The sequence below is a fragment of the Vigna angularis genome, chromosome 5 (assembly GCF_016808095.1).
Source record: "Vigna angularis cultivar LongXiaoDou No.4 chromosome 5, ASM1680809v1, whole genome shotgun sequence".
Lineage (NCBI taxonomy): Eukaryota > Viridiplantae > Streptophyta > Magnoliopsida > Fabales > Fabaceae > Vigna > Vigna angularis.
The window spans coordinates 7,154,468-7,205,377 of NC_068974.1; the positions used below are offsets into that span (position 1 = coordinate 7,154,468).

General features: G+C 34.6%; 1 protein-coding gene across 1 annotated transcript; it reads left to right on the plus strand.

Moving 5' to 3' along the window:
* Positions 1-15,947: 15,947 nt before the first annotated feature.
* LOC108339709 (VQ motif-containing protein 19) lies at positions 15,948-17,626 on the plus strand. Its single transcript, XM_017576904.2, has one exon. The coding sequence runs from the start codon at positions 16,178-16,180 to the stop codon at positions 16,856-16,858; it is 681 nt and encodes a 226-aa protein (XP_017432393.1). The 5' UTR covers positions 15,948-16,177; the 3' UTR covers positions 16,859-17,626.
* The last annotated feature ends 33,284 nt before the right edge of the window (positions 17,627-50,910 follow it).

A 50,910-nucleotide genomic window follows, 5' to 3' on the forward strand; every position in this document is an offset into this window, starting at 1 on the left:
GACCCAACTAGCAACCGAGGTACACAACCACATTATAGAAGAATAGAACCGCAATTATACATTCTATAACAAAAACCATAATCACATACATTCATTCCATGGGTATCACACATTAAGCACATCAAATAAAACAAGCAAGGTCAGCTCCCCTTACCTGGATTCCAAGGGTTTGTTCACGTTACAGTTGCCACTCTTCACGGTTTGGCAAAGAAAGTTGAGAGTAGGGTTGGTTTTCAAACTCTCTCACAACACTCTAGGTAGAAACAAAGAGTTCTAGGATTGATATTTTGGTCATCCCTATACTACAAAGCGGAGTCCTAGGATTGAAAGCGCAATTAATGCATTTGACTACTGTTAATCTGTTATAACTGTGAAATGCATTCGACTAGATTAATAGCGTAATCGATTAAAACGTGTTTGATTTATCTTATACTATATAGAGACGCATGATTTGATTTTTGTAAGAAGAATTAATCTTCACACTTTCATATCTTTTTCAATGTGTTTTTTTAAATCTTACAAAAGAGAGAAAAGCTCCAAGAATCAAGAATTACCGTGGTGATAAAGTCTTGAGAGGATTTCTTGTGAAGCAAGATTGTGTTATTGGAAACGTCTGATTATTCTGCACAAGAAGTTGCTTTCTACATGATAAGGAAAAGCTTTGGCAAACGCTGAGAGTTGCTAGTATTCCCTGTGGTGTATACAGGAAGAAGAACGTGGTTCTTGACTTTGAGGGGATCTCAAAGGGGTTGATAGTAGAAGAGGATAGTTCTTGTTGCTTATCTGTTTTGTGTATTGCCTATACTTAGATTAGTGAGTTAGAGAGGTGATTTATATTTTGACGTGAGGTCGCTGTAAAGCCCTTGGTGTAAAAACTCATATCTATATAGTGCATTGGCTTTTATCCCAGGTTGAGTGGAAGGACATTGGATGTAGGCTTGGCCGAACCAGTATAAAAACTTAGAGTTTGAATTATCTTATCCCTTCTCTTTGCATAAATTCGATTATACTGTCATTGCATTTGAATACGCTTAAGGTTTCATTGCATACAAATTTATTTCCTATTTTGCGAAAAAGATTTTAAAAGCAATCATTTTTACATATCACCAATTCACCTATGAGAAAGGAAGCACTTTGTTTTTAACAATAAGTTCTCATTAGGAAAGACATCCTAGATAGGCTACATGTTAGCTTTATCCTCAGCTCTTTAAATCCTGCTGAGATGGTCTACCAACACATTTTGTTTTCCACTCTTGTCTTGGATTTGCAAATCAAATTCTTAGAGCAAGAGCATCAACTGAATCAGCCTCGGGTTTGACTCAGCCTTCTTCAAGAGAAACTTTAGAGTTGCATGGTTAATAAACACAATAACAGGTGAACCAAGCAAATAAGATCTAAATTTGTCAAAAGCAAAAATAATTGCTAAAAGCTCTTTCTTAGTGGTTGTGTAATTTGCTAGGGCAACATCTAGAGTCTTGGAAGCATAGTATATCACTCTCGGCAACTTATCATTCTTTTGAGTCAAGACAACTCCCAATGGATAGTTGGATGCATCACAGATCAATTGAAATGGGGTTGTCCAATCTGGTGCCTAAATGATTAGAGTGGTGGTCAATACTTCCTTGAGGTAGTCAAATGCCTGCTTACATCTTTCATCAAATTGAAACTCCATGTCTTTTTACTGCAAGTTGGATCGTGGAAGGGCTTTCTTGCTGAAATCTCTGATAAATCGGCTGTAGAAACCTGCATGCCCAAGAAAAGATCGCACCTCTCGCATGCAAGAGGGGTATGGAAATTGTGCAATAACAGATATTTTTGCAAGATCTACTTGTATACCCTTACTAGAAATGATATGCCCTAAAACTAAACCTTGTTCAACCATAAAGTGACATTTTTCAAAATTAAGAACAAGGTTGGTTTCAATGAATCTTTGAAGAACTTTATCCAAACTGTCCCGACATGTTTCAAAAGAGGAGCCATACAAAATGAAATCGTCCATAAACACCTCTTTGCAACTCTCAAGAAAGTCATTGAAAATACTTAGCATGCACTGCTGGAATGTACTAGGTGCGTTGCATAGGCCAAAAGGCATCCTCTTATAGGAAAAAGTGCCAAAGGGGTAGGTGAAGTTGGTTTTTTCTTTATCCTTAGGTGCAATATGTATTTGAAAATATCCAGAAAAACCATCAAGAAAACAGTAATGAGACTTACCTACCATCCGCTCAAGAATCTGATCAGTGAAAGGCAGAGGGAAATGATATTTCCTTGTTGCTTGGCTAAGCCTCCTATAGTCAATGCAGACTCTCCAACTATTCTACACTCTTGTAGGAATGAGTTCATCCCTTTCATTTCTAACAACTGTGAGGCCAATCTTCCTTGGAACAACATGGACCGGGCTCACCCACTAACTATCTGAGATAGAATAGATGATCCTAGCTTGGAGAAGCTTGGTCACCTCCTTCTTTATAACATCCAAGATCACTGGTTTTGCCTTTTCTAGGTTGTCTAACTGGTTTAGCTTCACCCTCCAATAGAATTCTATACATGCTCGTGGATGGGCTGATACCAAGAATGTCAGCCAAGGTCCAACCAATAGCCTTCTTGCGCTTTTGTAGCACATCAAACAACTTCTCCTCTTGAACAACATTAAGGGAGGTGGAAATGATCACCAACAGTTTCTCCTCATCCTCCAAGTAAGCGTATTTGAGGGTTTCTGGAAGCGGTTTAACCTTTGGAGTGGGTGCCTACAAGTCAGATTTATCTACACTTCCTACAAAAGGGTTAATGTATTCTGACTCTAAAGACTTTACATGTGGAGGTACAACATCCATCACAGAACATACATCATGTTCAGATTCCCAATCATCAATATCGAAATCAACAGAAATCACGGATTTACATTCAATCTAAAATACAATGCATGTATACAAAGAGGATAAAAAAGAATGTTCCTTATCCTGTGTTGAGATAGTGGATAGGGGGAGCACTGGTTTAGCTGAACCCACACTAGTACAAAAACAACGTACAACGTCGAATATTTTGGGCCTTTCACATCGAATTCGAGAACGACGTCATATCGGGAGACCTTAAATTAACGTCGAATTTAAAAAATTCGACGTTAAATTTAACGTCGAATTTTATCAATAAACGACATTAATCAATTTTTTTTATTTTTTTAAATTAATTTTGATCCTTTTTTACAACTCTACGAGATCTGAAAAGCAGAAAAACAACAAATTTCAGTTTTTGGTATTTTTTAAACCATGAACTATGAACGTGTAATATAGTATCAACAACAATGACAAACAACAAACAAGTCCAATCAAACAACAAACAAGTTCAATCAAACAACAACAACAAACAAGTTCACCCAAACAATAACTAGAAACAAGTTCAAAAAATAACAAGAAACAAGTTCAATAAATAAGTTCTTCAAAACGAAAACGAAAACTAACCTTGGTTCATCGGAATAAAGTGTTGTCACACGTGAGAGAGAAAGCAGAATGCGCCTATGAAGGACAACAACACGAAAGTAATCGGTCAAAACAAACAAAAATCATACCTAAAGTTGTAAATTAACATGCATTTGTATCAAATGAAAGAAATATTTAATGTGATGGTCGTCAAACTTCGTTTGAGAAAAGTTTGAGCAGAGAACAGGGTCTCACGCGCTAAGATAGAGCGAATGAATTTTCAATCTCCCGCTTAAATTTTTATTGAATTCACTAATTTTGACGTCTAACGCTGGGGCATTCGACGTTTTATATCATTTTACGTCGAATTACAATTCTAAACGACGTTTAATAATTGCATTTATTTAAAAAAATGCCACCGGTCATTTTTAACGTTGGCTATTGAGTGGTTCGACGTTGAACGCGTCACGTTATACGCTGTTTTTGCACTAGTGCCACAATCTCAGTAATATCTGAGTTTTTGATGATGACAACACATAATTAATAACACATGTGTATTTTGTGTTACATGTTCTATTCTTACACGTTATATGCGTATATGAGAACATGATTGTGTTGTTGTTGTGTTGTTCATTGCATTTCACTGTGTTATATATGTGATTTTATACATGAATTCATGACACGTGTTTTTGGATGAGAAAAACCACAAGCACTAATGTTGAATTTTAATTGTGTAGCAAAACAACAGTTTTAAGTCGATTACATTATGGGGTGAATCGATTAAAACTCATGTCTTTGCACAAATCTTTTTCAAGTGTGCTATGAGAGTTTTTCAAAGAGAAAAGTTTTCAAAACTTTGCTTAACATTGTTGCATAATCGATTGCATGTGATATGTATTCGATTAATTTTGTTACTGTTTTGAAATCTGTTAATGCTTGATATAACTGTCACAACGACTATATTTTTAAATGTGCTGACCAAGCATTAAATGTTATTCGACTGCATTAATTGTGAATTCAATTAATTGCTTTGACTACTACTAACTATTATAACTGAATTGGTGTATTCGACTGCATTAGTAGCGGAGTCGATTATATTGCGTCTGATACGAATTTATCTATAAATTGACGCGAATTTGATTTTTGTAAGAACTTTTGTGATTCTAACATTTTCATATTCTTTTGCAGAAAAGTGTAAACCTTATAGAAAGACAAAAAGCTCCAAGAAACTAGTTTGACTGTGGTAATCAACTACTTGTGATTTCTTGAAGAACAAGACTGTTGAGTTTCAAAGTTTGATCTATTTGCATATTTGGGTGTCTACTACAAGATTAGGTTCTACAATCTGCTGAAAATTGGGTTGAGTTCCCTATTGTGATTACAGGAAGAAGGACGTGTTGCGTTCTTGACTTTGAGGGTGCCTCAAAGGGGTTAGACTGCAGGAGAGGGGATTCTTGCTGCTAGTCTGTTTATGTACTGCCTATATTTTAATTAGAGGGTTAAAGAGGTGTATTTAATATTTTTGACGTGAAGTCTCTATAAAAACCTTGTTGTAAAAATCTTGATCATTATAGTGCATTGGCTTCCTGTGGTTGGAAGGACACTGGATGTAGGCTTGGTCGAACTAGTATAAGAACTCAGCGTTTCATCTTTCTTATCCCTACTCTTTTACATTCAATCGATTACACTTTATACTCATTCGATTAAATTTCCACTGCATTGAAAATCTTTTAACTTGCGTTTCCAAAACATAAAAATTTGTAGGGAAAAACAGTTCACCAACCCGAACTAAAACATCATTTACGTAACATGTTGGGTGAGCAACACTTTTATTAGCCAACTGAATGACAACACCTGTAGGTTTAAGAGGACCAAGAGAAAGAGATTTATAAATTGACAGAGGCATAACATTAAGAAAACACCTAAATCAAGCATGGCATAAGGGATGCAAAATGTACCTAGGTCCTTGCATTTTTCAAGAATGTGTGGAACAGATTTACCTATGAGTGAAAATACATTTCTGCCCATGCTAATTCTTTCATTTCCCTTCATCTTCCTCTTGAGAGTGCACAACTCCTTCAGGAGTTTTGCATACTTGGGAATTTATTTAATGGCATCTAATAAAGGTATGTTCACCTCCACTTTCCTGAAGGTCTCCAAAATCTCTTTATCCACCTCTTTCATCATTTTACTTTTAATCACTTTTGGAGGGAATGGAAGAGGGATAATACGTTGCTGCAAGTCAGAAGACGTACTGGTGGAAGAAGAAGAAGGTTCACCTGCCTCAAATTTTCTACTTGTACCTGTTTGCTCCTCTTTTCTCTAAGATGTAGCAAGATCATCCTCCTTTGCTTTATCGAGCTCAAGTGTAGGTGTAGGTGTTGTGGGTATATGAATCTGCTTCTTAGTTCTCAGGGTGATGGCACAACATTTTTCGGATTCTGCAAAGTCTGAGATGGTAGTTTGTCAAAGTATTGAGATTGTGCGTCATTTAGCTGTGTACCCATCTGATTGGTCATGCTTTGAATGAAAGCTCTTATCTCTTGTTGGAATTGCATATTCTGTATTGTCATCTTCCCTACTAACTCCTACAATGTAGGCTTAAAAGAAGTGGAAGGTTGAAGAGCTGTTTGGGTAGGTATATATTGTTGATGTTGTTGTCTATAGTATTGCTGGATTGGTGGAGGCACATAGGGTCTACTCAGCCCTGTCGCATTCTGATTTTGAAATGGTGGTGGTTGTTGCTGATATTGTGGAACATTAGACCATCGCAAATTTGGGTGATTCCTCCACTTTAAGTGATTACTGTGGAGTATTGTAGATGTTTGCAGCATAGGCTTGAGGAGCATTGGGCAATTGGTTGCTGCAAAAATGGACAAGCATCAATATAATGATCACTAAAAGAGAAAATGCCACATAGACACACAACAGATGCAGATTTCTGGTTGCTAGCAAGCTGGGTCACCAAATTCACAAGAGCATCAAGCTTGCTCTTCAGATTCTTATCTGTAGATGGGGAAGAATGAGTAGCCACATCATGAACTCCCCTAACAAAAATACCATCATTCCTTGTGCTGAACTATTGGGAGTTAGAAGCCATCTTCTCAATCAAATGTATGGCTTCAGCAGGCATCATATCTCCAAAGGCTCCACCACTAGCAGCATCAATCATACTCCTCTCATGCTATCCAGACCTTCATAAAAGTATTGAAGAAGTAGTTACTCTAAAATCTGGTGGTGTGGGTAGCTTGCATATAAGTTCTTAAATCTTTCCCAATATTCATGCAAGCTTTCACCATCGAGTTCCCAAAATGCACAAACTCAAAATGCACAAACTCAAAACACACAAATAGGACACACACTAAACAGAACACAACACACACTAACACATAGACCTAGGACATAATCGTTGGTCCCCGACAATGGTGCCAAATTTGATCGAGGTTGTACCCGAATCAAATCAATGTGCAATTAGAAATGCAGTATACTAGGTAGTGACTCCTAGGTCGTGTCTCAAGGACCAATTTTTGGTTCTGTCATAAGATCAAACACGTAGTGGGGGGTTGAACAAATTGGGCTAACTAAATTAACTAACTCCAACACAAAATAAAACATAGGTTGGCCACTAGTTCAATTGCAATGTTTCCAATCTCTGATTAGCAATAATTATCCACTCCTCTCATCCTAATCCAACACGAATTAACCAACTAAACGAAGACTAATTCGGCTTTCATAAAATGCGAATTAAGCAAACACAATTGCACATAATCAAACTTCTACACTGCAAATTAAGAAACTACAGCTTCAAGCACACAATCTTAACCACTAAGCGTGACCAATTCGTAACAAACCAATCAGATTATACGATGGTAGAGTCAGATGCACAGAATCACAATAACGGACCAATAATCTCATGGAAAACAAAGCAATCTCCTAGTGTCCAACTACACATATTCAAGCTTCCAAAACGAATTAAAAACGAAATTACAACTAAATAAAAATAAAATGCTGAGTTGGAAAATGGTTGTTGATGTGGCAGTCCTCTTGGAGTCCCAAAATATAATCCTAAAATTTCCCTAAAACAAATAACAGGAATAATTAAGCTCAAATAATTCAAATTAATTAAAATAAGAATTACTTGTTAAATTAAGCCCAAATATCAAAATTGAGGAAATATTGGACAATTAAGCACAATTCACTAATTAAATTTGGTGCAAAAGCTAAGTGAATATGACAAAAATAATGATTCATCAATAGCTTAATTTTCTTGGGTTGGTAATTAGGGAGATTGCATTGCTTCCTTGAGATTATTGTTGCACCATTGTTTATGATGTTCTGATCTTGCACAATATTTAATCTGTTTCGTGAGTTTCAAATTGGTGCATGCTTAGTGTCTAATTTGTATTAACTTAATCTCCGCTTAGTTGATTAAGGCCGCAATTGCTTAATCTGTGGAGGCATAGAATGATTAATTCAATTTTATGAAAACTGTTTTAATATTCACTTAGTTGGTTAATTCGTGTTGGATTAGGGGTAAGAGGAGCGAATAATTATTATTGTTAATCTGGGATTGGAAGCATTGCATTTGAACTAGTGGCCAACCTGTTTTTAATAACTGTTTAGTCTAAGGTATTTGTTGTGTAAATTCAATTAACAAATATGTTTAACCCCCCCCCCCCCTGCCCTCCCCCTTCCCCCCGCCCACTACTTGTTTGATCCTTTGAATGAACCAAAAATTGGTCTTTGAGAGACGACTTTCGAGTCACTTCCTAGTATACTACATTTTAACTGAAACATTAATTTGAGTCAAGCACGACATCGACATCAGTTATAAACTAAAATATAACACTCAAATATTTTATACTGGTTCACTAAATTGAGCTATGTCTAGTTCTCATCTTAAGGAAGTTAGAGGGTTCTAATAGATTTTCAATAAAGTACAAGTGAGTATCCTTACCACTCTTAGTTACCCCTAGTCATTCCAAGTAACCACTGTTACTCTGACTAATACCGAGTTTTACCTACTCCTAGTTGTGCAGTATTATTCACCACTCTTTAGTATTCCTAGACACTACCCACATCCTCTAGATATGTGGTTGAGTTTGACACACTCCTGGTTGTGTAATATTTTTCACCACTCTTGGTATCCCTAGACGCTCCTTGTATCCCCTAGATACACTATCTAGTTGAGTTTAACCCACTCATGGTTGTCGTTGACAACTTAGTAACTACCCACGTCCTCTAAATACGTAGTCTAGTTGAGTTTGACCTACTCTTGGTTGTCCTTGTCACCTAAGTAACAATCGTTACTATGACCCTAACCGAGTTTCACCCACTCTTTCTTGTGCAATATTCTTCACCATTCCTGATAGCCATAGACGCTCCATGTATTTTCCACATACATTATCTAGTTGAGTTTAACCCACTCCTAGTTGTCATTGTCAACCTAGTAAGCCTCGTTACTGTGACCTTGATTCAATATCACTCACTCCTGGTTCTGCAGTATTCTTCACCACTATTGGTATCCCTAGACACTCCTAGTATTTTCTAGATACATTCTTTAGTTGAGTTTAGCCCACTTCTAGTTGTTGTTAACCTAGTAACCTCGTTACTGTGACCTTTACTGAGTTTCATCCACTCCAGGTTGTGTAGTATTCTCCACCACTCCTGGTATCCCTATACACTCCTAGTATCCTCTAGATACACTTGTCTAGTTGAGTTTCACTCACTCCTGGTTTTCACTAGACACACCAATCTAGCTACCGTTTAACTCTACCAAGTTAAACGTCAGAGTTTCACCGACTCTTGGTTTCCAGTCGACACACTTGTCTAGCTACCATTTAACTCCTCAAAGTTAAACGTAAAGTGTTTTGATTTTCTTTAGAATTTACAATCAACAATTGTTTACAACTCCTTAGACAATAACTCTCACAAATAGGATATATGTTCAATACAAATCAATCTAACAGACTCAGTAACTATTTTTCTCTCTTCTCTCTTCTTACAATAGTAAGCTTATAAATTAATGAAGCTTTAAGAGTAATTCTTCTTTCTTTCTAGTGTTTCTCTCTATCTCACTTTCTTCTTTTTGTCTTCTTACAATAGGAAGCTTATATAGCTTGAAGCTTGAGAGTGATCCTTTTCTTGAGCTTTTCTCATTTTCTCTCTTCTTGTATAAGAGTATTTAACTTTAATAGCTCTGAGAGAGTTTTTGATCCTTCCATGAGGATGATTTTTCTTTACATTCCTTAAGTCATCATTCTCTCCCTCTTTTCTTCTCTTCTTATCTTCTATTTATACATCTTTGATAATATAGCTGGTAGATGATGCTTGTCCTTGAGATTTGGTGATAATATAGTCATTCGACGAAGCTTATCCTCGTGATTTGGCTCTTTGTATCTTTTATCATATGTGGCAGTCATAGGTTGATGTCATTTTGTCAGAGCAGACTTACTTTTTCAGTACTTTTATCAAAACTAGATTAGACTATTCCTTTAGCACAACTTTTGATAAACGAATCATTTCGCAAATGTCTTCTTATCTCTATCGTCAATTTCTGACTTATGTTTGATAGAAAAGATGAATGCTTGTTGTAGATAACCTGCATAAAGTAGAGTAGATGTCCATGCAGTAGATATCTCCTTTATCTTGTTATCTTTGTTGTTTTTAAACATTGAGCATTTAATGACATTCAATGCTTGTTCAAAACAACAAAGTTTTTTATTTTACATTTGCTATCGTTTAGGTAGGATTTTGATCATTCAAACTTTCTAGTAAAGACACCAAGTGTTTCATGCAAGTTTCATCATTGGATGAAAGTAAGTTTGGCACATGGTAATGTTTAGCCTATAAGAGGCCTTTCCTAACTAGTGCTTGTTTGGTAGATGCTCGTTGAATTCAGAAGCATGTTTTAGAAGAATGCCTTTCATCATGTGTTTTTGGAGCAGGGTTTGTCCTTTTGATGTCTTTACTAAACTCATCATTTTATGGTGAGTTCGTCTAGCTTGTGTAAATGGTATAGGTGTTTTTGACAGACACGTTTAGGATGATGTTTTCCAACATATCATTTGAGACTTTTCAGCGTGCTTTCTAAAGGCACCATCTCTCACTTTTATCAACTAAAGCATATCGAGATTTTATTATCATCTAGCACTGCAAGATTTTTGTTAACGTGTTTTATGGTGTGTCTCATTTACCATATGCATTTAGCAAGATTCTCATTTCATTATGAATTTTTGGGTTTCCAAACACATCTTTTTGACCCTTCGATTTTTTCGCTATGCCTAGAGTTTGTTTGATCATTGTTCCGTGATGTTTACTTATTGATGTATTTCATAGAGAAGTCGTTTAAAGATGCTTCTAACAAAATCCTTTGTTCCTAGTAGTTTTCTTATGTTGTTTTCCCAATTGTTTAGTATTTTGACTATTGTGTGTTTTGACTATTGTATGTTGTTTTTCCAATCGTTTAGTGTTTTGAATATTATATGTTGTTTTTCAGATCATTTAGTGTTTTGACTATTTTAGTTTGTTCTTCATTTATATTCCTTTGTATATTTGAGGACTCAAGACTACACTCAAGGCTACTTTTTTTAATGTTGTTTGTTAAATATCAAAACCAAAGATGTCATAGACAATCCTAGTCTTTCTTCTCAGACGAGCTTGTCTTAACAATTTTCCTAAAAAAGAAGAAACCCCGAAGAATCCCACTTTCACTCTCAAGGAATCACGACTATCTCTCTTCTCTCGTTCTTAAGGAATAGGATCGTTGTCTCTCTTCTTTCACCCCCTTAATCCTAATCTCGCGCAACATTTCGGAAAGAAAGAGGAAGGAAGACGACTCTTACACAAAAAAAAGAACAAAATAACAATAATAGGGTTTTCTCTATCAACCTAGTAGAAGGAAAAAACACTCTTCTTTGGTTCCCCGCAGATTCGAACCTAAGCCACACAAAGTCATACACACAACCCTAGCCACTAGGCTATCTAATTTATTTTGATTATAATGTCATTTAATATGTACTCACTAAATACTTTAACGCATATGTAAAAAATAAAGCATTCATAACCCAAATCAAAAGCTCTTACTAATTAAACCACATAATACTTATGAAAAATAAACCTTTTTTATTAAAAACCCATAAACCACCTACAATTCTTATATTTACAACGCACCTTTTCCCCAAGTCTTACACTTTTAACTCTCTTGTATTTGGTACTATTATAATTTGTGAATTTTTGCTTTTGATCATAAATTTATTTATGTTTGTTGGTAGATGAACTAATTATTCATCTTATTTCATTGGCTTAGGAGTGAGTGAAAACTAGTCTCAAGTTATGGTTCAATCATTTTTCCTATATGTGTTTAGATGTTAGGAATAGATCTAAGGTTATCATTGGATATAGAGTCTTGATTTTAATGCAGGTGATTGATCCATTCAAGCAGTCATTCATGAATCAAACTAAAGTTAAGAGATTCTAGGCTTGAAGTGTCAATGATGGACCTATAGTTACATTTAAGAGAGCTCCCAAGTCTTGATCATTTGCAACATCATATTTAATATAGATATGATACAAGAGATGAAAAAGTGGTGACCTCAAACTTCAACACAGTTTAATCATCTAAAAGTCACTCACTTTGTAATCCAAACTACTTTCTAACATATTTTACAATATTTTCATGAAACAAAATTTTCTTTCTACATTTCATAATCATCGTTACTTTCCCTCAACGACCAAGATAATTAGAGCATTGGGTTTTATGCCGAATCCTTGTGGACACAAACAGTTGTTATACTACAAACTACACAATATGCTTGCTGGTATCTTGGATTGTTGCATGGAAACCCAACAAAGGTCAAGCTTCTTTTGTGCTAGGTCTAGTGCTTTGAGTTGTATGTTGTAGCTCGGTATCTTTATTATTTTGTTGATGTTTTTTCTTGGAGGTCCTCTAGAGAATTGTTGTTTATAGGATTTTATTCTTATTACAATCTAGTAATTTGGATCTTTACGTGCCACATTCTTGTTCTTACGTTACAATCTAGTAACTTGGTTGTCTTGTCTAAGGTTTTTTTAGTGTCACGTTCGTAGTTTTATGTTGAAAGAAATAAATGATTCGAAAAGGAGGATTGAGGCATGGACATCCTTAAACTATAAAATATATAGGTACATGTAACCATTCGAATGTGATAATCATTGATCCTTGTAGTCTTCATTTTGGACCTGGTAGCGTTGGCCAAGTTATAATGTCCACTTGTCGAGCTTAGTGGTCGAGCTTTATCGTTTGTTGGTCGTTCTTCGTGGTCGAGCTCACATTTGTCAGGTTGTTCTCTTGGAGTTTATCATTAAGGAGGCCAGTCTCGGCCTCTACCAGATTCTCATAGGCTTTCGAGCTTTGAAGCTCGGCTGGTTGAGCTCCGCAATTGGGGTTGCGTGTATTGTATTGTCTCTCTAAGTCCGATGTTGAGGAGGTTAGTCTCAGATGTGAAGCTCGATTAAGCGATTCTTTTATCAATTTAGCTTGATTTTCTTTATCGCGGACCACTGGTCTTGTGAAATTTGTTTTAATTGAAGACAAAATCATAGAGTTTTGTGGGCGAATGGAAGAAAAGATGGCACAATGACAGGAGAAGCACACTATAGTTGCTCGATTTGGTCTAAGTAGATACTCTGATGGTATCCAACAATGAGTTCAACATGGATTCAGCTAGACGGAGGTATCTAGGTTTAGCAAGGATGATGCAACTGAGATTAAGGTTAAGGATCAGACTACCCGCCACTAGAGAAGATAGAGAAATTAGGAGGCCATAATGCTAAGGAAGGCCTAAGAAATACTGGCATTGTTAGTGGTGGTGTGAGCGAGGTTGAGTAGAAGGAGTGAAGTGGAACCTTAATTGTGGCGGCAGTGAGTGTTGACGACGGTGAGGACTCGTGGTGGCCTATGTTTAGGTTTTGAACCTCACGGTTGATCTTCGGTAGCATTGCTGGACACGGCAACGGCCTTGGCCAGCGAGTATGGATGAACGACAAACATCCTTTGTGTTGTGGTTTTGTGGTGACATTTTCATGTTGCTATGGCCATTAGAGATTGAATGATGTGGTAGAGAGGTTGAATGATGTGGTACAAAGGTTGAATGATGCAATACATGAAACGATCACCGTTAGAGGTAAAGAGTCTTGTTTGACAGGAGTTGCCATGGCTGATGGTGGTGAGAGCACACCCTCCATGGAAGAACCTAACATTGTTTTGTAGAGATGGATGAAGAGGAATCATGGGTTTAATTTAAGTTTTGGTCCTCTACACCTACATCGTCAATGAGCATACAAACACATTTTACCTGTGAAGGATAGTGAGATGATAACATCCACATATTTGGTGTCGTTGCCATCATAAAGAGGAAGGAAAGTGCTTTTATAACCATCAAAAAGCTTCTCATGCTGGTGGCCAAGATCCGAGAGATGGTTCTCCAGTCTTCAGGCCAATCAAGGTTCCTACGGTCGGTTTAAGCGCGTAAGACCTCTATCAATATCATATTTCCTATGTTGCTCTTATGTTGTTGTATTAGCATTTGTATTTGATTTTCTTTAGTCTTTGTTGGCTAGTTGTTTGTGGTGACCATGGGAATGTGAGGTTGTGGAAGCATTTTACCGAGTCCTACAATAGGTGTCAATGTTCTTTGCTGATCTTGAGTGTTTATTTGTGAACAAGTGGCTAAATCCTAACAATGGTTTAAATACTCATTTTGTCAAGAAAGGCCTCCTTGTTATTGAAAGGGGAGATCCATGTGAAAAAGACTCTTCAGTACTCAATTCAGAAAGAAAATTATGTTCTTTCATGATAGAATGAGAATAATTATTTATGAAATAAATATTCCTTAAAAAATACTATTTGTATTTATAAAATCAACCTAAATCATAAGTTTATGTTTTATTAAAATAATAATTTAAAAAATATAATAACAATATAATAAATATCAATATATAAATAATAAAAACATATCAAACTATCAAAATTTAGTAGTTATAATATATAAATATGGTTTAAATTGGATTGCTCTGTGATCAACAACCTTAAAAAAAACCAATACCTATGGGACCTATTAGAAATAATTCTTTAATTACAATTATACTTAATTTAAATATATTATTTTAAATTATTGGTAAAATTACACTACTCTGTATATGTATTGTGATTAAACGTGTAGCTATCATTGGTTCCCAATCCCATCATCACCGATGCAACAATTGAGTCTCTGAAGTCAAACCCACTCTCATATTTAATTTAACTCCCATAGTATAATAATCATTCACCACTTTGCCAGTGGTGTCGCACTGATCGATGCTTGTGCCCAAAAATTCCTAATTTTTTACCGTCACAGATTCTTGTGTTGCATAAGCATGCATCACAGATGTAACATACAGACCAATCAACCATTCAGATCATGCTATTTCGCACTACAAAATTGTGTTGAATAAGTATTTTATGCCAACAACATTATTTTCTTTTCTTATACAGTTAGATGTTTGTCATGTTAAATTTGTTAATAGTTTGTAAGGTTCTTTCAGAATTACTTTTGATTTTAATTGTTATTGATCATCTTTCAATATTTAATATTTTTAGCTACACAATTTATTTATAAATTAATTGAAAATATTTAAAGGAAAAAAAAAAGTAATCAATGCAACCACCGATTAGAAAATAATTTTCTTAAATGGGGTAATATGTACGAAATTTTTCTAAAAATTAAATACTTTTCTAAAAATAAGTTCAAAAAATAATTTAACACTTGCACTCCTCTTTTCGACTAACCCAGAAATTTTTATGTTTATATTTATTAGGATAAACATATGCTTATAACATTTTATTGTAATATCTTGTTTAAATAATTTACAATTTAATATTATTTTTTATTTTAATAATCAATTATTTTTGAAAAAAGAAATTCTTATTTATCTCGTTCATTTATGGAGTGTGGGGATAATTATCTTTTAACTAGTTTTTGGTTTGGTTAAAGAGTAATTTTTGTCATTTATTAAAATAAAAGTTAAACATAAAGGAATTTTAAAAAGTGGACAGTTAAACAAGCAATATACTATTTTCTGTAAAAGTAAAATAAATCTGTCTGTAAAAACTACTTTTTTAAACTAAAAAGGGTTCATCAATTTTTTAGCTAACAATAAAAAATAATTTAGTAAAACTGTTCTACTCATCGAGTTATTTATTTATTATTTATTATCTTTATAAAAAAATCAAAGATATATAGTATGTTTTTAAAATGGTGGGAGAATAAAGTTATATAAAATTTAGTTTATTTAACTAAAATTCATAATTTGTATGGACCAGCTGTAAACAAGACTTTTTCATCTACCATTGCCCTTTTGCTGTCTTTATTTATTGATCCCAAAGCCCTTCTCTTACTCTCTCACTTTCTTCAACCACACTTCCAAGCCCCACCAAAAGACCAGACTTATATTTACTTACAATTCTACAGACAAGGAATATCACATCAGCATAATAAGAAAATAAAAAAAATATTAAAAGTAGTGTGAAGAAATAAGAAAGTTTCAACTAAACAAAACAGGCAAATAAATCAAAGCCAAATACTCCCTTTCTTCCTTTCAACAAACCTTGTTTTTCACTCTTCCATATACCATTTCTCTTCAATTTTCATCTAAAGTCCATACCAACCCTTAGGCTTTTTCTCTCTTCCTTGTTTTTGGTACACAGAACAAAACAAAGTACCATTCATCAGTTCATCCTCCAATCAATGGAAATCAGTTTGAGGCTCCAAGAAACAGAAACCCCACCTTCCATGAACTCATCACCAAGGAGCAGCAATCTAAGCAACAACAACAGCATCATCCAAAACACCAACACCACACCAAAATCCTTCCCCAGATCTGACTGCACCCCTTACCCCACCACCTTTGTCCAAGCTGACACCTCCACCTTCAAACAGGTGGTTCAAATGCTCACTGGCTCATCAGACTCCACAAAGCCACAAGATCCAGCTCCACCACAACCATCCAAGAACTTCAACATCCCTCCCATGAAAACAACACCAAACAAGCAGCAAGGGTTCAAGCTCTATGAAAGGAGGAACAACAACAACAACAACCTTAAGAACAACCTCATGATCAACACCTTGGTCCCCAATTTTGCACACATCTCAGGATTCTCCTCACCCCACAAACCAGAGATCCTCTCCCCTAGCTTGCTTAACTTCCCCTCCCTCACTCTCAGCCCTGTCACCCCATTGAATGATGATGACCCTTTTGACAAGTCCTCACCTTCACTGGGTAGCTCTACCTCCTCAGAGGAAGACAAAGCCATAGCTGAAAAAGGGTTCTACTTGCATCCCTCTCCCATGTCAACTCCAAGAGAGTTTGAGCCTCAACTCCTGCCATTGTTCCCTGTCTCTTCACCTAGAGTTTCTGAGTTACCTTGAGAAAAAAACCAAACCAGACTAAAAACAAGATTTCTATGTATCATCATCGTCATCTTCAAGCTATGATTTATCATTTGATTTTCATTTGAAAGGTACATAGCTTACTCAAATTGTACACTTAGATGATGATGCCCTCTTTGTCTTCCTTCCATGCTGCTATTGCTATCCCTTTCTCCTCTCAATTATAGGACTTTTTCTTTTCTTCTCCCTTTTTTTTTGTAGTTTTAAATTTCTATCCTCGTCTTCTAAGTGTTTGTTAAACCACATCTAAAGGAAATAACCATTACCTAGAGAGAGAGAATCTCAATTTATGATCAAGTTTGTTGATTCAATTTCACACCAACCACTGAAGAGAAGTTATGAAGAGACTCAGGAAAAGGCAAAGAGAGGGTAAGGAAATGAGCATAATTTTTTGGGGAGATATTTTTGGTGCGCCATAGTGTCTAATGCATCTCTCATCAAAGAAAAATGTACCCAAAAGGAAGGTGGGTGGGTCAACTCAATGAAGGTTGAAAGGGTCCCTCTTGTTAGTGATTATGTAATATTTTAGTCTGAATTAATAGTTTTAGGTTATGTTTTCCTTGTCTCACTCTTATTTGATGGAAGATCATGTTAATGTGTAAGTTCTCATAATCCCTTTCTGATGAAGTAGTAAAGGAGAGACCTTTTTTCTTTTCTTTTTCTTTCTTTGTTTTTAACTGAAAAAAAAATGATAGATAGTGACAGTACCTTGTCTGTAATAATTGTTACATCTTAGTGAGTATGTGTGTTTGTACTGATAACTAAAACTTTCTTGTTTAATGGTTCTTATTGCTGATGAAACTATGCAGCAATCTAGTTGGTAAGAATAATGGGTGTGTTCTGGTTCTGCTTCTTGTTGTCTGATGACTAATACTAGGCACTAAACTAAGATAAATGTCAAAACTCTTATCCTTTGTGTAGAGAACTCTAAAAGAAAATTCGCATGGAAAATGTACGGAGCAGTTAAACAAGACTCGTGTCTCAAATAACGAAAGTTGTAAACGGTTTTAATTGAAAATATTAAAAAATAATTTTAAATCTAATTCAATTTTATAAAAATTATCTTTAAAATTAGATTTATATTTATTAATATATTATAAATATATCTTATCTTTAATAAAAAAAAAGTTAACATAAATAATGATGAGATAAAATTGCGCCAGCAAAAGAGAAAAAAATATGATTGAGTTAAATTTGGTGAGCACTTTTTAATGATTAGTGGCTGTCCAAAGAAAATGTTATTTGGTACAAAATTGTAAGCACAAAATGCATGTCATAAAAACAGTAAAAAACTATTCAAAGATGATCTTAAAATAATTTGTTTAAACAAACTTATTTACTTAGTATACAAAGCAATTTACTACTTCACCTTCTTTTTTTTCATTTTGTTGGTTTAAAATTTCAAGATTGTAGTGGGAAGCATATAAATCAAGGAGGAATGACAAACTTACAATGAAAAGTCTAAAGATGGAGAAAGAGAAAGTGGGACTTTTGACACAATCGTCATTGTTAGAGAAAGAAACCTGGGTAGTATACAATCCATACATAAATAACAAGATTAGAGAATATGTGACAACCTTATTTTTCTTTTCTTACACCTTTTAGACTTTGTTTTGTCATTTAGGTACATCTAGGTTGGACCCAACCGTGCCAGTGCAATGAACAAAGAATGGACAAGAATAAATTTTCTTTCTACCACTTTTTATTCTTCTATTAGGCACATCTAGTTCCATGGTTTGTGATCACTTTTTTGACAAATATGGAAGCTAATTAGGTGGTCTAGAAAAGCACCAAGCTAGTAAGACCATATCATAAAGCACAATGCAATTTTTAAGAGGGGTTTAAGGATTTTATTAAACTGTTTAAGAAAAGAAAAATTCCCATTATTTTATTGTGTCATACAACACATTTTTGGAGAGTTTTACACTGTAATGCTACCAAAAATGGTTGGATTCTCCGTCCAAATGTTGCTAATGGTTTTTATGTTTCAATCCTTAACATGTCAGTTTATTGCACTTTAGTCCTCCATTGTTGTAAAGATCTGTCAACGTCTTCACAAATCTCCAAAACTAAGAAATGGGACCACATATTCTATCACTTTGCTTTTATGTGAGACTTTAATTTGATAATTATTAATGCAATTTTGTCCTAACTTTCATTTATGCAGTTTCATAAAATTTACCTTCATATTTTAAGTAAAATACAAAATGTTAACTCTTGACATCATATTTAACTTACATATCATCATATTGCAAAAGTTTGATTGTGTTAAGATGAACATTATATAATTATCATATATTTAAGATTAACGGTTCTTGTCAATAACCCGCAAATACCACTAACCATCTTTTATTTTTTAAAAATTTGAATTTAAGGTCCATTAATTAAAAAATGTAAAATGACACGAAATCGATTTATAAAATGACATTATCTTGTGAAAAAATAACTTTATATGATAACTTATTATGTGGTGATAATTCAATTGACATGATAAGTGGCAGACTGATAGTATTGTAAATATGAAAAAACTTTTTATACACATTATCACTAAAATCAACATGAAAGTGGAAACGGTAACAAAATTATAATTAAGTCAAAGATTTTCTATATTAATTGTACCTAGAACCGATATAGAAAGTGAGCATGGTGAAAAATTAGTAATATTGTAAAATATTTTCTATGTGGTTGTACCTAGAACCGATAGAGAAAATAGATGCGTATCTTATTTTAAATTTTAAAAATATATATTATGTCAGTTCTTCGTTATAACTAGCATAAAATCTTCAGTTTTCTTTCTTTCGCTTCTCTCAATTGTTGCACTTCATCATTCTACAACCTTGAAGGACCCTCTATGCACCCTAGAGAATACCCTTTTATGGTCACATCTCCTTGTCGCTCTACCCTTACTGGTGGCTCTTGTTCTTGTCTCTAAGAGGTCTCGTTCTCCTCTCCTCAAGCTCTTGCCTCGTTGTGATGATCACGATCACATTTGATTTGGAGGCGTTGTTGTTCTCACTCATGGTCTCTCTCGCTGTGGTTGCTCTCCCAACTCTCTTGTTCTCGCATATGTTGTATTTAGGATTTTCTAGTACCTATATTTCGTTTCTCGTTCTTCATCCATTTAGGAAATTCTTATCTCGAGGGCACTCCAAATACTAGTCCATATCTTTTCTACGTAAGAATGGTGCAGCAGAATGGATAACATGAACAACAAACCAAGAAGGGGGTGAATTGGTTTCTTATCTTAAATTGTGCCTTTAATAATTTTCTCTTGTAATTTAATTTCCTTAACAATAAATTAAAACAATTATAAATAGTGTAAGGAAGAGAGAAAATTGCACTAAGAATTTTATACTGGTTCAAATCACAAGGATCCTACGTCTAGTTGTTAATCTAAAAGAAGATTAACATTCTATTATCCCAAAACCATCAAACTATTACAATCACAAAGAAAACATCAAGTTTAAGGTTTAGAACACCTCTCTTGTTACCATAAGAGATCAAACTCACTTCCCTTGAAAGCCACAAGGGATGAACACCTTCTCCGAATGTTTCACGAAAGATGACCACCTATTTTGAATCTTGACAAAGGATGAACACCTCCTCTAAATCTTCACAAAGGATGACAAGCTTCACTTTGCAACAACCTTAGTGAAAGATCTCGCTCTATGTCAATACCAAGTTCTCAAAGCCACAACACAAGGGTTACACAAACCCTAGAACACACTTATTATAGAACATAAGCAAATAGATAAGAATTTTGTATTTTTGTATATTAGAATGAGAATCTTAAATCAATATATAAAGATCTCACTCAAGGATACCACCAAAAATTTGTTGTCAGTTATTTAATGTGTCATAATCGATTATCCACTTATGGTAATCGATTATGCATTTCATGAATGCACAACGGTGATCAAGACTGTACCTGAATCAAATTAATATGCAAGTAAAGTGCAATATACTAGGGAATGACTCCTAGGTCGTCTCTCAAGGACCAATATTTGGTTCGGTCATTAGATCAAACACGTAGTGGAGGAGGTTTTTTTGTGAACAAAATTACGAATACAAGGCACGGATTAAAGACAAGAATTAAAACAAGTTGGTCACTAGTTCAATTGCAATGCTTTCAATCCCAGATTAACAATAATTAATCGCTCCTCTCACCCCTAATCCAATAGAATTAACCAACTAAGCGAAGAATAATCCTATTTTGATAAAAATGAATTAAGAAAACACAATGCCTCTATTTAATCGATTATGTACCATACAAATTACTTAACTTAGTTAAAATTAAACCCAATTAGACCACTAAATGTATCCTAATTGCAAGTGCAAAACAGATTGAACATGATGCAAGGCAATGCAACAGAATTACATTAATAGTGCGGGAATCTCATGGAAACGTTGCATTAACACTAATGACCAACCCAAACAGATTTAATCTATCATCAAAACGGGTTCAACATAGCAAAACGAATTCCAATACATCACAGGAAAACCGATTAGTAATACGAAACTGAAAATAGATGCAGAGAGGTAATACGAAACTGAAAATCGATGCATAGAGGTAATACGAACTGAAAATTGATGTAGAGAGGTGAAAAACGAATGCAAAACAGAACTGGGAATGAAATGGAAAATGAAATAGCAACACTACAAGAAGAGTAAAACACAAAACAAAACAGCAAGAGTAGTAAAACGAAATTAAATTTAATCTCCAAATGAATTCATAAACAAAGAAATAAACAAGGATGTATCGATGACTTTACTACAAATTGACGAAAAAAATGAGCACAATCGAGTTATAGTCTACCTAACTTTTTTGGGAAAAATTCCACGAATTGCCACCGGTAACAATTGTTGCATTAAGACGTGGCAATCGTGAGACTTGAGTCCAACAAGCTTTAGGTCCTGCATTGACACTAAGTTCTTGATATTTGAAGAGTATCCTTGTGGTACCTTGATACTCTTTAAACAAAGACAAAAACTTATCTTCTTTTTTCTAGACATTGTGTAACATGCAAGAGACAAATAAGTATGTTTACCAATCTCTCTTGGTGCCAACTCTTCTCGGATCTTCATGTCAACCAAATCCAAATGCGCATTCACTCCATCTTTTATTTTTCCCTGGATGTTTAGTAGTGTACCAATCAAGCTATCACAAACATTTTTCTCTACATGCATGACATTTATGCAATGTCTAACATCTAACTTTGACCAATATGGAAGATCAAAGAATATTGATTTCTTCTTCCAAGAGGTCATTACAGAATATTTCATGGACGTTTTCCCAAATACATGATGTACTATATTAACTTTTTCAAGAACTTCAAGTCCAGTAAGTGGAATGAGTGCATTGTCTTTCTCTTATTGTCCATTGAATGCTTTCTTTAGCCTTCGATATGGATGATTAGATTGTAAAAATTACCGATGACGCATATACAATGTCTTCCTTTCGTGTTTTAATTGATGAGCTACAATGTTTTCTTCACATATAGGACATGCTTTATGACCCTTCACACTGTACCCCGACAAATTACCGTAAGTTGGGAAGTCATTAATGGTGCAAAATAACATGGCATGTATCATGAAAGTTTCTGAAGCAAAGGCATCAAATATTTCAATCCCATCAACCCACAACAACTTCAAGTCTTCAACTAGTGGCCTGAGATAAACATCTATGTCATTTCCAGGGTGCTTTGGACCAGATATTAACCTTGACAACAACATGTACTTTCTTTTCATGCACAATCCAGGAGATAAGTTGTAAATTATTAGTATAACGGGCCAACAACTGTGATTGGTACTTAAATTACCAAATGGGTTCATTCCATAAGTAGCTAAGCTAAACCTAAGATTTCTACATTCTTGACCAAATTGGGGGAATTCTTGATCAATATTTTCCATTGCTTTGAATAAGCTGGATGACGAAGCAGCCCATCAATTCTTCTCTCATTTGCATGTCATCTTAGGTTTTTAGCGTCTTTGGGATTCGCGAATAAACGCTTAAGTTTGGCCACGAGTGGAAGGTACCAAACTACTTTCAAAGTAGAACCATTCTTTTCTGTGTGACCACTTTTTCCTTGTATCGTGATAACGCACATGATGGATGAGCGCCCGAGAAGATGACGATAGAAGCTGTTCGAGCTCGATTCGGACTCCTCGAAGCTTCTCCGACGAGTGAAGACGCAGCGGAATGGAAACGAACTCTAGAAAAGAGGGAAAACTCAAATTGGACACGAAGAAACCCTAAAATGGTGAGGAGACTCAATATGAACCGATTAATCGGTTCAAATGACTGATTGAACGGTGGGAAACGGAAGAAGTAAGGTTTGATCGGTGGAAATTGTGGAAAATATTGTTTCAATCGGTGAAATCGAAGGAAACCTAAGGAAGAGGTGTTTTAGGCTTAGAAACTCGAAAAATAGAAAGGAAGCAGAGATCTGGAGATGAGATGAGTGAAGCTAGGGTTTGTAGCGAGATTACCTTAAGGTGCAAGTTGGGGTTGACACGAGAAATGGAATCTCGCGAGGATGTGATAGGCAGGGGACGTGAAGGAGTGTGGTTCTGTGAATAGAAATGTGATGTGCAAATGAAGGATCCTCTCTCTGATGCGCGAGGGATTAAATGAAAATGAAGGAGGTGGCAATGAAAGGAAAGTGTGGCGACGCTATGCGCGAGAGAAAGGAGGACGCGTGGCTAAGGAGCGCTGACGCCACTGAAGCGGATTGGAGCAACGGTGATGTTCTGTGATGAGAGAGAAGCACCATGGAATGGATAATGGAAGTGAGAGAGTGTGCTTGGAAGGTGGCTAGAGGAGGTCTCTTGGACTCTAGCTTGACTTTCAAGAGAGAATAATTTCTGATTTCAGAAAATTCAATTCTCATTAATCTCCAAAAGTACCAATACAAGAGAGGAGCTGGGTATTTATAGTAACCCATGCTCCTTACAAGCTAAAATACGTGCACAATAAAAATATAAAAACTACAAAAATAAGGACACTGATAAAACACATCAGGCAGGATTCCATCATACCCTCCCTCTTAAAAAAAGATTTGTCCTCAAATCTGGCAATCGCCTTATGAAGAAACTCCACACAATCTTTGGGAGCATGGCCATCTTAGAGTGGCCTTATTCTTTTATATCCACTTTTTCTTCCTCCTGGATCAAACACAAATCTGCAATAAACATCAAATATATTTTCAATTAATATCAATCCAAGAAAGAAATTTTCTATAAAAACAAAGAAATAAGGGCTTCTAATACTTTGTTTTATCACATTTGGAAAGTCTAGAAGTCCAAATTCACTTTTGTCTTGAGTTAATTGTTTTCTTAAAGATAACAATAACTCAAGATTTGAATTGTCATATTTTGAAAAAGTTTGCATAGAATATGAGATGACAATTTGTTTAAAAGAGAAGTTAAAAATTGAAAAATAATCAATTATTGGAAAAGAAGTAAAGATTTGGAAACCTTCCCTTTTAGGTTCCATAGTCTTGGAAAGAATAGAATTTGTCATCAGCAACAATTTCTCCTTTTCTTTCTTCTCTCTTTCTTTCCTTTCTCTCTTTTCTTCTTTTCTCTCTTTTTCTTTTCTTTCTTCTTCTTTTCTTTTCTCTTCTTCTCTTCTTAATTCCTCTCTTCTTCTCTCTTCTCTTTTCTCTTTTTTTTCTCTCTCTCTCTCTTCTCTTCTTCTTTCCTTTCTTCCTCTTCTTTTCTCTCAATCTTTCTTTCTCTTTTCTTATCCTTGATCTCTTTAAGTCTTGCCCCAAATTCTAATTCTCTACGAAGAAACCCATGATCATTTAAACTCTCAAGAAATAATTTTCCATCATCAATGCAATCCCTAATTAGTTCTAGGTTTCTTTTAATACTTGAAGGCACAAACTTTCTTCTCATGCAAGATTTTAAATCATGCCAATCACGTATGGAGGACTTTCTACCTTTCCTAACATGATATTGTCTTTCATCCCACCACTCACTTGCATGCTCTTCTAACTTAGAGAGATATATGCTAAGGACATAATATTCACTCTCTCCATAAAACTAAGGATTTATTTTATCAATTTCTTTTTCCCAAGCTAGGTATGTTAATGCACCTATGTCTTTACCAAAGGATGGAAGATTCCTAGCTTGTTTAAACATTTCATCAACATTATCTAACCTAGAAGACCTATATGAACTATAACAAGACATCTTTGTTTTTAAAAGTTTTCTTTGTGTGAAAGGTATACAAGATTCACACTTAGACAAGTCCCAGGTAAGAGAGGTGACTCATGAAGACTGCTTAAGTACCTAGTCTTACCTTGCCAGAAATGTCATAGGTTACTACTAGTTACCCTTTAAACAAAAATCACCTTTAAAATCAAAGAACACAACTCACAAACAATCACAAACAATTAAGCACAATTAAAAGACTAAACTCTCGGACTCTAATGTGATAAGGCTTAGAGTTTAATCCCTTTTAGCCTAAATCACCCCTAAACGTGAAACACAAAGCAAATCAATATTAAAGTCTACTCCTATGGTGAGGCTTGTAGCTTTGGCTAACAAGACACACTCACCTATGTAGCTATGCTAAAATTAAAGCAAGTAAAGTTGCCAAGAGTTTGAAAGAGCACCAAGGACTCTTCCAAAGAACTTGGACTTTATAAAAGGCCTTTTACAATGCAGAATAAACCCAATCAAAAAGCTAACACTAGCCTATTACAAACCAGATTACACAAAAACAAATTCAAAGAAAACAAGCTATGCTACTAGTCTTGTTCTTGAACGTTCTGGGTACGGTCCACTACTACAGGGCTTCACTTGATCAAAAATATGGCCTTCAACTACCTCTCTCAGCCTAATCAGGAAGTTGCTTCGTTTACTCCTATAAACACTTTTGATAACTTGGATCAGTGTTCAGTCAAACAGATTGCATGAGACAACAATATGCATTATAAAAGAAGCTTCCCTTTCTTTTGGCTACAGAAGCTTTCCAAGCTTTCCCCTGAGATTCTACTGTTGCTCAATTAAACTCCAGATAACTCCATTTATTCTCTGGCCTTCACCGTGTGCAAGTGTTGTGTTGCTTCTAAATGCCTTTCAGGAAAGAACTCTTATCCCACTTAATGCTGCAGTTTATCTATACACCAAGATCCCAGAGAAACAAAAGAATCAGTATTTATAACAGCACAGTTCAGATTGGATTATTATCAACACAGAAAACAAATCCCAGCCCTAATCTAAACTTTCTCCCTGCATTGGTGTTTTTGAACCCTTAAAGGATCATTGCAGCTTCCAAACAACAATTACAACATCCAATTTATTAGTCTGAATTGACTCAAAGAAATAGTTTGCCTACGTTAAATCTGCTAAGCCAACAATAACACTAGACCAGCACTATCACTTAATGTATGGATGTCCAAACTTGTTAAACCAAATTCAACTTTCAGGAACAGTTAAACCATATAATATCCAAGCATAATATTCAATCAAATATGGTTAACTATTTCTAATCAGGCACAAATCTAACACGAAACTACACAACAGAATGAAGAAACTCCCTATTCAGCTTGGTGTAGTTTATGTAGGTAGCAAAGCTCCTTTTGCTCCATTGTAGATATTCTTGTGTTAGACTTCCCACACGTACAAACTGCTTTTGAACAGTGTTAATCAGAACAAAAAACTGCACAACTAAATGGTCAGCACATTGCAAGTTCAGAAGTTATTTCAGCACTTAAAACAAAAACACCTCTCATCAAGAAATTTGGTTCTTAGATGCAACCACACAACTCACAAAAATCAGGTCTATCTTTGGAAGCTTAAAGCACTCAAAAATGAAAGGTTTGGAAGGGAGATTCTCCCTTGGTAGTACAAAGCTGGAGAGTCTTTCAGACCACCACCACCTAAGATGCTACCAAGCACACAAGCCTTCTTTCAAATTCCAGAAACCAAAGTGTAAAAGCTTCTCAATCAAGAATGGCTAGGCTAAGGTCAAAATCAGAAACCAGAGCAGAACAGGATAGCCACAAGCAATGGAAAGACAACACAGAAGAGCAACTGACTCAAGATCAACTCTAGACCAGATTACAAAAGCAAACAAAAGCTCAATTAAAGAACAGCAGATCAGAGTTTACACGTGCACTGAGACAAAAACCAGAACATTCAACAATGACAAGCAAGAAACAAAGCTTTTGATCAAAGTGAGCACTCAAACAGGATCCTAAGATCAGTTCTAGAGTAGATTTCAAAAGCAATAAAAAGATCAAGAACAAATTGCAGAATTTTTGTAAACAAATGTTCAAACTGATTCACTTTATTTCAGAATTGTAGTGCAGCATCTAACATTGTTAATTTCAGCCTTATGCACTGTTTTACAATGAACTCCAATTACAAGTGTTACTGCTTGGTTCAAATTCAAATCACAGATTTAGTGGTTGTTTTGTACAAGATTACAAGTACTGCTGATGTGATGCAGATATTTATGGACTTAATCATCAACCACTTACAAATCTTAAGCCGGAACAACTTTGACACAAAGGTGCAGTAACACAAGTCAAATCAAATTTAATTCTGCAGAAAAGAAATTAAAGCACTCAGACACAATGACTCTAGGATGTACTGATGTTAGAACTTAGTAATGATCTAATACTAAGTATAGAATACAATCACACACACAAGACACTAAGACAGATTCAATCTCGGTGTAATTGAAACAAGAGAATGTTGTGCTTTCACAAAGTACCACCAAGCTATGCCATGTATTTCATTGCTTATGAGATGTGTACTTGTTACTGGCTAGCAGTTCAACTTATAGAACCAAACTTAGTTCACAGATAACAATGAATTCAAAGGAAACTTGCAAATCAAAAGTCAATTTTAACTACTGCCAAGTACAAACACCCGAGCTCTTAGTTAAACTTTTCATAGCTCATATGGTGTGCATTTGTGAGTAACAGTCAGACTCAAATCAGATATGACAATGCAATCATTCAAAATTGCCAATGGAAATCTGTCAGCTAGCTTATTCATTAGAATGAGTCATAGCTTTTGAGGCTTGACAGAAATTACACCAAGGTTAACTTCAAGTACTCACGAAATTGAATACTAAACCAGTTAAACACAGATTTAAAATGACAAAATAAGCAAATAACAAGACTAAACATGACAGGATAAGATTCAGAAAATGAAAGACTCAAACAAATTGGATTCACCGAATAAACTGATATAAGACTCAAAGCACAGACTTAAGCACAGAATCAGAAATTGGAAACCTAAACACATGAAAACAAATATCACCGAATAAGATGCACAATAGTTCAACGTCAAACCAGAACAAACATATGGAATTGATTCAATGACGAACAAAAGTTAAACACAAGACAGTACAGGAAAATGATGAACAACTCAGAAATTGACGAAACAAAATGCAAAGAATCAAAATCAAACCGAGACAAAATAAGATGAATGAATAGAGACGCGAAACAACGCAAGAACAGCAGAAAACTCGAAACAGAAACGATGAACGAAACAAAAATAAAAACAATGACAGAGATACTTAGCTTTGAAGCGTGCTCGACCTTGCTCTGAATACCAACTGATGGACGAGCGCCCGAGAAGATGACGATAGAAGCTGTGCGAGCTCGATTCGGACTCCTCGAAGCTTCTCCGACGAGTGAAGACGCAGTAGAATGGAATAGGAAACTCAATTCTCATTATTCTCAAAAGTACCAATACAAGAGAGGAGTTGGGTATTTATAGTAACCCATGCTCCTTACAAGCTAAAATACGTGCACAATAAAAATATAAAAACTACAAAAATAAGGACACTGATAAAACACATCAGGCAGGATTCCATCAGCACATTTTGGACACTTTTTCAAAACATCATACTCATTTCTATACAATATGCAATCATTCAGACATGCATGTATCCGTTTATACTTCATACCCATCGGACAAAGAATTTGTTTTGCATCATAATTACGAGTGGGTAATGTATTTCCATTTGACAGCATTTCATTCAACAACGACAATAATTCTGTAAAACTCTTATTAGTCCATCCATTGCTCGCCTTTAAATTCATGAGCCTTAACACCGCTGACAACCGTGTAAACTTAGTTGATTCGACATACAAAGGAGTCTCCACATTAGTGGACATCGTTTCATACACATGCGCTTGGGCAAAAGCTTTTGTGCCAACATCACGAATCATGTCCTCTAAGTTGTCTTCTTCCGCTCGATCTTCCATATCCATGGTGGAATCATATACATTTTCAATTGGAGAGACAATTGGAAAGTCTGTTGCCTCGCTGTGCCATATCCATGTTGTATAACTTCATATGAAACCATCACAGATAAGATGTTCCCTATTATCGGTTGCATTCAACTTCCTCCCATTCAAACAGTTCACACAGGGACATCTAAACTTGACTTCATCATCACTTGTACTGGCATTACATTGCGTAAACTTTATAAATTCTTCTACCACTCTCTCGTACTCAGTGCTGATGCGTGGTAGATTAATCCACCCTCGATCCGTACGCATGTTTATTGAAATTGTTTACACAATTTCAATAATTTTGAATGATCACTTTGATCGTTTTTGTATTCAAGGTGTGACCCTATCCCATTCAAGAAGATTCACTTTTTTTAGTTTATTTAACATATAAATTTTAAACGACATATCTATAATTTCACGAAATTTCACCAGTATTTCGCATTGGTCTTCAGGTTACACGAAATGAAAGTGATTATAAATCACAATCAAATATGCACCCAAAGATCAATACAAAAATCAACTGCAAAATTTCATGAAATTTAAGACATGTATATTAAAATTCATATGTATTAATAAACTATGAAAAAGTTATTACTCTTCTTAAACTGTCCAACCGGACAATTCAAGATTCAATACTTGTAAATTAATATTATCATCTCCTCTTTATTCATTTTTATAATAAACATCAAGATTCTGGAGATAGTAAATAATTTTTGTATTGAATCTCAAACGGGAAACTAAGGCTAATTCAAACCAACAATATATTTAACCAAACAAATAATTACATATGCAACCTACAATATATTAAAGGAAACAACATATTCAAGCAAACAAATAATTACATGTTCATATTAAAAGGAAAATTTTAAGGATAGAGACCTGGCAGCGTGAAAGTCGGTCAACTATCGAGAATGTCTATGTATAAAACCTCACCACAACAATACAATATCTAGACAAAAACAAACAACACATTAGTTAGTTTCATAATTTCTAACCTTAAAGTTTATTTCATCACCAAATAAACCAATTTAAGCCAAACAATTCAAAATTATATTCCTTAATTTCTATATTCCTAATTTCTATACTCTAATTCAAAATTATACATCAATTTATATCATCAACCAACGCGAGAGCAATCGAGGAAAACAGAGCACCAACGCGAGAGCAATCGAGGCAGAGGCAATGGAGGGCGGTGGAACAATAGAAAGAAACGGAGCAACGAAGAAAATGAATCAAAGAACCAAATGGAGTGTGAGAACCTCGCGCTAGGAAGAAGAACCAACAATGCGACGAAAAAGAAAATGAACAGTAGGGTAAAAAATTTTTATTCAGGGGAAGTTATCGAGAGAGATACTATCTCGGTTCTACCATTAACCGAGGTAATAAACCCATATACGCCTCGGTTAAAGCATCAACTGATGCCTATACACCTTAGAAAAAGTAAAAATAAATTCTAAAATGGCATTTTTGAAATTTTGTTCAACTTATACGCTTCAGTTTGGCGCCAACCGAGGCATAAACCGAAATTTTCCACACCGGTTCTGATTGAACCGATGCCGTAATGGTTGAAAAAATAGAATAGGAGCGTTCTCTTATTAGATCTGTTAGTTCTGGACAACACATACTGCCTCGGTTTTCCAAAGAACTGAAGCAGTAGGTCAGGTGACAGGCAAAAAGTTAGTTTGCAGAGGGCTGGTGAAATTTTGGCAGAGTATTAGGCACCGGTTTGAACTTTAACCGAGGTAATACGGCTTATATGCTTCGGTTCCCCTTGATTCGAGGCATATAAGTTCGCCTAAACTACAAAAATGTCACTACATTCTAATAGGTTTCGGTTTCTTCTAAACCGAAGCCTATTGTGCGAGGTTAAATGCTTTTTTTTTACTAGTGCATATTTCTTTTTCCTCAGCACTTCCCTTTCAGTAAGATAACTTAACCATTTATGTACTATAAAAATAATTTTGTTGACTTGAATTTCAAAGGCCACCTTCATATTAACTTAGGCCTGAATGCGGCACTTTGAAATTCAAGTGAGCAAATTGCAATTTAAAGAACATACATGTTTCGAAATCTACAGAAAGCAAAACGCCAAGAAGATAAAAAACATGAATCCTAATATGTTCAATACGGAAACAAGAGGCAAGGGGTTACATGAAATGCAAGCTACATTTATAGATGAACCGATAACGTCAACGGCCTAAGAGAGAGACGTACATTAAATCTTATATAATTATTTTAGATCTTAAAATTGTTTCAGCATTAAACATATTGTGAACCATATTTCTTTTTCCTAAGTATTTCCCTTTCAGTACGATATCTTAACCATTTTTGTACTATAAAAAACATTTTGTTGACTTGAATTTGAAAGGGCACCTTCATATGAAATGACGATGAATGCGCCACTTTCAAATTCAAGTTAGCAAATTACAATTTGAAGAACAGAAATGCTTCAAAATCTAGGGAAAAGAAAACACAAAGGAATAAAAAACAGAAATCCTAATATGTTCAATAGGGAAACAGGAGGCAAGGGATTAGGCAAAATTCAAGCTATATTTATAGATGAAATGATGACGTCGAACTGGCTGAGAAATAAACATACATTATATCATGAAATAGCAGTACATCGTGTAATTATGCTTAGTAACTGCCACAGTCCATCATCTGTAGGAACATCGAAGTCTAGCCGCAGTCGACGTTCAAACATCATTCAGTGAAAAAATAATAAATCTCTTTTGATTCAAATAAGAACTAATTGACGTCCAACGCCCAAGAATCGACGTGAAAAACATCGTTGGTAACATCACACCATTAATGTCCCAACTACTCCAATTTCCTTCACATCGAAGCCCCACAGACTTGGACGTGCTATTGAATGATTAAAAAGTAAAAAGAAAAAAAGAATAAAAAGGACGCGACCTTTGCTAAAGAAAAAATGTCGAAGCCTAGAGACTTCAACGTCTATAGATGAACCGCTAACGAAAATTAGATAATGATAAAAGCAGTACATCGTGTAATTATGCTTACTAACTGCCACATTTTATAAACGTCGAAGCCCAACCGAATTTGACGCTCAAACATCATTCACTGAAAAAGTAAAAAATCTCTTTGGATTTGGATATGAACTCCTTGCTGACGAAAAATACGTCGAAGATCTATGAGGCTTTGACGTTAAATTATGAGTTTAAAAGAAAAAAGAAAAAATACTAAAAATGGTGCTTCGAACCATCACGGGATTTCATTTCAAGTTGTACCATTTGAAAACCTATGAAAACCTACCCTACATACCTTCCCTAACCAAATTCATGTTAACTTTTTGCTTTGGTTTTTCATTAATTTCTTTACTAAACAAAGACATTTCTATGAATAGGACATCATTGATCACAACAATTTGACATCAATCTCAGTCTTTTGCATCGAATGCACTCAAAATTCAATGTCAACTGTATAAATTTAATTTGTATTGCAGTTGTTTCCACCATAAGAAATCAAATAGCTCTGAAATCTAATGGTAGAAGACAACTCCAAGACAATTTAAAAAATGATTCATACATTGTTAAATGATGGAGTTGATCAACATTTTTATATAATTATTTTAGATCTTAAAATTGTTTCAGCATTAAACATATTGTGAACCATATTTTTTAGTACTATAAAAAGCATTTTGTTGACTTGAATTTCAAAGGCCACCTTCATATGAACTGAGACCTGAATGTGGCACTTTGAAATTCAAGTAAGCAAATTAAAATTTAAAGAACAGACATGTTTCAAAATCTAAGGAAAGGAAAATGCCAAGGAGATAAAAAACATGAATCGTAATATGTTCAATATGGAAACAGAAAACAAGGGATTACGTGATGCAAGCAATATTTATAGATGAACCGATGATGTACATCGTGTAATTATGCTTAGTTACTATCACACTCCACCATCTTGTATGAACGTCGAAGCCCAGGCGAATTCGACGTTCAAACATCATTCAGAGAAAAATTAATAAATTTCGTTTGATTCATATAAGAACAAATTGACATCCCACCTCCCAGAAATTGTCTACTTTTCATATAATTCATATAATTCATATAATTCCCGCGAAGAAGGTGAGATTGGAGGGATCGAAGTTAAAAAGTTTTTTTTGCCCCTCTATATTCATATAATTCCACTTTCAATTTTGCTAAGTTAATAGAATCGATTATAAGTAATAAAGAATCGATTCAAAGCGTTATAAATTAAGAAATGCAAATGAGATTTTAATGATTATTTATGGTGACATTAATGACAACGTGGCTGGATATTGATCACACCTTTGATAAAATACTAAAACGCAAAGAAATAATGCATGAGAGGTGTCAAATTTATTTTTCTAATAATGTTAATCATAGTATTTTTTGATATCATAATCATTTATACTAATAACTTATTATAACTACTAAAATTTTCAAAATAATTTATTTGAATGTGGCCAAATTTTTGATCTACGAGTTTGTTTGAATTTTTATCATCGTCGACTTTTTAAATTCGAGTTTTTTATAACCTCTTATGTGGTAGCTCGTGATTGGTTCGTTTCAAATATACAGACCAATAAAATAGTGACGCATAGTCTATTGTCAAAAAGTTGTTAACATATCATGGTCCTTAACAAAATTTTGGTTGTGGTCGAATTCTGTCTAATTTCTATCATGACCTAGCCCGTCCGTCTCGACTTTTTGTTTGGACTGGAGGTTGATAAGACAGATATGGAGACGCCAAATGTTAAACTGAATTTTTGTCGCGCAAAATCAAAACAAACTAAGTTTCCCCACTAATGAAGTATAGGGAAAACATAGTTATCAATCTAAAGACTCGACTAGAATTAAGCTTAAAGTGTTTGGTTAATTCTTGCTTTTATTTTCTATTATTTACTACTAACTAAAATACAAGGTGGGGAAATAAAAAAATGAAAACAATGAAATTAAAAAGCAAAAAAGTAAAGCAAAGAAATCTTTTAAAAAGGAAATAAAAAAATAAAGTGCAAGGAAGAAATTAAAAACTAAAACCTAAGCTAAAGTATGGAATCTATGTATAACAGAACATAACCTAAACTAAAATGAGAAGTGAATGTAACTAAAATGACCTAAAACTAGAACTATAAACAAGAAATGCAAATTGGAAATTAAAAGCTAAGCAAATCCTAAAAGTTAAATGAATGTGAACCTATATGAAATGCAAGGATAAAGTGGCTATTCTAATCTGGAAAGTAATCAATGATGAAGAAAATTAACAAGCACTAAAACAATTCTACATAAATACTAAAAACAAAGAAGCAAACTAAAGATATTAGGCAAAAACGAAAGAACAGAGGCAAATGTGCAATAGATTAAATGAAAGAGTCTCAATTCCTCTTGAGAAAGAAATTATGAGAAATTTAAGCCCTCCTTGGGGTCTTTTTAGTTCATATTTCACAACTTAAAATGGAAATTCTCACTCAATTATTCAACCAATGCACACTTTCACAAAAATAGGAAATTTAAGATTGAAATTGAACTTAATCTGACAATTATGAAGCTTAACATCTCTCAAGAAGACCTCTTGAAAATCTAGGCCCACCTCGGGATCCTATTTCATCCAAAACAGATGTAGAAATTTAGATGTTCTCCTTCAAAATTCTCAAACACAGTCCAATTACAAAACTGAAATCACACATATTGGAAAATAGAAAGAAAAGAACAAAAACATAAATCCAAATGAGTCTTTATGCATTGGACTCATCTCTGACTCGAGAAGACATCTCGAAAATGAATGCTCACTGTGGAGTCATTTAATTCCCAAGGGAATTGCAAAGATGTAGAGATTCAGAGTCCAATTTGTTTTCACATCAAAACAAAACAATTACAAAAATCATGAACTAAATAAGAACAAAATTGAAAAGCACGAAAGTAGAAATTGAAACAATGAATCGAAAGCAACACTTTATTAAAATCAAAAAGCTATATTACAATCATACCAGAAACCACAGAGGAATCTCACTTATGTCACTCTCATGAATTCCTCCACGAAATCTAGTAACAAAATCCCTACTCTACAAAAGCGAGTAAAACCCTAATCTAAAGAATGGAAAATTGCAGAGTCTGGAAGTGTAAAGTGTCTATTTAAATGGTAGAAGCACCATTTATGTAGAGTTGGAAAGAAAAGAGAGAAAGTGAAAGAGGGAAAAAAGAAAACTTGCTCGTGACGTTTTGAGCTTCCTAATCGGACGGTCACCTTCACTTTTCTTAAAACTTTTATTCCAGGCCCTCCGATCAACTTAAGCTTCGGTCAGCTTCTTCTCTGGGAAGGATCGCGCTCCGGTCACGTCTTCAGCTCCACCGGTCAGGGTCCTTTAGCACGACTTCATCTCTTACGCGCATCCTCTTTTTCTTCTCACTTCGCGCAAGCCCTAGCACGAAGGAGTGCTTTTCTCTTTTTCCTCTCAGAGACCTAACACAGAAAGGGTTATTTTGTTCGAATGAATGCGAGGTAAGGAACCCTAAAGCAGGACAGCTTCAGCTCAGACTGAAACGCTGTATTTCATTAATCTCTGGCCCGTGTAGAATAAGCTCATTTACTCTTGTTGACGAAGCCAAACACGGTTGAATAAATTCAATCAACCCAATCTAGCCCAACGTTTGCAGTGGTCTAGTCCAGCCCAATCAATAGCATATCCCAAGTGAGGGCTTCTCTAAAATGCACCGCATCACTAAAGTTGAAGACAGCCAAAAAATGGTCCAATGCAAGGTGCAACTCATCCAAATCTTACGGGCCCAATCTACTGCTCACAGTTTCAACCCTACAGAGAAAACAAATGCAATTAGATTAGCCCAAGTTTTCAATGTAAAGGCCCAATCCTGGAATTTCAATTCAACTATGAACAAAAAAACAATTAGCAATCAAAGACAAAGAGAGCATTTAAAAAACAATTAAAAACCTATTTAAGCAAAATAAAGATAAGATTTTTTTTATATTAAAATATTTTCCAAAAGTACTAATTTCCTATTTATTAACATAGACTAAAAAAATACTCCTAAAAACCTATTTTTAACTAAAATTCTACAAATCTAAATAATTAAAAGAAAAACCTAAAACTAGCCTAATTTTAAACAATTAAAAACAAAAATACACTAACAAAGACTTCTAGACACAGAAAAAGATGCAAAATTGGAGAGCTATCACACAATCAAGCAGATTGATAAGAAAAGGAAGATTTGTCACAAAGATGTTAATCTGATAAGAATCAGAGTTGTAAACCAAGAACCAAGAAAATCCTCTCTCAAAAATGCAAATGCGTATATTATGACTTCCAAAGTGTTGACATATGTATTTGGTGTCCCTATATATAGGTATAAATGTTTAAGGCACGTAAGAAACCCTAAAAGAAAGCCCAATGACATTGGGTCCAAAAATAACTTGAAAAATAGAAACAAATTATTTGCAATTAAAAGAAAAATACAATTTATTTTATTTCCTATATTAATTATTCTTCAGGAGATAGTCCTCTATCATACCTTTGGCTCGGGTCAGCCCATCCCGACCTTTGGCTCAGGCCGACCCGTCTGGACCTTTAGTCTGAATCAACCCATCCCAACATTCATTTTGGGTCAACTAGTCTCAACTCAAACTTAACCTGCCTTAATCTTCGACCCAACCCATTTTGTCTTAATTTTTGGTCCAGATCGGTCTATCTTGACCTTTAATCCAAGACGAGTCTTGTACTTCGATACACCCTGACTATTCTCCATACACGATGTCTCTTCTCGATCTTTGGCTTGGTTTGATGCATCTCAGTTGTTAACTTGTCTTAATATGTTTTTCTAACTGACCTATCTCAAATTTTTTCCACAATAATCTATCTTAAATTTCAGTTTATCACTCAACTTAATTTTTCCTCAAATTTAAAGTATTATTTTTTAAAATTCAATCAAAGTCTTTTAGTATAATCATACCTATCTTTATCCTAAAATTAACACACACCTAGAAAGAGACATTGAAGACTTGATTTATGTTTTATCATACCTATCTTAATCATAAAACTTTTAAAGGAGAGGAAAGAAATATAAGGTTTGGAAATGTTGTTGAATCTAATAAAAAAATATTTACGGTGTAGACTATTTTTCATTTTTTATATGAAAAAGGTTAGTTCGGATGTTAAAAAAACATTCATTTCACATGACTTTTAATAATATAATAATATTTATTATGATTTTAATTATTGTGATCTATAACTAAAACTCAATTCTCATAAATTATTATTATTATTATTTTCCATATGAAATTAAAATAATATTTTAAAGAAATAAAGTTTTATTCTCTTTAAATTTCACCCACAAATCTTTCTTATATTTTATAATATGTAAATATTACAAGATAAATTTACACAAATTTATAATATAAAAATATTAAAAAAAATGTAAACCTTATCTTAAAATATAATGGTAACGGGAGGTTATGGGAGGTTTATAAAGGAAAAAAGGAAACAAAAAGGCAGGAGGCTGAAGAAGAAAACGTCGAATATCCGTATAATTCAATGTATCCTTTCTCTTTTTTCAAACTCTTTGTCTTCTAGTTGACAATTAGTACATCGATGCCAATTATAATTTGACGTATCCTTTGTATTTTTAAAGTTGAGAAGTTGAGAAGTTAAAAACTCTAGATTGTGAAAGACGTTCCGAGAATTCTATTCAAACATGACTTCTTCATCATCATCATCAAGAAGAAAAGAGAAGGTTGTCCGGGTTACAAGAAACGCAAACCCATATGGATGGACAAGTGACGAAGAGATCCGAGGAAAGTTTTTATACTAGAGACATATAAAAATTGTAGTTCCTCACAAGCATCTGGACCTGCAATTGTTCAAGAAAGAAGGGTTCCTTTTTCAAGAATGGATTGCATATCAAGGGCTTACTGATTTTTTCCAGATGAAAGGAGATTGTTATCCAAATTTGATAGAGGTTTTCTACACAAACCTGAGGGTTCTAAATGGGGTCATTCACTCAAGGGTAAAAGGTGTTAACATTACTATTGACGATAATGTTTGGTCAAATATTGCTAGACTGAAAGCTGAAGGTTTGGATTCTCATATCCGTGATTCTGACTCAAACCAATGGCTAACTATTAAGACTCCGGCAAGTGTACCGAATCGTATCAAGTAATAAAAATGGTAAGACCAAGTATTGTTTCCCTAGAGACTCACGGCCTAAACAGTTATGTGATTTCTTGATTAAATAAGACTTGAAAACAAACTCTTTTGGTGTAAAATGCAATTACAGAAAAGTAAATATGCATGCAAATTGATCAATTGGACAAAAGTGCAAAGATGAATGGATTTGATATTATGGGATGAATAAGTTGTTGGGGTTAGATTTCACCTAATTTCCTCTCATGTATATATGAATTCTACTTCTTCATTAATGTCAATGTCACTATCTAAAATACTTAAAATCTGATTCCTCGACGAAGAAAGCCTATCCTTAATTATAGATCATAACATCTTTCGTCATCCCTAATAATTAACTCTTACAAATAGAAGCTTAAGACAACCAGAACTCATACCCTCATTCTTGAGCAGTACTGCTTCTGGGAATAATTTTCCAGAACTTGAATTGTAAGATACCTTCCGGTATTCATGCAAATCATACATCATGCTAATGAATGAGTTAAACAAATCAAGCAATGAGCGAAGAAGAATTACCCTAACGATTAATGAAAGAAGCATATATAATCAAGAATTAATTCAATACATGAGAGTTTACAAAGGTTTACATCATTCCCTAATAACAAATAGAGTTTAGTTCACCATTAACATGGTGAAACTAGATGAATAATGGAAAATGAATGAAAGATAAAACCCGAGAGTTGAAGATAAGAGCTTCTGCATCCAAATACGTCTCCGAGGGATCAAAGATTGTGTTTCTGTGCCTATTCCGTCTAAAGATATGAACCCTAGGACATCCGAGTCCTTAAATAGAACATAAAAATAACAGAAAACGGGTCCAACCCCACAAAATTGGCGCTCAGCGCCCTACTTAGGGCGCCCAGGCGGTGTGCCGAATCATTTAATGCTCAGGGTCAGCTTAGGAGGCAAGCATGCATGGTGCGACTCAAGGAAGTGGCGCTCAACGCCCCAAAAAGGGCGCCCAGGTGCGAGACAGGGACTTCCTGCGCTGAGGGCTCCAGGAAAAGGGCAGCCAAGCGTGAGACAGTGTAATTCGGCGCTGAGGGCCCCAAAAATGGCGCTCAGCGTTGTTGTGTTCCTCATTTCTAATGCTTTTCCAGCTCTTCCTGAGTTCTAACTCCTTACTACTTCAACTCTTCTTCCAAATCATCTCAATTCCTGTTGAAAACAAGGAAATCTAGCATAATATCATAAAATTCACCTTCAACTCTCTTATTCACACAAAACTATGATTTCAAGCTAGTTTCTAAGTCAAAAAGGTTGTTTTCAGTATCAAATAACGGTAAATTCAACCGTTATCACTAACAAAGAGAGCTATATATATAAACTGCTTAAGATATCCAGGAAGGTACAAGGTGGATAAGTAGTACCTACATGATGGCTTAAACAAGGAGGAGAAAATTATTGCTTATGTACTAACTTGGCTATTGTTGCCCGGAAGATTTGTCGAGGACAGAATGTCAACAGAATATGTATTTCTGTTGAATGTTATCAAGACTAGAATCCCAACCAACTGGGTTGCAGTACTAAAAGATCACATGAACGGTGTAGAAGATAAATATGCACACAAATTGCCATATGGAGTATTTACCAGGAAGGTGCTAGTACTCCAAGGAGTAGATGTATCTAAAGAAGACAGACATTTGTTCAACAAGTCACAAGAAATTGGTATACCAAGTCTGTTTTCTATTGGGCTGGAAAGGACTGTGAATGGATGGTTCTTCACTCATGAGCAAACTGTTGGAAATCCACCTACTCATGATGAAGATCATACTGCCTTCATTCCACAAACTGATTTTGAGAAATATGTTGTTGATCAATTTAGGAAGACTCTTTTCAAACTGGAGAAGAAGGGAGATGTGCTAAACAAGAATCACATTGGCTTTGAAACTGAAGAGTCTAATGATGAAGATTCAATGGAATCTTCTTGATAATAATAGGGACTACTTTTCTAAGTTCATTTTTTTTTTATTTTGTAATCATGGCTATTAAGCCACCTCTGGTTTTATGTATTATTTTCGGTTTTATTTTGAAATGAAATGAAGATTTATTTTAGTAAACGATTTGTGAATTGTGAATGTTGATTGCATTGTATGTGGACTAACCCTCAATCTAGTTGAGAAGAGAAGATTATGCAGTTATAAAATTGATCAAAAATTGATCACTGGTTAAAAGTGCAAATTTCAGTACACTGCTAACTTGAATCGATTAAAGAAGAAGTAAAAAGAAAAACTTTCAAGTCGGATTTTAAAGAAAAAAGAATCATAAGAGCGCCACCTTTTGCTATTGGCGGAAGAAAAAAATGTCGAAGTCCTATCGAATATGACGTTCTATTAATGCTCTAGTAAGAGCGCACCATTCATGCTCTCAACTACTTCATTTCCCTTCATGTCCCAACCTCGAAGCCTTCGACGTTCTATGGGAGGGGAAAAAGAAAAAAGATCCAGAAGTACGATACCTTTTGATACTGGCGGAAGAAGAAACTTTTGGCTTCCAATAGTACGTCCAGCCCCTTCAAATTCGACGTAACCTTTGCAATTGATAAGAAAAAAGAATAAAAGAAAGGTGCACTGTTTTAAATATTTAACATCATAAAACATCAAATGGTTTGCGGCTTCGACGTTTTATTTAAATATAACGTCAAATTTAAATTGTATTCGACATGGAATCTTTTTTATTGAATGTAAAAACATAACACAGTTTCACTGTTTCTTCGTGCTTCCGTTTATGCTTGAACTTTCTTCTTCGAGAACGAGTGAGATAAAGAAAGAAGGTTATTTTTAAGTCGTTTATGTCTTTCTAATGTCATTTGGTACTAATTTACTTTATTTTTCATGTGGGTTGACCGATTGATTTTCATTTATCTTTAGCCCGTTTTTCGTACGTGGTCAGCGAACTTCATCATCTTCTCTAATGACACCATTTGAAGTTTGTTTTTTTTTTCCTTCAATATTTCTTACGTATGATATATGTGTTCGTGTTTGTGTTGTGTTTGTCGATTCTGGACGTATGATATATGTATTATGATAGATATTTGTGTTCGTGTACGTTTACTATAATAGTTTTTTTTCCTCAACATATGATTAGTATTTTTTTTGGTTCTCAACTTAAGTTAGTTTTTTTTCGTGGATTCTTTGCTTTTAGAGTCGTACTATGGATCGAAGCTGGATTCATCAGCATCGTATTAGTGAAGAGTATGAGCGAGGGGTTTTTGAGTTCATAGAATATGTATGTTAAAGAACATGCAAAACCAATGAACGGGGCATATTGTTGCCCTTGTGTTCGTTGTCTCAATCAAGTATATCAAGACTGTGACAACATTCATGATCATCTGTTCATCTATGTAATAATGAGAATTTATACAGTTTGACTTGGCATGGGGAAGTATTATATAAGCAAACAACGTTAAGAGGTTCGGATTATGTCAACGAACGGATTAGTGATCATTTAGATGAAATGGTACGTGACGTTGGCGAAGAAAATTTTGGAAAAGCTCATTTATATGATAGTTTTAAGAACAATTCAGAGCAAGAATTGTATCCAGCACCAATTTTACAAGGTTATCGGCTACTTTGAAATTGTTTTGTTTAAACGCAAGAAACAGATGGACTGATAAAAGTTTCACAAAATTGTTGGAGTTGCTGAACGAGATGCTTCCAGAAAATAACACGTTACCTATCCGTAATTACGACGCGAAGAAAATTCTACGTCCAATGGGTTTGGAATACCAAAAGATACATGCATGTCCCAATGACTGTGTATTGTATAGAGATCAGTATGCTTCAATGAAGGTGTGTCTGACGTGTGGTTCGTCACGATTTAAGAAGAAACTTCATGGAAATAACAATGAACACAATGAAGCTCCACCGAATAAGGTTATATGGTATTACCTATAGTACCTAGGTTGAAACGATTATTTTCTGTTGATGAAGATGCGAAGAATCTTATGTGGCACATTGATGGAAGAAAATGTGATAATCTTCTTCGACACCCAGCTGATTCCCCATAATGGAATAACATTGATGGCACATTTCCGGAATTTAGTGCAGAGCCAAGAAATTTAAGACTTGCACTTGCTACCGATGGTATGAATCCTTATGGCAACTTAAGTAGCAAACATAGTTCATGGTCAGTTATGTTGATGATTTACAATCTATCTCTTATGTTGTGCATGAAGAGAAAATACATTATGTTGTCTATGATGATATCGGGTCCTACAATCTATCTTAAACCGTTAATTGACGATTTAAAAATGTTGTGGGAAGAGGGCGTCGAGGTCTTCGATTCATATTCAGAAGAAAACTTTTTTTTTGCGTGCAATGTTGTTTTGCACCACAAATGATTTCCCAACATATGGGAACTTGAATGGTTACAGTGTTAAAGGTCATTTTGCATGTCCGATTTGTGAAGAAAATACTAGTTATCTCCAACTAAAGCATGGGCAGAAAACTGTGTACACAAGACACCGAAGATTCCTTCCTCGAAATCACCTTTACCGTAGATTGAAAAAAGCGTTTAATGGAAGTCCTGAAGATGATGTAGTGTCCAGACCCCCTAATGGGGAATAAGTATACAATCAGGTGAGGAACATTGATGTTGTATTCAGAAAACATAAAAAGAAGACCATCAAGAAAAACATTTGGAAAAAGTGATCAATATTCTTTAATCTTCCATATTGGTGTAAACTTGATGTGCGACATTGCAGAGACGTGATGCATGTTGAAAAAAATGTATGTGATAGTATTGTTGGGACTTTACTAAACGTTAAAGGAAAGACAAAAGATGGAGTGAAAGCACGACAAGACTTGGTTGACATGGGAATCCATTCTGAGTTACATTCGCAATCCATAGGAAGACGCACCTATCTTTCTCCAGCTTATCACACTCTTTCAAAAAAAGAAAAGCAAATTTTTTGTCAATGTTTACATAGTGTGAAGGTTCCACAAGGCTATTCATCGAATATTAGTAGTCTTGTTTCTATGAAAGATTTAAAGTTAGTTGGTTTAAAGTCTCACGATTGTCATGTCTTAATGCAACAATTTTTACCAGTAGCTATTTGAGCCATATTACCTGCCATTGTTAGAGGTATTCTCACACGTTTGAGTTTGTTTTTCAATGCCATTTGCAAGAAAGTTGTTGATCCTCTACAGTTAGATGATTTCAAAATGAGGCCATCAGACTATTGTGCCAATTGGAAATGTATTTCCCACCCTCATTTTTTTTATATCATGGTTCATTTGATTGTCCATCTAGTGAGAGAAATTCGCATATGTGGGCCGAATTTCTTGAGATGGATGTACCCGGTTGAAAGATACATGAAGATCTTAAAGGGATATGTTAAGAATCAATTAAGACCGGAAGCTTCGATTATAGAGCACTACATTGCAGAGGAAGCCATTGAATTCTGCTCAAGTTATATGCCAAGTTGGGAACCAATAGGACTTCCAAAAATAGACATGAACACAGATGTGAAGGAAAGGGAGTTCGAGGAGTAAAGATTGAAACTGTTAGTGGAAAAGAAGTTAATCAAGCTCATTTGTACATTTTAAACAACACAGAGGATGTTATTCCTTACATTTCACAACACATTGATGAAATTAAGTCTGCACATCCATGTATGAGTGAAAAGTGGATACTTCATGAACATAACAAATCCTTTTTAGCTTGGTTTAAGAAAAAGATTTACGCGACTCCAAATGTTTCTAATAATCTATTGAGACTAGCTCGCAAACCTAACACCGATGTGATCACTTTCGGCGGCTATTACATAAACAATTACTTGTTTTATTCAAAGGAGGAATACGATAAAAGCAGAGTTCAAAATAGTGGAGTTACCCTACAAGCTGAGGCTGTACACTTTTCCAGTTCCAAGGATAAGAATCCAATTACAGCATTAATGAGTTATTTTGGAATAATACAAGAAATTTGGGAAATTGATTATGTCACTTGTAGAGTTCTAGTTTTCAAGTGTAAATGGGTTTATAGTAATTCTGGTGTAGTGACAGAAGACCTCGGATTCACTTTGGTGGATCTTAACAAAATGAGTTACATGGATGAACCATTTATTATGGCTAGTCAAGCTAGACAAATATTCTATGTCACTGACCTAGTGAATCATAAATGGTCAGTGGTATTGGAAGGTAGAGCCATGCACACAACTGATGATGAAGACTCTCTACATATACTTGAGACAAGCTCTTTCTCATCAAGAACCATTGAAAATAAGGTTGATGATGTACCCGATGAAATACATGCAACTCGATGTGATCACAATGAACGCATATGGGAGAAATAGGTGTCTTTATATTGTTTTAATACTTGTACAATTTATTTATTTTGTCTGTAAACACTATAATTTATTAACACTTTGTAAACAGGTATGACGAGCTCTAGATCAGGTTCGACGGGAGGAGGTGGTAGATCTGTGACTCAGATGCCTGATGTCACATCTCGTCCTGTTAATGAGAAACCAGTGACGGTGGAGTTTGATCCCCGATCATTTGCTCCTATTGGGGCACATGCAGCATCATTTAGGAATTACTTAGGAATTACTATAATTCACTCCTTAGTATTGTATAGAAATGTATATATATATATATATTAAAAAAAACAAACAAAAACAAAAACAAGAACATGAAAAGGAAAGAAGAAAAAGAAGGAGTGAATAATGAATGAAAAAGAAACATTGGGTGTTGAGGTATCAGATGGGATGAATTGAGAGTAGAATTGGAAGTGCGTTTAAAGTGTAGTTATGCTCTCTTTTCTGAAGTTGTGCTTTTGTTATCTTGAAAAACCATAATTCTTGGAAACTCAGCCTCATTACAACCCTTGAAAGACCTTGAGATTCATGCTAATTGTGTGTGTGGTTTGATTGAAAATGATTGGCAATTTTAACTTGTTCAATTTCAGTGGAAAATGAGAGAAACACATCCTTGTAAGATTTAAGAGAGAATTTCCTTGGTTAGAAACAATGGCTCTTACAATTGATTGTCTTGAAAAATTTGTTGCACTTTTATCCTGCTTTTATTTGATAATTGGATTCACCATTTTGAATCTGTAGTTTGGAATGCAAAAGTTGTTTTGTAAGGACAATGAAATCGATTTCTCAAATAACCAATTTCAAAGTTTGAGTTTTGAAAAGCTGTTGGGATTTTATTACTTTGCTTGAGGACAAGCAAGATGCTAGGTTGGGGGGAGTTGATAAGTGCAAAAAAGTAGTTAATTTTCATATGGAATTTTAGCACTTATGTTTTGAATTGAGTACATTTGTATCAATTTTCCCCAATCTAAGAAAGATGAAATGTAATCACATGTTTCTGAGTTGTTGAGTAAAAGGAAATCATTTGATCCCTAGTTTGTATACATTTCAGGTAAACTAAGAGAGAAGAGCAAATCCTGCAACATTTCGCCTAAGTTAGAATGATTTCGCTTAAGCTAGACTTGTCCAGGAAGCCATTACCTTAAAAGTCATTCTCGCTTAAGCGAAAATATTTTAGTTTAAGCGAGAATGACTATCTTCTCCAAGAAGTTTCTTCTCGCTTAAGCGAGAATAATTTAGCTTAAGCGAGAATTCGGGCAGTTTATATACTTACGAAGCAAAAAGAAAGAAAGAACGGAGAGCTACGGAGAAAGAAGCACCCAAAGAGTTTTTCTTCCACTTTAGTTGTAGGATCTTCTTCTTCATCTCTTAGAATGCTAATAGCTACTATGAGTGGCTGATCTCTTCTCTTGGGATTGAATGTAATCGATTCGAACTCGGATGTAATCTGGTGATATTTATATATAGCATTTCTGTTTTTATTCAACATTGGTATCTTTGTTCTGCTCTTAATGCTTGATTCTACCTGATCAATAGTTTCATGAATGTGGATTTTAGACTTGACTGAAAAGTATTTCTAAAACCCTGATTTGAGCAAGAATACTTGATATTCTGTGATGCTAGGGATAGATTTCAGTTTATCAATTGCTTATAACACTTGAATATAATGCTGGACAATTTGTTGGATATGTGAGGAATCAATATTCAAGGAACTGATCTTATGAATTTTATATGCGAGGAATCGATATAAATGACTTTTGTGTGTTGCATCAATGTTGGTAATTTCAGTTGCTATATGTTTGTATTCATCCAGATTGCAGACGAGTGAGATAGATGAATTCAATCCCAACTTCTCATATTAATCTTCGTTAAGTTATTTGTTGTTATTATTTTACTTTCACGCAACGTAGTTTTATTTATCAACATCAATCATGAATCAAATTGAACATCCTTGTATATATACTGTTTGAGATAAAAATTTATCTGTTTAATCGAAACTGTTCCTCGTGGGTTCGACACTCTTACTAAAAAATCATTATACTACAGTTGACTATTGGTACGCTTGCCAAAAGTCTAACAAATATATAAATTGGAAAATTGGTTTCTGTATTTCAGGTTTCGTAAAATGAGCTATAACGAAAAAAATTTAAAAAAAAAAACAAAACGTGATGTCGAGCTATACATTATTCGACGTTCATATTGAATCTTAACGTCGAACTATGCACTGATTAACGTTGATATAATACAGTGGATGTAACGATCAAAATGAAACATTGGGCGAGAAACTCTAGGGCTCAACGGGGTAACGTCAAGCATAAACTAGTTCGACGTTAAACTTACGTCAAGCCTTCTCATGTACGACGTCAAATCTTCATTTAAATATATATTTATTCAAATATTATATGTCCTTTATCTGCTACTCGACGTGTATATCAACAAAACATGACGTCCATCAGTTTACTTCGACGTCAAAGTTACGTCAGCTTTACGTCAATCCCCTTCCAATTGACGCAAAATTTTGCTTAAAATATAAATATTTATTCAAATATTAGACGTCAAGCACTTTAATATTTGACGTGTCTGTAAACAACAAGTAATGTCGCCCTACACAAATCGACGTCAACGTTACATCATACATCTTTGTCCTTGACGTCAACTTTATGTCCCCTCCCCATACATTTGACGCCAAATATTCCCTTAAATGTAACTAGTTATTCAGATATTAGACATCGAACTCTATAGAGTAGACGTGGATATAAAAGCGTAACGTTGAACAGTGGGTGTTTGGCGTCAAAATTACGTCAAACGATATGATGTCGAACACGAATACGTCGTTAAAAGCCAAAATTATTCGACGTTGTACGCTGTTTTTGCACCAGTGTAGGGCTCACATCTTTTAACGGCTGAAGCTCAGAAACACACTTTTCAACCCTTTGGAGGCAGATTTGGCATACGGGAGCTATCCTCTTCTCTTTCTAGGGTTTTTATCTCATTCTTCCATCATTGTACACCAAGTTTCTCCATGACAATGGAGAACTAAACTCATTTTGTTGTTGGGGAAGATGTAACCTCTAAACTTTCATGTATTTGAATATGTTTTAAAATATTTTATGCTTCTTTCATTAATTGTTAGTGATTTTCTCCTTTACTCAATGCTTGTTATGTTTTGATCACTCATAGCATGATGTATGGCTTTCTTTGTTATTGGGAAATACTTAGGAACTAGGATCAGGAGAATTTCACCCAAAGGGACTATTGCCTAGACATAGGGATAGAACGTTTGGTTGTCTTAAGCTTCTTTTCGTAATGCAGAATTGATTATTAAGGATGCAAGACATTGTGGTCTAATAATTAAGGATAGGCTTTTTATGCCGAGACATCGGGTTCTAAGTAATTTAGAGAGTGACATTAACAATTAAATGAAGATGATGAATTCTTTTTTGCATGAAAGTAAGGACGGTGAAATCTAAACCCCAACAACATTATCATCTCATATTATCAACATCATCCATTCACTCTTGTGTTTAGCCTTAATTGATCAAATTTTACTCTTATTGCATTTTAATTTTAATCATTGGAATTGTTCTTTAGACTTAATTGGTTAAGGTATTACACAATTGTTTAGGAACACGAGTCTCTTGGGAAACGATACTTGGTCTTACCATTTTATATTACTTGATACGATTTGGTACACTTGCCAATGAGATAACAGTAAGCTACCGGTAAAACAATCATAACAACAAGATACATACATACTGATTTTATCAACCATAATCAAACACACAATAAGATACATATCTTGTTATTATACCAACCATAATCAAACACACAACAAGATAGATACCTTCTAATTATATCAACCATAATCAAACACCTCGTACATAGTAGTAATAAAAATAGAATTCCTAATCCTCTAACATAAACAATTCAATCATATTGAATTACTCGATCCCCGATCCATGAACTTCTATCATCGATCCTTGATCTTTAACCCTTGATGTCATCACTAACATCTCACACACAGACCCTTGGTTTATTCACTCATTAGCACCCATGCTAACTACTTAGTATAACCATTAGAGTAACACCACTATCAACATAACATAACAAGGAGCATCTTAAGTATCATGATCATTATCATAGATACACCACCATCATGACTATCTCAATCATAAACAACACCATGAGCATCATTGTACCATAATACCATAGTGGAAAGAGTTCATCTCACTCTTGCACCCTACCTATAGCCTCCATTACAGGACATTTGTAGCCTCCCCTACAGATCATCTCCTTCCAATCCACACAAGGCAAAAGGAAGCACATATCCATAGATAGAACCAGGATTTACGAGGTACAACTACTAGACTTATCCTTCACTCTCATGCTAATCAATCACATACCCACGTACATCTTAACACTAATTCATGCTCCACTCTAAGCCACAAGTCAAATTAACCCCAAACATAACCATTAACCTCAATCTCTGATTATCATCATGTTCCACAGCTCCTCAGCCTTGGTTCACGTCCATTATTCATCAAATTCGTCATTTTCCACCAAAAGACATTGTGGTAATTGATTATCACTTAAGATAATCAATTATATAAGTGAAATTTACCCAGAAACATCACGCAGGAAGAGATAATCGATTATCATCCTAGATAATCGATTATTCTCGGAACCATACTCAAAATTAACGCGCAGAATCGAAACACATCTTGGACATGATTAAAGCATTTAAACATACATACATCAACCCTAGATCACGTGGAAACATAGTTAACACATCATACATGCATTCAAGCATCACATACCCATGTAAACATACTCAAACACATATAATACATCACTTGAATCATCCAGATCCAATCATTGACCTTTTATATCCCCAATAATAGAGTGCAAAAGAGTCTTCGATAAAAACACCAAATAAGGTTTTCAATCAGCCAAACTAACTAAGCTTAATGCTTATAAATGAGAACCAAGAAGATGAAAATTCTCTAAAACGGAGCTGCTGATGGGAGGCTATTTTCTCCCAAACTGGACTTTCGATTGATGATCCGAACGGTCATATTGAAGAACCATACGTTTGGAACCCACTGTCCAAAAATTAACCCGATCCAATGGGGAATGACTTCACAACGACGAAAAAACCAGTGTAGGTTTTATGTTATGCGGGAATGACCTTTTCTATTCCTTTCTCCCTTAGTTGGCTTTTTCGTCTCTTCAAATGACTCTAATGTGTCCTATTTGTAAGATCCGAGAAAAAAATAGGAGTCTTAGAAATAAGGTAGTCTTGTGATTTTGGTCTTTTTTTTTTGGAAATTAGTGTTATTGATGTACACCTATAACCCAACACTTACAACATATATTTGCATGGAAACCCCCAAGCATTATAACTTTGTTCTCCCTTAGCATCAAACCCTTTGTTAGGATAACCTAACAAAACATACATAATACATTTATAAGGAAAAATCATTACAAATATTACATAAACCATATGCTCATTCATACACAAACTCTTACCCAATAATAAAAATAGATAATCATAATCATATACACATGTATCAAAACAAGGATTACCAATCAAGATAATCAAGAACACATATAACATACAATCATAAACAAACAAAGGTAAGCTTCCACATACCTTGGTCAATCATAACGTTTTATCTACAACCCTAAAACACCACCAATCTTCCTTTACATTAAGTGTTTCTCGTCGCTCTCTTTGTTCTTCTATTAAAATGTTAATTTCCTCTCTTCCTCTGTTTTTTCTCTTTGGTTTTTAGAGTTTCTAAGGCTTCTAAACATCAAACCACATCTTAATTAATTTCTACACCAATTAAATAAAGGTAAAATATCATTTTGTCTCTAGGCAAAAATAAAAAAAACAAAGAAGTAAGATAACAATTATGTTCTACCAAAAATATGCACTCAACAACACTAATTTTCACAAAAACCCAAAGACTTAAACTACTTTACTTTTAAAACCCTTATTTTCCCGGATCTTAAAGTTACGCTTGTTTGTCTCTAAAATTATAAAATTTTGTTCAACAAAAATTATAAAATTTTGTTCAACAAAAATTATCAAATTTTGTTCAACAAAAATTATCAAATTTTGTTCAACAAAAATTATCAAATTTTGTTCAACAAAAATTATCAAATTTTGTTCAACAAAAATTATCAAATTTTGTTCAACAAAAATTATCAAATTTTGTTCAATATAAAACAAATATTGTGATTAATATAAAATAAT

Coding starts and splice junctions, on each gene's coding strand:
- LOC108339709 (XM_017576904.2), top strand. CDS start 16,178: ATGGAAATCAGTTTGAGGCTCCAAGAAACAGAAACCCCACCTTCCATG.